The sequence below is a fragment of the Gracilinanus agilis genome, chromosome 2 (assembly GCF_016433145.1).
Source record: "Gracilinanus agilis isolate LMUSP501 chromosome 2, AgileGrace, whole genome shotgun sequence".
In the NCBI taxonomy this organism is placed as follows: domain Eukaryota; kingdom Metazoa; phylum Chordata; class Mammalia; order Didelphimorphia; family Didelphidae; genus Gracilinanus; species Gracilinanus agilis.
This window is the reverse complement of record NC_058131.1, coordinates 262,293,757-262,353,873: the sequence shown is the minus strand read 5'-3', so window position 1 is coordinate 262,353,873 and position 60,117 is coordinate 262,293,757. Positions and strand designations below refer to the sequence as shown.

The 60,117-nt window shown below is 40.5% G+C and overlaps 1 protein-coding gene across 1 annotated transcript; it reads left to right on the top strand.

Annotated features, from left to right (window-relative positions):
- Nucleotides 1-19,044: 19,044 nt before the first annotated feature.
- On the top strand, nt 19,045-57,244 carry RBBP8NL (RBBP8 N-terminal like). Its single transcript, XM_044661159.1, has 13 exons — nt 19,045-19,105; nt 20,891-20,933; nt 22,226-22,321; nt 24,733-24,845; nt 27,878-27,950; nt 28,920-29,083; nt 29,459-29,541; nt 33,569-33,732; nt 37,774-38,635; nt 45,686-45,806; nt 52,846-52,907; nt 53,209-53,338; nt 57,099-57,244. The coding sequence occupies exons 1-13, from the start codon at nt 19,045-19,047 to the stop codon at nt 57,242-57,244; spliced, it is 2,118 nt and encodes a 705-aa protein (XP_044517094.1).
- The last annotated feature ends 2,873 nt before the right edge of the window (nt 57,245-60,117 follow it).

Genomic DNA, 60,117 nt, shown 5'->3' with positions numbered 1-60,117 from the left:
GAGAGAGAGAGAGAGAGAGAGAGAGAGAGAGAGAGAGAGAGAGAGATCCCTTTGCCCTTTTAAAAGCTCCAGCCCCAGGTCTCCTCATTCCATTGTTCTCATACCCAGCCTACCAACAGGAATCTGAGTCTATAGACAAATAATTTTTCCTTGTTTACATCTAACTGGCCCTACATGCCTCTTTCCATTTAGATCTGAGCCCACGGGAGTCCCCTTCAATCTAGGAAAGGTCTCATACCCTAAAATCCATTGTAATAATATTTGGAACACAGGGAGGGAAAATCAACCCTGTTCTAGACCCCTCTTATGCCAGGACTCTACATTTTGCCCTCCAGACTGTCTCCTAGAGCACAACATAACCCGGGGAAGGTAGATAGGGGGCAAAGGGATGACTAGAGGGCTTAAAAGGAGAGAATGGGGGACCAAGATAAGCCTACACAAAGCCTGCCCTCTCCCAGGGTGTATCCTCCTCTGCCTCAGATCATTCTGTCCAGGCCAGGGGGTACTGAACCTGGGCTAGGTCCAGTCTGGTTTCACAAATTGAATACACACTGGATAACTTAAGGCTTTTATAGCGACTCAGGCAATGCAATATTAGAACTGAAAGGAGACCCAGAGATCATTTCAATTCCTCACTTTACAGAGGAAGCTGAGATCCAGAGAGAAGAAATTACTTTTCTAAGGTCACAGAGTCAGAAAGTAGCAAAGCTGAGATCAGAAATTAAGCCTTCAGTGATCTTTCTAATTAGTTGAGAACACAGAGCCCAGGAAAAAATATAGATATGTATATAAATATATGTAAAGGGATTATATATATACAAAGAGATTTATACATATACTATGTAAAGGGATTTATATGTATAGACAAAGATTTATATATAATGTATATAAATGGATTTATATATATACACAAAGAGATTTATATATAATGTATATGAGGATTTATATACAAATATGGAAATTATAGAAATATTAAAATATAGAATATATGTATAGAAAATAAAATAAATATAGAAAATAAAAATAAATATTTAAATATATACACTTATATAAGTCCCTTTGCCCTTTTAAAAGCTCCAGCCCCAGGGCTATACCCCACCCCCACCCTGCCTTACTTAGCTCATGGACATGGCCACACCAGTCACACCCTCTGCAAGGCCCCAGATCCTGCAAAGCTGATCGGAACATGCCTGGAGAGGAAAAACCCGCCAAGCTCTGCCAAACTGGTTAGGCTGTTCCTTCAAGCAGGAGGATGGAAAGGGCGGAGGCTTTTTTTTTTTTTTTTAATGGCTTACAGGGTTCATTCAACCCATAACTAATAAACTTCTTTCTATAAGCAAATAGTGCTGAAGTGGAGACTTTGCCCCCGGCACCAACTAAGCCTGAACTGGAGCTCAGAAATGTTTTCGGGGATATCCAAGAGATGGGCTCCGACAGACACGGGGGGGGGCGGGAAAGACTCAGCTAAAAAGACTCGCCAAAAGCCAGGGACCCAATTAACCGCCGGACCTGGGCATCCCCCAAAAAAGGATCCTTGTGATTTTTTTTTTTCCTCAGTCTGACATTTAACCAGCTTTATATTCTCTGGCAGCTCTCCTGGCTCTGCCCCTCGCCACCTGTGTGACCTTAGGCAAATCGCTCAGCTCTTCTGAGCCTCAGCTTCCTTATCCAGAAAATTAGGGGGCTAATTAGGACGCGGTAGCCTCCGAGGGCCCTTTCAGTTTATGATTCGATAGAGGAGCCAGGTTTATTCTTGCCACCGGAGCTTTGCCTGAAATGAACCTTCCCCAGGGGCATGTTAGTAAACAAGTGGCTTGGGGGGGGGGGGGGTGCAGATTTACTGCAGAACACACTTTTCAGTTTCTTCTTCATTTTTGTTAAAACCCTTACCTTCTGCCTTAGTGTATAGACGGAGGATGGGTTCCAAGGCAGAAGAGTGGTAAGGACTCGGTAATTGGGGTTCAGTGGCTGGCGCAGAGGAGCCGGCCCCAACACACCGCTTCCAAAGGCTCGGTATTGTTCTCCACAGCATAGAGCATCGAAGGCAGCGTGCCAGATGGCGTGGTGCAGTGGGCTTTGGAGTAGGAGCGGTGGGCTCAAATTCTGCCTCTGATATTTATTAGGCAAGGTTCAGTTTGCTCATCTGTAAAATAGTTTGATAATATACTTACCTGTAGGAGCAACCTCACAGAGTTATTATAGAGGACAAAGGCCATCTAGCCCCTGTCATTTTATAGAGGTGAAGTGGACAGAGAGCTGTTTGCCTCAGTTTCCTCATCTGTCAAATGAGAAGGAAATGGCAAACAAGTCAAGTATCTTTGCCAAGAAAACAGCAAATGGAGTCACAGAGTCATGACTGAACACCACCAACGATAACAATAACATTTTATAAATATTTTAATAAATGTTTTTTATAAAGTTTATAAATGAAGACGTCCAGAGCCATGGCAGATAAGTACCTTGTCTAAAGGTAGAAAGGGGCAGAGGCAGAATTCAAACCTAGGTCCTTTGAGTAAATCCAATATTCTTTCCTCCAGGTCACAGGGGTGCTCAGTGATGACATCCTGAATGACACTGGAGAGGAAGTACAAGACAGCAGCATATACTGGTAGAAAGACTATGGGACCTAGAATCAAAGACTCAGATTCGAATTCTGGCCCTACTGCTTACCAGCAGCTAACTCTGTGAGCTTTCCCAAGACACTACCTTCATGAGTAGGGTTGGAGTCACTAGACCAGTGGTTCCCATGTAGTGGTTGTCCAGCCTCTTGGGTTTGGGATGATGGTCCAAGGAACTAAAGAAAAAATTATTTAATGGCACTTTAAGTAGTAAATAATTGCAGAATATTATAAATAATATATTAAATTACCCTTGAGTTCACAACATGTTGTTGTTGAAAGGGGATCAACAGCAACAACAACAACAAAAATGGTTTCAACTGCTGGACTAGATGATGCCTAAGGTCCTTTCCTCTGTTATTGTCTATAAGCTCCAGGGCTAAATCAACCTAAGCTTAAATACTATTTAGGTGAACCAAGAGTTGTCTGTATTTAAATAGAATTTAAGGTTTGAAAATCACTTAACATATTATCTCACTTGATCCTCACAACAATCCTGGGGAAAAGATGCTTTTATTATCCCCATTTTATAGATGTGGACACTGAGGCAGACAAACTTGACCCAGAGGCAAATGGTTGTTAAGTGCCTGAAGCAAGATTTGAACACAGGTCTTCCTGAGACCAAATCCAATGTTCTATCTACTGTACCATCTAGTTGCTTGCATCTACAACCTAAATTTGAGGGAGGGGTTGCAGAAATGTCCCCTTCTAGATCTTGGGGTGCTTGAGAAGCTGCTTCCCTCAGGAAAAGAAAAGAGGGCGAGAAATGACCTTCCAATGAAGAGTTTTCTATACCCTATACAATAATCCTTTGACTCTTTCCAAGTTTAGAGTGAAAAAAACTGTTCTGTATTCAAATCTTCTCTCTGTTAACTTACTCCTGTGTTGCTTTGGGTATATAGCTCTTTAGGTCTCAGTTTCCTCATCTATAAAATAAGGGGGTTAGATGGAAATTTTCTACAGTTAAGGTCCCTTCCAGTTTTAAATCATGATCCAATTAACCTGTCTTTGTATTGTTAGAATGCACATAGCAGATGTTTAATAAATATGCCAGTTAAGTGAATGAATGAATGAATGAATGAATGTTCACAGGGACTTTGAGTTAAAAAAAAGGAAAAGGGGAAGAAGCATTTCTCTAGAACCTCGCAACTGTTCTAGAGGGTTCTCCATGCCTCAGACACCTTTAAGGATCTGCCCACATGCAGGTCTTTTGCTCTGGAAGACTGGGTTGCCTATGAATGCAAGCAGAGGCATGACATGTGCACATTACCCCATCCTCTACAGGGCTAAGCTCCCAGGTGAGACTCTTTCAGGTCTTTGGCTGGTGGGTGCTGTTCTCAGCTCCATCGTTAGGGGACAGCAATCACCCTAACATCCCATTTAAACATGTTATAGCTTCCATCGCCTCCCAGCCCCTAGGAACTCAGCCCAGGCCACTTTCTTAAAGAAATTAGCCCAGAAACCATCAGAGAAGTTTCCCGTGTGTCCTTCTGATGTCTGGGATAGAGAGGGGGTTCCAGGCACAAAATGTGCTGTTAGAGACCACGATTTAGTTACCCCAAACCTATAGACTTAGGGATTCTGAGAAATAGAGAAGGAAGAGGTAGAGGAGGAGGAGGAGGAAGAGGAGGAAAATGGGAATTATCTCAGCCATAAGGTATTACCTAGAAATTAAGTTATTTGAAGAGCTCTGAGGCTGTGGAAAATGTCAAGGGAATTTCCCTAGTACATCTGATGTGATCTTGGATAGGATCATAGATTTAGAGGTAGAAAAGATTTTAAAGGCCATCAAGTCCAGCCTCCTCTTTTTTTAAAAAAATGAGTAAACTGAGGTACAGAAGAGCTAAGTGACTTAATTCAGGCAGACTAAAAACTCTTAAAAACCTAGCAAATTTAGGAGTCTTGAATTTAACTCAGTTCTTCTAGCTCTAAGATTTATGAGGTTCCCATGCCCAAAGAGAATTCATATAAAGAAATTCAGACAGCCAATGGCAATTGAGATATAGTGAAAATTCCACTGGACTAGGAATCCAGACCCTTAGCTTTAAAAACTCACTCTGCCATTGACTCACGATGTGATGCTGAATATGTTTCTGGACCTCTCTCCATCCCAGTTTCCTCATCTGTAATACTAAGGGTCTGAAATAGATGATTTCTTGCTACTGTTTCTAACATTCTCTGGCTCTCCATTAAGGAATACCAAAAGATCTCCCTCCATCTCCTCCCTCAGCCCTCCATCTCCACTTCCTGGTTTCCCTGACTTCCTTTAAGTCTCAGCTAAAAATCTTCTGTAAGAAGTCTTTCCCAGGACTCTTAAATCTCAGTGCCTTCCTTCTGAGACTACATTCAATTTTTCCTATCTATATTTTGCTTGTAGATAATTGTTTGCAAGCTGACACCTCCATTAAGACCTTAAGATTCAGGACTGTTTTTTGTCTTTCTTTGTATCTCCAGCACTTAGCACACAGTGCATGGCATGTAACAGGTAATAAAACCTAGTTGACTGGCACTTTGCAGTTTACAAATGCTTTCTTCACAATGACCCCATGAGGCACTTAATGCAAAGATTTACTTATTCATTCTGTCCAACAAAATCAGCATCTTCTCTGAAATTTGTCTTTAAGTTTTTTTTAATTGTCTTTCAATTTACATTGAAATTTAGTCTTTAAAAGTTGCCAACGATATTGAAAAGTTGTGACTTTCCCATGGTCACACAGCTAATATATAGGGACAAAGCTAAGACTCAATCCCACAGCTTCCTGGTTTCCAGGCTTGCTGGCCCTTTGGACATTCCTCCATGCTGCCTCTCCAGTGGAAAATTTATTATCTTTATTTTGCGGATTAAAAAACTAAAGCTCAGGGAAATTCTCAGACTTACTCAAAGGCAGACGGTGTCAGAACTGGAATTCAAATTCAGGTCTCTTGATATGACCAGTGCTCGTTCTTTCTTCCTTCCTTCCTTCCTTCCTTCCTTTCTTTCTTTTTTGACCCTTATCTTCTGTCTTAGAATCAATACTAAGTATGAGTTCCAAGGCAGAAGAGTGATAAGGGCTAGGCTTTTGGAGTTAAGTGACTTGCGCAGGGTCACACAGCTAAGAAGTATCTGAAGTCAGATTTTAACCCAGGATCACCTCCAGGCTTGGAGACTAAGCTGCCGTTGCCAGTGCTCTTTCAACTCCACCCGCTTTGCCTCTTGTCTTATCTATTAATACCCCAGGTTTTCTGATGTCCAGCAAATGAACTTTCCTGATTTCTCAGGAGTTTACAAATTCATTTAGTCAATTAAGTATCTTCTATGTGCCTTGCATTGTGTTAAAGCCTGAGGATAGAAAGAATTTCAAGATCATAAGGGACCTCAGAAGTCTAGCCTTTCCTAAAATGTGGGACTCAGCAATAACTACATTGTCTGATGTGAGCAGAGAAGAGTGAGATGATGGAATATCTAATCTTGGACTTTTTGCCTCTTCTGATGCAGCCCTGAGATCATGGAAACTTTTTTAAATTTCCAAGTCATGCTGATCTTTTTTGATCTTGACTCTGCCCTCCAATATATTAGGCATTCTTCCTTCTTCCTGTCATCTGCCAATTACCTATGATTGCTATACCTTCATCCAAGGCATTAATGAAAATATCGAACAGTCCAGATCCATAAATAGCACTCTGGAACCCTGTCCTAGAGTCTTCCCAAGTTAGCACCGACTCACTAATGACTACTCTTTGGGTCTGAGTAGTCAAACAGTTCTGAATCTACTTAACCATAATTCAGTCCATGTCTCTCAATATTGTTCACAAGGATAGCATAAGTCTCTAAGCTAAATGCTTTGCCAAAATGCAGGCATATCTTGTTCATTCATTCAAAAAAGCACCTTTGCTCCAGGTATTTGGGATTCAGAAACCAATTTAAAAAAAAAAATAGTGCCTCTGCTGAAGAGACTTACATTCTGTTGGGGAGAAGGAATCTGTAAATAGGAAATTAATTATAAAATTATTTATAAATAAATAATATGTAATTTGCAAGGAGAAGGCATTAACCATGGGAAGTATTGGGACCAGCTTCCAGTCTGAAATGGCATTTAGGCTGAGCTTCGAAGAAAGCTAGGGTTCTGTGAGAAGGAGGTGAAAGAATATGTTTCAGGACCAGGAGGTTGCCTTTATAAAGGCCCGGAGATGGGAGATGGACCTTGGTGATGAATCAAGCAGGCCCAATTGTAGACTGCATGTAGCAGAGGAGCATATAATGAGACTGGAAAGGTAGGCTCATGCCAGATGGGGAAGGGCTTTAAAAGGGAACTCAATTAGTTGATTAGGGGATGGTCTAGTCGGACCTATACTTGAGCTTATCTTTTTGAAACTGCCACAGAACCTAGCACAGGGCTAGACAAAGTTAATGATAGTTTGTTTGTTGATTAACTGTCAAAAATCATTGATCTATTGAACGACAGAACTAGAAGAATTCTTAAAGATAATTTCTTCTGACATCTTCTTTCTTATTTTAGAGAGGAGGAAACAGAAACCCAAGAAAGAGACATGATTTATCCAAGGCCACACAAGTGGTCAGGAGCAGAGCCAAAAGTAAAACATATTTATTTTTCTTTTTGAAAAAGAGACCAGTGAAGGCAGAAATTAAGAAGAATGTAGGGCTATATCCTAAAAAGTTAGAATACACCTTAGAAAATGTCAGGAAGTGATTTGCCTAAAGCCAGGCAACCAATAAGTAATCAAGCTCAAACTCAAACCCAAACCTATTACTCTTGCAATTGTAACACCAAGAAGAAAATTATAATAATAATAGCATTTACATAGTGCTCTCAGGTTTGCAAAGTGTTTCATGTATATCATCTTATTTGATCTCAAAATTGCAAGGTAGTGCACAGACTTTTACTTACTGGCACTACGGTCTCAAGATTTGAGATTGCTCTGAAAATGATTTGGATCCTTACAAATGACAGAATTAGAAATCAGGCTTTCCTTCATGAGAAAAAGGAATCCAGTTTAAAATCAATCAGTAGTTTCTTCAATAAGGATTTCATCCATTTCTGCCTCACCAATGAATTTTTTTATTTTTTTTTATTTTAAACCCTTAACTTCTGTGTATTGACTTATAGGTGGAAGATTGGCAAGGGTAGGTAATGGGGGTCAAGTGACTTGCCCAGGATCACAAGCTGGGAAGTGTCAGAGGCCGGATTTGAACCTAGGACCTCCTGTCTCTAGGGCTGGCTCTCAATCCACTGAGCTACCCAGCTGCCCCTCACCAATGAATTTTTGAAAATATTCAAGTCAAAATACCCTGACTAATCTCATTCTACTTCTTAGTTCTAGTTGATAAGTTTATAATGCATACTTATCCCTGAGAATCCGATGGACCCTGGCTCTGTTCTGAGCTCCAGAGATTTTTTTTTATTGTCATGCAAAATCCATATTGGTCATTATTGTAAGAACATACTCCTACAAAACTAAAACCCCAAAATATAACCCTAAATACATTGATGTGAAAGACAGGATGCTTTGATCCACATCCCTCTGACTCCAACAGTTCTTTCTCTGGAGGTGGATAGCATTCTCTGTCATAAGCCCTTCAGAATTGTCCCATATCACTGCATTGCTGAGAGTAGCCAAGTTTTCATAGTTGATCATCATGCAATATTGCTATTACTGTGTACAGTGCTCTCCCGGCTCTTGAGACCTGTTTAAAGAAGAATTGATAAGCAGGAACAGTTGAAGAACTTGGAGAAGACATTTAGGGAGGACATGATTATTGTCAAATATCTGAAGGGGTGTCTTGTAAGACTGGACTTTTTTATTTGCCTCCAGAATCACAAAATCACAGATACTAAAGAGTTGGAAGGGACTTCAGGAGTCATCTTGGTTAATCCATACATGAAAGGAATATCTACTGTAACACACCCAACAAGTAGTCATCTAATCTCTATTTAATGACCTCCAATGGAGGGGAAACCACCAGCTCTCCAGGCAGCCCATTCCATTTTTGGACAGCTCTAATTGTTAGCAGTTCTTCCTGATATAAAATCTGCCTCTAACAAATTCTACCTATTATGGCTCCAGTTCTGTCCCCTGGAGCCAAACAGAACAAATATAATCCTCTTCCACCTGGGAGCCCTTTAAATTCTTGAACAGGACAATCATGTCCCATCTCAACCCCTCCCCAGTCTTTTTTTCTCCGGGTTAAACACGCCCAGTTGCTTCAATAGATTCTCATATTTCATGAGCTCAAGACCTTTCACCATTCCGGTTTGCCTTCTCTGGACATTCTCCAGTTTGCCAATGTCCTTCTTAAACTGTGGCACTCAGAATTGAACACAATGCCACAGATGACATCTAACAATCATCTCCCTGTTTCTGGAATCTATGGCCCCCTCTAAAGTTGCCCAAGATTGAGATAGTCTTTTCTGGCGGTGGCATCACTCTGTTGATTCATAATGACCTTGCAATCCACCTTGGGCCCCAGACATCTTTCAGATCAAGAGCTGTCAATCCATGCCTTCTTTATCTTGGGCTTATGGAGTTGATGTTTGTACTAAAATGCAGCAATTTACATTAATCCCTTTTGAATTTCATTTGATTAGAGTTTCTCTAATGCCTGTTAAATTAAAGTCCTTTTGAATTCTGACTGTTAGCTGGAGTGTTAGCTATCCCTCTCAGCTTTTTATCATCTGAAAATGCAATAAAACATACCATATAAGTCTTTATCCAAGTCATTAACAAAAATGTTTGACCTTACAGGGCCAAGTATAGATGCCTAGAGCACTACACTGGAGCTCTCCTGCCATGCTAAAATTAAGACTTTAACAACTGCTCTGAGTCCAGCCATTCAAGCAGCTCTGAATCTGTGATTATATTATCATATAAGACATCTGTCCATCTTTTCCATCATTGTATGAGATATTTTCTCAAAACCTTTGGTAAAGACTAGATAAACTGTATCCACAGTATTTCCTTCATCTGCTTCATTAGGAATCCTATCCCCCCAAAAAAAGGAAATGAGGTTAGTGTAGTTGATTTATTCTTAACAAAGCCATGCTGGTTGTTTGTAATCATTGATTCCCTTTTGTCCATCGTTTTTTTAAATGATCTTTTCTAGAATTTTCCCAGTAGTCAAAGTCAAACTCACAGGCCCCACAGCTTGAAGATTCTGTTCCCTTCCCTTTTTTGAAAAACAGGATATATGCCCTTCTTCAATCTTGTGGCACTTCTCCCATTATCCATGATCTTTCAGATATCACTAACAACAGTTCAGGAATCCTATTTGCCAATTCTTTCAGGACTGAAGGATAGAGTTCTTCCGGGCCAGGCCACTTGACTTTATCAAAGACAGCTAAAAGAGTCCTTGTACTATCTCCTTACTTATCTTGGGTGTCTTTATAGTTATTTTCAATGTAGATATAATTCTACATTGCCTAGAAAACAGAAAGAAAATCAGAATTGAGTAGCTCTACCTCCTCCTTATTATCATCACCTAAACCATCCCAAGCAAAAGTTCTATCCCTTCTGTGATTCTCATTTTTCTTCCAATATAACTTTTAAGTTATATTTTCCTTAGATTCCTTAACCAAGTGAGCACTAGCATTACTGACACCATTTTCATACATCTGTGTTATACTCTCATATTCACCCTCTGTTGCCTGGCCTAACTTCTATTTTTTGCACACTTTTTCTATTTTCTTTTCTTTTTTTAAAAACAAACCCTTGGGGGCAGCTGGGTGGCTCAGTGGACTGAGAGCCAGGCCCAGAGATGGGAGGTTCTGGGTTCAAACCTGACCTTAAACACTTCCTAGCTGTATGACCCTGGGCAAGTAATTTGACCATCATTGCCTAGCCCTTACCACTCTTCTGCCTTAGACCCAATATACAGTATTGATTCCAAGATGGAAGGCAAGGGTTTTATTAAAAAATAAATAGATAAATAAACCCTTACCTTCCATCTTAGAATCAATAGTATGTATTGGTTCTAAAACAGAAGAGCAATAAGGGTTAGGCAATGGGGAGTTAAGTGAATGGCCCAAGGTCACACAGCTAGGGAGTATCTGATACCAGATTTGAACCCAGGACTTCTTGCTTCTAAGCCTGGTTCTCTATCCATTGACCACCTAGCTGCCCACTCCTGTACATTTTTTAAAAATCTAAGTCTTCATACATACATACAAGTCTCTTCAAACAACTGTAATTTTTTTCTCCTTATTTGAATTATTCTATTTCCGTCTATATCTTCAGAATTTCATTCTTGAGCATTCCCATCCCTCCTGGGCTGACTTCCCTTGAAACATTTCTTCCTCCTCTGACCTTCACCCAAACATGCTCCATCATGCTTCCCAACTCTGGTTCCAAGATTTCTACACATGTGTATTCCTTCCAAATATTTAATACTACTCTGGAATTTCTTTTACCAAAAGTGTTTCTTTTGAAGCCATAGTCCAGTCACAAGTTCCGCTACAACTGTTAACAGTGACACCTTTGAGGTCAAATTTGCCCCCTTGAATTAGGACCACTGACTCTTCTTGTTAATTGTCCAAACTTTAGATAATTACAGATAGATATTTGAGGCCATGGGTTTTCCCATTGACTCCTTTCTTGGGTTTATATCTCTTGGAATTTGTATGTGTCTTAACTTCACTGTTCTTCTCCTCAGTGACATTGTCCTCCTTGCTGTTCCTCTCACACAGCACTCCATCCTGACTCTTGGGTGTTTTCACTGATGATTCCCCATACTGAGAACACTTTCTTTCCCCATCTCCACCAATTAGCTTCCCAGTTTTCCTTTAAGTCTCAACAAAAGACCTACCTTTTGCAAGAAGTCTTTCCCAGTTCTCCTTAATCTTAATACCTTCCCTCTGAGATATTCTCCAATTTATCCTGTACAGAATATATCTTTTTTTTGTGCATAGTTATTTGCATATCAACTCCCTGTTAGTCTGTGAGTTCCTTAATAGTAGACTATTGTTTTGCCTTTCTTTGTATTCCTAGCACTTAACATAATACTTGGCATGTAGTACGTGCTTGATTTTAGTTGGTTTGCCAACTGACTGACTGCCTTCTTTGAGGCTGCTCCCTATCCTATCAAATTTTCAAGGATATATACACAATCCATACCCAAGCCACCCCATCCTTTTCAGTCTAAGGATTTGTTGATTAAAGTTGCAAGACATCTGACAAAAACATCCTTACCAGTCTTTGTTAAATATACTTAGTCTCTCGCCAAGAATCTGTCAACTTTATATTGTAAATCCATGACGGCAAAATCCAAATCTTATTCTCAGAAATGCTTTTGCAGCCAGCTGCTCACTTCCCAAGTTAATTTTTCTCTTCTTCATTCCTTAGCCTTGATAGACAACAGTGAGAAAAATATAATCTGTACTCCTGTGATATTCTGTTTCTTGCCAAGGCTTTATAATCATTTGGTAATACTTTTCAAGGTTCTTCTGATACATCATTTGTGCTTGAGTTGCACTTCCCATAGTAGGTGCTGTTATTGTTGTCATTGCTGTTCAGTCATATCCAATTCTTTGTGACTCCATTTGGGGTTTTCTTGGGCAAGACATTGAAGTGGTTTGCCATTTCCTTCTCAAGATCATTTTACAGATAAAGAAACTGAGGCCAGCAGGGTTAAGTGATTTTCCCAGGGTCTCACAGCAAGTGAGTGTCTGAGGCCAGATTTAAATGAGTCTTCCTGACTCTGACCCTGGTGCTCTATGTACCATGCCTCCTAGCTGTCCCCCCATAGTGGATAGACATCATCTATTTGGATAAGTCTTGGGGAAATCTCTGTTATATCTAGTTTAATAGTTCCAGAAAGACAATAGACTTCTCTATTTTTGTTGGTAGGTCCCACGACAACTGCCTTAGTATCTTTGAGCAAGGAATCACCAACTGCTACTACTCTTCTTTCTTCAACCTATGCCAAATGATCTCTTACCTGCTAGTTCCTGTCTTCCACCTCTGGTTCTTCCCACTCACCCTCTCCCCTTAGAAGCATTGTATCTGTTACTTTGGTTAATCTTCATTCTAACAACCAGGGGTATGCAAAGACATTCTTCCAACTTCCTTACCTTCTCTTCTGGGGGAAAGATCAGCTTCCTCTGGAAATACCAGATAACAGACACTAGGCTGTGATGAAAAGAAAAACATTTCATAGTGTAAGGATTAAAAATGATAAAGGCTGATATTATGAGGGAAAATACTAATTTAATTAAGGCCATGTTGGTAAAAATAAATTAGACCACACACCTGTAAAAATTCAAATTGCTGCCAGTCCCCATCTTGTCTTCGTAGCCAAAAAGAGGTTGTCTCAAGCCCAACCTCCGAATTTAAGCTGTGTTATACGTTGGTTCCCGTTGTCTGACATGATAAAGGGAAACCCATTGGATCACAGAAAATGTAGTTTCAAAGTCCCCCACATCTCCACAGGAAGTTTGTAAAATATTTTTAAATGGGACCTCCCTGAATTCCAAGCAACACATTTCCCCCTGAGATCTGGCAAAAAAAAAAAAAAAAAAAAAAAAGGATTGGTCCTTTTTCTTCGCTGGATCTGTAAACATAGTCAACTTCTAAATTGCAGGAATTTGGGGATAAAAGAAAAGGATAAAACTAGCCACATTGACAAAAAGCCAATTTGGGGCAGTTCCCTATTGGCATAAGAGTGTACATTCAAAACGAATGCAATTCAACTTATTCAACTCCCCATAGTTCAAATCAACTACACCCAAAGTTCAATTTTTGATCTTCATGGACCAGTGAAGGCTCTTCAAGCATCTTAATGGTGCCTCCACCAAACAGGTTCATTGTCTGGATTCTGGGGAGATGGCAAAATCCTTATCCTGAAATTACTCTCAAAAGAATTTAAACTTTACATTATAGATTATAAAACATACATTTCCTTCTAAGAATTATACAATAGTCAACACAGGTTACTTCACAAATGCCCCTACTCGCCATAATGGTTGAGGTTTCCAACCTGGTCTCTCGAAACTGCTCATGAATGTTTATACCTCAACCTTAAACACCTAGTTAAAACTTTTTATGGGCAATTATCACTTTCTTTATAACTTGCCTACCTCATGCAGATTCCTTTCCTTTGTCTCAACAAAAATTCCACCACCACACCTCTTCAGAAGATAGAACTAGAACCAAAAGGTGAACATTTGCAGAGTCAGGCTTTGGCTCAAGGAAAGGAGAAACTTCCTAACAATTTGAGTTTTCCAAAAGTGAAAGAAAGGGGCTGCTGGAGGTGGGTTTGTGAGATCAGCACCAAAAGAGAATTTCAAACACGTACTGGAGTTCTACAGAAGATTGCTATTTGGGATAATAAATCAGTTTGGGTGATTTTTAAAGGCCTTTTCAGCTCTGAGATTTATAATGCTAGGACCTAAGGAATCTCTGTACCCCTAAAAATCTGAATTTAGTGAAGTTACATGATTCAACCAAAAAAAAAATCTGAATTTAGTGAAGTTACATGATTCAACCAATAGTCGGTGACAGCTAGATTAAATGCATGCAGTGGTCAGTTTAAAGGAAAACAAAAGTTTTCTACCAAACAATAACTGAAGAACTCTGCCTTCTCTGTGTTCTCATCTTCCAAAGTACCCCAATTGATCTGTGCTTGGTCAGTAGTGGCAATGAGGTAGGACCAAATTTATCACAACTTTATGAAATTAGCCAAGTAATTTCACCTCTCCTGACTTCAGTTTCCTCACCTATAAAGTGGGGATAATATTTCCTGCCCTAACTAACTATCCAAAGAATTATTGTGGGGGTCAAGTGAGTTAATGGATATGAAAGCGTTTTGTAAACTTTAAAGTGCTATACTTGAAGGAGGTATATGTTAAGGCATTTAGGCCATAAAATTAATGACAATCCCACCTTGCATTTATAGTGAAGGAAGTCTACCTTTGAAAAAGTTCAAAGGAAAAGTAGGGACTGTATATTTGGCACTTCCCTTCCTCCTCACAGAAGGTCAGAGGGAAGATCAAGGAAATCAATCTGTAAAGTACTTTGAGATACTCAGAAGAAAAGACCTGTGGCAACATCAAGTCATTTTAGAAAGACTGTACCATTTCAAAGCAGAGCTCCAAAATTCTGGCCCAGAGTGAACTGAAGACCACAACCTTAAAACCACCTAGACTAAATTAGGCAGTGGATCTCTAGACTCTTTTTTCAAAGTGTTTCTTTTTAATTGTAGACTTGACCATCAACAAAAGCAATCAAACATACAAAATAAGAGGCAAAAAAAAACCTTAAAATCCACTTTCATTCTTTAATAAGGTCTTACTAACCAAATTAATTAACAAAGAAAGAAAATGCTGCTCCTCTCGTGTCCCCTTTCGAGTCTGTTCTAAGTTCTTCCACTTCTAGCTTTGGATATTTGTTGAAAGAAAAGATAGTTATACCTGAGTAGAGTGAGACTCAAAGATGTGCTATAGTGGGAAGAATACTGAGTTTGGAGTCAGAGGTTATTGTTGTTCAGTCTTGTCTGACTCTTTGTGACCCCATTTGGGGTTGCAAAGACACTAAAAGAGTTTATCATATCCTTCTCCAGCTCATTTTCTAGATGAGAAAACTAAGGCAAATAGAGAAAAGTGATTTGTCCAGGATCGCAAAGGTAGTAAGAGTAAGGCTAGATTTGAACTCAGAAAGATGAGTATTCCTGACTTTATGCCTGGCATTCTATCTGCTGTGCCATCTAACTTCCTCTAGTCAGAGGAGCTAAATTCAAATCCCAACTCTGCTTCTTGCTATATGTATGACTTTGGACTAGTCATTGTAGTTCTTTGAGTTTCATTCCTGTAAATGAAGATGTACTAGATGACCTCCAAGGTCCCTTCCAGTTCTAAATCTATGATTCTATGATATCTTTGGGGATGCAGCGGGTAAACTAGATAGTCTCCCTGCAGACTTTCTAGCCTGCTGGACCTGGAATTCAGTTGTGAAAAGGGGGCTTCCAATAGCATAGATAAAATAGAGAACCCAAACAGCTACATTTGGCTTATGTTGGCACTTGTGGAGCATAACATAGCAGATAGAGAGGTGGCCTCAGAGTCAGGTAAAACTGGTTTCAAGTCCATCTCTGACAGGAACTGGCTGTGTGTCATTTGACATCTTAGTACTGCAGACAACTCTCTAAGACCCTAAATTAAAAGGATGAGGTGATGTGCTTAGGTAGGAGTTTCCTCATTGAAAGTTTCCATGAAATCATAGCTCCAATGAAGAAGAAAAAAGTACATAATTGTTTAATAATAATAGTAGTATTAATAATAATAATAAATTATAGTGTGAACGACTGAAAGAAATTTGATTTATTAAATATTTATTTGGAACAAATACTGTGCTAAATATTGAAGACAGAAATAAAAAATGAGACAGTCCTCCTCTCTAACTCATACTCCAAGTGGGAAAGGCAACATAGGAGGATGCAGCTCCACGATGATTACAAAGGTTCGTAAACACTACAACTGCAGAAGCTGGATAGATGCCAAGGACTAAAAGAATCCTGAGCATTCTTTTTCAGATGGAAGTAGTAGGGGGTCAGAATGGCCTAATGACAGGGCAATTTGCAAGACCAGAAGGATTTGAGGACATAGTGGCTGGGCATGGTAAAACTTGCAGTCTTCCCTCTTATCAGAAGGATTATGGTTGATCACTCCTAACCCATCCAAATGTTGTAAGGAGCAATATCTTGTATTGCAGGGCAAAGAACCTGGAGGAGCCCAGCCTGCCACCACTGAGGAGAAAGGAGTAGGCCTAAGGATCCTGGTAGAGTAGGAATTTGGGGTTCCTTCTTAAAGCTGTGGGGATGGGAAGAGGCATAGGGAAAGATGATGAGGAAGAGGAGGGATAGTCCCTTACATAAATGGATACGTAACTTCATTGATGTCATTATTTTTGTTCCAATGATAAAGGTGGTAACTCAAACATGCTTGCTCATCCTATACAAATCTTTTGTCCTTCAACAAGTCCTCCATTAGGGTTTCCACCAATGTTAAGGATGCCTAATTCTAGTTCTCTTAATTTATACAATTATGAATGAAATAAGTTAGGCAGGTTGCCTGTAAATTACATGAAAGATAATCAACTTTGTTCATCAAATAATATCCTTTAGAAATGTCTTATGCATAATTCTTTCATTGGTCTTCTCTAATGCAATTTGGATAACCTTCAAAATTTAATTCTTCAGATAACATGATATCCCATGATACATGTTACTACCATATATTCTTTAGTTTCCTTGAGTGTGGAGTCATTAAAAGCACTGTTCAGTTTCCTAAATTTAATCCATCTTGCCCTATTATTCTTATTCAATTTCAGAGTCAGATCATTGTCCATACAAAGTGTCTGAAGAAGACATATACTATATCTACATCTATAGATATGTGCATATATATATACATATATATTTATATGTTTGGGTACATGCATACACATATGAATACATATATTACTGATGGACCTTTGTATGAACCACTGTATATAATATACCAACTGATGGACTGATTACATTTAATTATCTTTATAATAGGCATTCTTTATCCACTTGGTTTTTCCCATGTGGATAGTTAGATCAGACTCTTTTACCAGATTAAGAGTCTCATTGAGGAGATTCTGCAATGCTCTGGATTTTAATGCAATCAGCACAATGTCATCCACAGCCAGGAAATCTGGAGGATTTTACAGTCTATCGAATCTTTCTTTGATTTGATCTTTACATCATTGTAGCAAATATCTTTGGCAAGCACATACCTGTTTTATACCTTACTTAATATTAATCTGAAAGTTTTCAAAATTATTACTGCTATTAACTTCTTTCAGGAAGATTTGCATGGGTTTAAAAATATATGTGAAAGACAGCTTGTTAGAAGAATACTTTCAATGCAGCTTTTTGTTCTTCTTAATCAAGTGGTATTTTTATATCCACTAAAAATAAGTTCAGTGAGATCTGCAACTTTTAATCAATTGTATCATGGAAAAGATGTGGGTCTGCTATAGAATATTATTTTTAATCCTGACCTTCCAACTTGGAATCATGTATTAGTTCCAAGGCAGAGAGCGGTAAGAGATAGGCAACTGGGATTAAGTGACTTATCCAGGGTCAAACAACTAGGGCTAAGAAAGTGTTCTTTCTACCAAACCATGTCTCTCTTTACTAGATATGACCTCTCTGAGGACAGAGATTGTATCTTTTCCTTCTGACTTTCCCACTTCCAAGAGCATCAGTCTATGAATATGAGAGGTATTCGACAGTGTTTTCTTCAGTAAATGAATAGATGAATGAATAAATGAATGGCCACAATGAAGTCTGAACTAGACCAAAATGATCCCCACTTTTATAAAACAGCTTCCCACTTCTATCAGCTCCAATTTGGCATTATTTCAGTGTGGGTTTCCAAAAGGAACCTTGAAAAAAAAAAAGATTTTATAAGCTGGCTTCTCTGTGTTGTCAAATACTAGTTAATTAGGTTCAACAATCAAGTCACAAGCCTGTTTTGAATTCCATTGAACTAAGAACATCAAGTAAAAAGATTGGACATAATCCATGGCAAGGCTTTTGGTACCTTAATCCAGTAGGCAGGACATACATTACTTCAGTCTTCCCCTGGTATACACTGCTAAGGTTGGAAGCAGAGAATTTAAATGGGGTGTGTGTGTGTGTGTGTGTGTGTGTGTGTGTGTGTGTGTGTGTGTGTGTGATATTTTCATTCTTAATAAGGAGTCTCATTACCTAAGAAATAGGGCATGCCTTTTCTACCCTCTAGGAGACTTATCATGCCAATGAGCCTGGCTGTCAGATCTGTCCTCTCTGTATTTAGCTAATAACATATCCAAGAGCTTGGTTTGCTATCGGAGGATCATAGAAAAATAGCATTTGGAGTTTTAAAAAAACCTCAGAGATCAGAATCTAATCCTCTTATTTTAAAGATGAGAAAACTAAAGAAAGGAGGTTAAAGGACTTGTCTACAGTCACACAGGTAATAAGGGTGGAAAGTTGCTATTTAAAGTTAATCTTATAACTCCCCATTTCAATGATCCATAGGTTACACTAGGGAAGTTGGGAGTGAAGGGGGAGGGAGGGAATAGTAGGACCTTGAAAATAGAGTTCACCATCCACTTCACTTTGCCTATATAGACAGGCATAGCTAGAATGCTATATCTTCCCAGAAATCTTTGCTGATCACCAGAGCCAGAAGTAATATTTCCTTTCTCCAGATTCTCACTTTTAATCTCATATGAAATCAAGAAAAAGCTCATTTGTGCTCTGAGTGGCTCCTACTACCCTTCACATTCTCTGTATGTAATGACTGATTTGGGTTGTTTTTTTTAAGGTCAGAGACTACCATGAAATAAGACCCAAGGAGAAAGTTCCTACTGCCATAGGAAGAGTAGGGGAAGGAAGGTCCCCTGCTTCCCAGGACCAGATCCCGCCATGGACAGTTTCACTGAATGCTTGAACAAGCTGAAGGATGTCCACGACAAAGAAGTCCTTGGTATGACCCAGCCTACAGGGAGACAAGAGCAAGGTCATAGGGTGGGCTGTGCCACCTTTAGGACTGAAACATCTAAGCTATTCCTGATCCCATGGCACCTTGACTAAAAGAGGATTCTAAATGCCCACTTCATATACAGGAGAGTATAAAGGATTGGGCCCCAAGCTAACCTCTCATAAAGTCCATTTGTTAGTTATAAAATAAACAGCTCTCCTGCAAAAAAGAGAGCACACCTTCCCTGTGTGGGTCTCTTTCCCATCACTGAATTGCAGAAGTTGGTTGGGTAGGAGCAACACTCAAGTTACCGAGGGATGAGGATGTAGGACTGGAGGCATAGGTATGCCTGAAGCCTGGGTCCAGGGATGCTGGCCTACCCTGAGGGACCAATCCATTGAGTCTTCTTCTTCCTCTGTGGAAGATACAGGATCAGAGAGCTGAAGCTGGAGGAAGCCTCAGAAGCCTTTATTTTCCAGATAAGGAAATAGAGGCCCAGAAATATTTTCCCAAGTTTTCTCCCCTAGGTCATTCATGTAAAAAGTGGCAGAATCACAATGAAAACCCATATTTTGTGACTCCAAATCCAAGACCCTTATCACTGTACCAAGAAGTCTCCCTGAGTACCTGAGCTGTGTAAAGGTTAAATTTAATGGTTGAACAATAATTTTATGAAATTATGTGGTCACCAATGTTTATTATATCTTGAGTCAGGAATTTATTTACAAATATTTACAAAATGGAGAGGAAACAATAAAGTAGAAAAATGTGAAGAGGTTAGAGAGGTTATCTATCCTATCAACTTAAATGTTTACTCTGGATCTGCTTAATCCAGGAAGAGATTAATTAGCTCTCAACCAGGAGGGCTGGTAGTGAGTAACCACACCACCTCCTCCAAGATGGAAGCTAGTCTCTTAGGAAACTAGGAAAGGAGTCAGTCTTTCACTCACCCAATGAAGTAGTCCAGGAGTCAGAGTCTAAGTTGAAGCTGAGCTCCAAGCCCACAATACAAGCTGTAGTCTCCAGCAAAGCTCCCTCAAAGACTCTCCCTAGTCAGAAAACTATTTCCAGAAGACAATCTCTTCAGAGTATCTTCTCAAAGACAATCTGCTCTGAAGGAGTTCAGTGCTTGCTTTTATGGTGACTTATTGTCTCCTCCCCTCTTCACAGGGGCCAATCACAGTTTCCAAATTGTCTAGCACTGCCCAGGGGGCAGTGTCTGTGGGATCAATTTATCACCCTTTGAAGGTTAAGTTCTCATCAAAAAGATTCACAGCTAAGGGTGTGAATTTTCTAAGTACCTTGCTAGCTTCTCACCTAGTACTAAGTAGGGTATTCAATCTTTTGTTGATTCAGTTTAAAAGTAGAAAAAGGAGAGTTAATCCTGTCTTCAGTCTAGTGAGGTACTAAGTAGGGGTACTTAATTAAGTTAGTGTTAACTCAAGATAGTCAATAGAGCAAAGAATTCTCTTTCAGAGCTGAAGAGATCAGTACAGGGATGGTAAGGGAGGCCTCTGGAAATGCCCAGGAAGGACCTTGATAGGAGAACACAGTAATTCATTGTAAAAGACAAGCAGGAAAGGCCCCTGCTGTGATTGAGAAGAAAAAGAAAAACCATAGCTCACTGCTAATCTAGCACTCCTTTTCAGCTCAAGCTCCTCCCATAAAAGAGCACAGAGTTTCTTCATTTCTACAGCCCCTCTGCCAGCTGAGATGCCCAAACACTTAGCAGATGGTGTCTTGGCTTTAAAATAGAACCTCCAATGTCCTAATATCCTCTCCTTCTTGTAGGACTGCAGAACAAATTGTTGGAGCTCAACACAGAGAAGTGCCGGTGAGTTCAACAGGAGCCCCACTGATGTATAGGCTGAGCCTTGGTGTTCTTTCTAAAGATCCAGAGGAAATTTTCAAAGGAAATATTTGTCAGGATTTGGCAAAACCCTTTCCACTATAAGATGCCTCACTCAGTCCCAGGAGATGTATGAAGTCTACAAGATGCTAGGGACAACTAGGTGGTGCAGTCAATAGAGCACTAGATCTAGAGTCAGAAAGACATCTTCCAGAGTTCAAATCTTGCCTCAGACATTTACTAGCTGGGTGACCCTTAATCCTGTTGGCCTCAGTTTCTTCATCTGTAAAAGAAGCTGGAGAAGGTAACGGCAAACCACACCAGTATCTTTGCCAAGAAAGTACAAATAGGGTCACAAAGAGTCAGACTGAAAAGACAAAACAACAGGGTGCTTATCTGGTTCCTCAGTTTTATGACTCAATGTGTAGTCTGGAGGTCCCAAGATCAACATAGCATAACATAATGGAGGGGGAAGGCACAAAGGGATAGGAAATCAGAGGAGACAAACCATCCTTTGCAAATTGGAAATATTCCTCTATCCTTCATATGCACCAGATAGAAGTCATAAGACATCTAAGTAAGGCAGGACCTTACAGGTCATCTGCTCTAACCATCTCATTCTCCAGATGAGGAAACTGAGGACCAGAGAAGTTAAGAAAAGACAGTTTGTGGTGTATTGACTCCATTTGGGGTTTTCTTAGCAAAGATGCTAGAATGCTTTGCCATTTCCTTCTCCAGATCATATTATAGATGAGAAAACTGAAGTAAACAGAGTAAAGTTATTTCTCCAGAGTTACACAGCTAATAAGTGACTGAGGTCAGATTCGAACTCCAGTCTTTTTGCTCCTAGCCCAATGTGCCACCTATCTTTCCATTATGCCATACTTCCTCAGCTTCATTATTGCCTCCTCCCTCCCTTTCATCTGCCACATCCCCACAATCACCAAGTCCTGAGCCTGCTTTCTTAAAAAAGATCTCCTTCATTCATCCCTTTCTTACCTTCCCCATTACCCTCGCTCTAATCCTGATGGTCTCTAAGATCTCTCCCAGTTCAAAAATCCTATGATTCTATGATTCCCATTCAGGCTTTTGCTCAAGCCTGCCTGAGCTACTGGGATTGCCCCTTAGATGGACCCCCATCCTTTTTTCCTACCCCCATCCCAGTCTTTAGTCCTTCTCCTCTCCAGGCCAACCCGAATACACTTCTCTGACTGGATAATTTTCTCTGCTGAAGGCAAAAGATCATTTTCATTTTCTCCTCCTGTTTCTCGAATTAGAGATGCCCAGAGAATTGAAGAACTATTCGCCAAAAACCACCAACTTCGGGAACAACAGAAAGCCTTGAAGGAGAATGTGAAGGTGTTAGAGAACAGGTAAGTCCTGAACACAAACCTTTTACTGGGAGGACCCAGCAGAATGAGCAGCACCCCACAGGGTCCTTCTATTTAAAGAAATTAATCTCCATTTATTAGCAAGAACATGGCCTGGAAATGATTTCTCATTTGAGGGATTCCAAAAACACAAAGCCTCTTGAAAGCAGTGGTGGACTTATGGTTTTATTCTGGGGTTTGGGTTTTACAGGAGTATCCTCTTAAAAATGCAAGATTAAAATTAATATCCAATAACTCAAAGTATTATATTTTATAAGATGTATTAATAATCACTTGAAGTAGAAGAAATAAAGGGACAAAGGTAAAAGCTTGAGTAAAGAAAGCTTTCCCAGCCACGTTTGCAGAGCTCCACAAAATTTAGATCCTCCCTATATTAGCATATAACATAGAGAAGGAACATGGAAAGCTGGGAAAGAGAATTTCTGGGGAGAGAATTCTAATCATACACAACGATGACTCATATGGAAGTACGCTTTGCATGACAATACCTGTATAACCCAGATTAAATTGCTTACCATCTCAAAGGGGAAGGGATTTTTTATTTGGAGCTTATAATTTGGAAAATATATGGTGAAAATTGTTATTCCATGTAATTGGGTAAATGAAATATCTTTGAATAAAAAAATTTTTAAAGGAAACAAAAAAAAGAAAGCACTGATGGGCTTCACTTTAAGGAACTCTGATATATAACCATAATGTAAGTCCTTCTAGTGCTAACAATCATTCATTTTATACCTCACCTTTAGATTTTTAAAATGCTATTCCACCTATATGACCTCTACTATCCCCTGTGAGGATAGTAAACATATAATCCTTTTTCTTTTTCTTTTTCTTTTTAACCAAATGAAGACACTAGGGTATCAAAAGATAAACAATTTGTCCAAGGTTACATCATCAGACAAGAAAGGACTAGAATTCTGGTCTACTAATTCTTAATTCAGGGCTCTCTCCAATAATTTTCATACACAAAATTCTAACTTTATTGGTCAAATAAAGGTGATCCTAATTATTGTTTACAATTATTATCGTATATAGAGAGAAAGTTGTCTATAAATAATCTACAGAGCAGCCAGGTGATGCAGTGGATAGAGTTCCAGGCCTGACGTTAAGAAGAGTCATCTTCCTAAATTTAATTCTGGCCTCAGACACTAGCCATGTGACCCTGGGCAAGTCATTTAGTCGTGTTTGTCTCAGTTCCCTCATCTGCAAAATGAGTTGGAGAAGGAAATGACAAACCACTCCATTATCTCTGCCAAGAAAACCCCAAATAAGATCTCAAGTCAGACACAATTGAAATGACTAAATAACAACATAAAAAATTTATGTAGCATTTTATGGATTCAAAATGCTCATAAATATATAATCTCACTTGACCCCCACAACTACTCTGTGAGACAGGTATTCGAAATAGTATTAATTCCCATTTTATAGATGATGATATCGACACGATGAAAGGTGAAGTGACTTGCTTTAAATGCTCAGAGAGTAAGTGGCAGACTCAGAAATCAAATTCAGGTTCAAATGTACCACTCTCCCTCCTGTGATTAGCTTAGTCAGAATACAAGTGGATTCCCTGGAGGAAAATTTTCCAAAGAAATATCTCTAATTTTTATTTATTTTCATTTATTTACTTATATTTATGTTTATCTATTTATTATTTCTTTTAACTTATTTATTTTTTCATATTTGCCCATGTTTATGTGATTTTATTTATTTATATTATTTATATTTATTTTTCCATATTTCCATGATTCATTTTCTTTCTCTCCCCTTTTCTCTGCCCCCTCCCAGAGCTGACAAGCAATTCCACTGGGTTGTACAAATTTTATCTCTTGATAACTCTGGTTGTATTTTAAATAGGATTCATTCAATGGAGAGACAGAAACAGAAAGACAGACAAACAGACAGAGACAGAGAGATCCATTCACCAAGATTCCATTTACATGTAGCTTTTCAGACACCTATTGAACAAAGTGAGGAAACCCATCCAGTGAGGTTTCCTTTCATTTCTTGCCTTCCTTTTAAAAAACAAAAACAAAAAAAAACCTTTTCCTTCCATTTTAGCATTGATAGCAAGTATTGGTCCCAAGGCTGAAGGAATGGTAAGGGACAGGCAACTGGGGCTAAGTGACTTGTCCAAGGTCACCCAACTAGACCCCTTCTTGCCTTCCTCTTTATGAAGAACAACCAAAATTCAGCATGGCACACACTCTAGGATCTTTTCCAATTACAAAATGTATTTGGGTTGTCCCAACCTGAGATTCCTCCCAGGCCAAAATGGTCATGGACAAAGGTGCACCCAATGGACCAGACCTGAGACGAAGGGAGGGAGGGAGGGCATGTACAGCCTTGGGATAGAGGAACTCAACTATACGTGGCTAATCCCATTTCAGGCTGAGAGCTGGACTCTGTGACCGATGCATGGTGACCCAGGAGCTGGCCAAAAAGAAACAACACGAATATGAGAATTCTCATCTCCAGAGTCTGCAGCACATCTTTATCCTCAGTAAGTTAATCAATCAATCAGAAGAATTTATTAAGTGCTTACTAAGTGCCAGTCACTGTTCTGGGAGATTAGAAAATAAATAATAAAATTAAATTGTCCCTGCCCTCGAGTTATTCTATATAGTGAAACATTGTGAATATAAATGTGTGTATGTAGGATTATATAAAATAAACAAAGTGGAGCATCTGGGTGGCTCACTGTATAGAGAGTCAGGTCTGGAGTTAGAAGTCCTGGATTCAAATTTGACCTCAGACACTTCCTAGCTGTGTAACCCTGGGCAAGTCACTAAATTGCCTAGCCTTTACCAGTCTTCAATCTTGGGACCCATACTTGGGATTGATTCTAAGACAGGAGATAAAGGTTTTTTAAAAAAACCAAGGTAATTCTGGAATGAGGTCACTCAGAGCTGGGACTTGTGGGGGAGATTCAGCGGTGCCTGAGCTGAGTTTTGAAGAAAATAAGGGATTCTGAGAGGCAGAGGTGACTAAGGACTACATTCCAGTCAAAAGGGGAAATTTATGCAAAGGCACAGAGAAGGAGGGATGGAGTGTGATGAACAAGGAACAGTAAGAAGGCCAGTTTGATCAAACTATAGTATATAGAGAATAATATACACTAAATCCTGAAAGATAGATCAGATCTAAGTTGTCAAGTGTCTTAAGTGTCAAACAGGAATTTTATTTCCTAGGGGTAACAGGGAACAATGGGAGCTTATTGAGTAGGAGAGACATGTTCAGATTTGTGATTCTGGAAAACTACTTTGACAGTGCAGCCAACCTTCCCGGAAGCTTCCATATTTTCTAAAAAATACGCCAAGAGCTGTTCTCAGCCTTTATTGGTCTCCCCTCTGTCAAGTAACATTTCTCTAGTCAAAAACCCAGATGATCCAGGGACTAGGAAAAAATCTTCCAAGCCCCAGCTTGTGAAGACATTCCATTCCCACCTGATCCCACAAATATGGTCACAGGCACACGTTTTGAGAAAGCCCTTGCTGAAGAAGGGCAAAGGAAAAGGGAAGCTTAGGCAGGCTGCCTGTGCAGCTAAGATTCTGCCTAAGCTGAGAGGAGATTCCCAGGAATGTCTGCTGAAAGAAGAACCTCATGCACAGGAGTGAGGGGTGAGAGATAGGACTGGATCGTCTCCTCAGCTCCCGTCCTTCCTCCACAGAAGTCTTGACTTTGTGCTGCTTCTCTGAAAAGTCTTGGTTGAAAAAGTAAAACTTCTCTTGGTGTACCCATTGGCAAAGATATGCACAAGGGTGTGAATATGCCTATCAGTGTAGACATGAGCCTGTATCCTGCATATATAATTACAAATAAGCTCACATCTGCGTGTGCGAAGATCTAAGGGCATATGGCTTCATGTGCTTAAGTATAAGGGACTATATGGTGAGGGTGTGCATGTGTATAAATGGATGCTCATGGCATGTTAGTAGTGCTTGTGATTATAGAAGGTTTCGTTTTTAGAGAGGGAGCAGAATGTGGGAGGAAGATAGATGGATGTGGAGTCAGGAAGACCTGCATTCAAATTCTGCCGCTTAATAGTTTTGGGACCCTGAATGAATTCTATAATCTCCTTGAGCCTCAGTTTCTTCATCTGTATAAGAGATGCCTGTAGCATATACCACATGGGGTTGTTGTGAGGTTCAAATAAAATCTTGAGTATAAGGCATTTATTTATATATATGCATGTATATATAGTTATAATACTGTCATATGCATATAATTTCTTTTTTAAAAAAACCTTTACTTTCTGTCATAGATTCAATACTGATAATTGGTTCCAAGGCAGAAGGGCAATAAGAACTAGGCAATTGGGGTTAAGTGACTTGCCCAGGGTCACACAGCTAGGAAGTATCTGAGGCCAGATTTGAACCCAGGATGTCCTATCTCCAGGCCTGGCTCTCTATCCACTGAGCCACCCAGATGCTCCATGAGTACAATTTTGATAACCCCATGCATGCATATTCGTATGTTTCTATATATATAAACCTATGCCTGCATAACTATGGGAAACAAGGGGAGAGCGGAGAATGGATGTGTGAGAACAAGTGAGTATGCTGGTTTATATGTCCACTTATATATAAATGTCTGTGTATATATGGACATGTATAACCATGTGAGTGTCTTGCATACATCATGGAGCATTTGTGGAAAGGACAAAAAAAAAAGAACAAAAAATAAGAGGAAGCCACTTGGCTGCTGGAGTCATGTCTTTTTTTCTTCATTCTGTCCCTATACGTGTACTTTTTTAGCCCCTTGACTCTCTAGATATTTATTGAGAACTCAAAATGAGCAAAAACATTCATGAGGAAGACACTGAAAGCAATGGGCCCAGTTCTCAAGGAGCTCCCAGTGGAGTCAGGGGGATAAAGCATCATCACATATAACTCCAATAAAAGGAGACCATGTTGAATTCACAGGAAAGGTAAAAATGAGTGCTAGTATATTTTAAAGGAGAAACAGATCATTTCTAGTGCTAGGGAATCAAGAGAGACTTCATAGAGGAGGTGGTGTTGGGATTGGGATTAAAAGATAGCAAGAGTTTCAATAGGGTCAGACAGGAGGGAACTATGTAAGAGCTGGACTAGACAATTTCCAACTCTACAGTTCTGTGATTCTTAGCTTCTCTAGAAATCTTCTTGACCCACCTCATCTTATACTGGAATTGCCTTTTGCCCCTTGAGAATTCATCCCAACCATTGGCTCACCCCATTTGCCATGATCTACTCAGAAAAGAAGAAAAGAAAATCTAACCCAATATGGTCCCCACAACGGGTAAAATCAATGCTTGTTGTCTAAATATGGAAATTGAGGATCAGAGCCCAAGACATAATAATGGGTACCATCCCACTGCTTGAGTGCTGCTATCCTACTCTCTGGCAAGTTGACCTGGAGCAGAGATATTTGGTGCCTTCCAAAGTATCTGACTGCTCTCAGCGGACAGCTCACTCCTTGGGCCAGAGAGGCCACAGTTTCTCCACTTCAGCTTCCTCCCCAGACCAAGCTGACCTTGTCCCTGTTTATTCATAGCCAATGAAATGAATGGGTTAAAGGAAGAAAATAAAGCCCTAAAGGAAGAGCTGAAGAGACTTCGAAGTCTTGAGTGAGTACTGGCTGAGCCACCCTCCTTCTACCTCATCAACATCTGGGCAGTGACCCTGAACCACCATGCTGGGAGACAGCGCCTTAGTCACCTCATCAGCTGCCATTCACCATGAATTTGTTAAAATTATAATAATGGTGGGCAGCTAGGTGCTATAGTGAATAGAGTGCCTGGTCTGGAGTCAGGGTGACTCATCTTCCTGGGTTCAAATCTGGCCTCAGACACTTACTAACTAGGTGACCCTGAGCAAGTCACTTCACCCTGTTTGCCTCAATTTCCTCATCTGTAAAATGAGTCAGAGAAGGAAATCGCAGATCTCTCCAGTATCTTTGCCAAGAGAAACCCAGAGATTCAAGAGTCTGAAACAACTGAATACTGAACAACAATTGGATTTAGCGTCAGAAAACCTAGATTTTAATTCTGACTCTTCACCTTACTACTTGTGTGAACTTGGAAAAGAATAAGCATTTATATAATACCTACTATGTGCCAGGCACCATATTAAGCACTTTTTATACATTAATTCACAATCTTGGGGGGTAGGTACTATTATTATCCCTGTTTTATAGTTGAGGAAACTGAGGCAAACAGAGAATAAGTGACTTGCCCAACATCACCCAACTGGTTAAGTGTCTAAGGTTAGATTTGAACTCAGGATGTCCTGACCCCAGGGCTCTATTTATTGGGCCACCACCCCACCTTGGATAAATTACTTCACCTCTTTGGCCTTGAGCTACATTATCTGTAAATTATGGTAATTATATTAGTGCTCCCTATGATCCTTCTCGAGTGTAAAGCCCTATGGTCTATGGCACTACAGGCAGATGCACCTTTCCAGCCACCTTCAAACTGTGCCAAATGTGCCCCCACACACATAACTATGCTGAGACTTCAGGTTAGTCTACCTTCCCCAATCACCCCATGATGGTCTGGTGTCATCCTCCTTCTTCTTCATCTCTCTCATCCTAGAGATAGACCCAAGCACCACCGGGCTATGTCCAGGGAAAGCAGCTCCAGTCCAGACTCACCAGTGCCCTTACTATCCCCAGTGGGGCGGAAGCCTAGCACTGAGAAACCACCCCCAAGCCGAGAGACAGAAGAGGACTATCGTCCCCACACTCCCCTGGGAGAAGGTACAGTGTGGACCGCAGGCTGAGAGGGCAAAGAAAGAGCGAGCACACAGAGGAAGTGGGCACCAAGAGAAAGGGATGGGATCCTAGGTACAAGAGGGACAGGGGAGGGAGCTCTCTTCCTATTAATTAAACTCACTATTTCTACCCCACTGGAGACTGGAACAATTGGTGGAGAAGGGACAGAGATTTCAATTAGGAAATTTTTGCCCACCAAAAGCACATCTTCTACACATAGTCCACGAGAAGTCCAGGACATAAATGCATACATTTATACACCGGGAAGAATTAATTAAAATCTAGCTGGTCACACACTTTAGAAATTCAGATACCCTCTTTCACCATTTCTCTTACCTTTTCTTTCTTTCTTAAAAACAGAAAAGTCAACAGGATACCAGACTTCTCCAATCCCTAAAATTCCTCCTGGCTCAAACCTGCAGGAGCAGCGAGTTCTGGACATGGTGAGGGAATGGGAGAATGGTGCCTTTTCTTCTGGACTAGCAAAATGGTGCCCTTTTATCAAAGCCATCCTTTATAACCCCCTTCCCCAGAGCTAAAAGGGCTGTCCAAGTGGCCTCATCCTCCAAGAAGTCCATCTTTTTTGTCTAAGACCATTGTACCCACAATGTACCATGTGATGAAAAGGAAAGATGGTGGCACATAGAAGACCTTCATAATCCTTAAATACTGTCAATTGATGCTAGAACCGGTGCCTAAATGGAACCCTATCCAGGGTAACTGTGTCTTAGCTCTGCCCTGAGACTGAAAGCTAATTAAATTAGATTCCTTAACTCAGTTATCCTAAAAAGCAGTTAGGGAGACTAACAAGAGAGTAAGCTCCTTGAGAGTTATTCAGTTTTGTCTACTCCTCAGCACTTTACACAAATTCTTATACATTTCAATTATTTACTTGTTGACTGAACAAATAATTATTTCAAATTATTATTAATTTAAATAATTATTTGTTGACTGAATGAATGAATGAACTAGACTGGGATAGTGTGATATAGTAGAATGAAGAAGAAAAAGAATTGCTAGTATTTCCACAGCACTTCGCATATAACATCTCATTTAATTCTCACAACAATGAAGTTTCATTTTACAAATGAAGAACCCAACACCAAAAGAAATTAAATGACTTGGCCAGTGTCACATAGCTAAGAAGTGTCTATGGCAAGACTTAAACAGGTCTTCCTGTTTAAGTCCAAAATTGCAAGTCCAAAAGCTCTATCACACCACTAGGAGTCAGGAAGCATGGATTCTAATCCCTATTCTCTTACCTGTAAAATGTCAGGGACTAGAGGAGAACCCATCCCTCTGTGATAACTTATGAAGTTAAAGTCCCACTGAACTTTACCTGAGGTGTGGCAGTCTAGAGAATTACATTTGAGGAAAGAGAGTGATAAGTTCAAGAACATCCAGATGAAGACCATCACAATGGCAAGATATCTAAACCATGCTATACAAAAAAGACTTGAAGAAACTATGGATGTGGTCCTGGGTTCAAATATGACCTCAGACACTTCCTAGCTATATGACCCTGAACAAGTCACTTAACCCCCATTGCCTAGCCCTTACTGCTCTTCTGCCTTGGAACCAATACATAGTGTTGATTCTAAGATGGAAGGTAAGGGTTAAAACAAACAAAAAAAAATAACAAAACAAAAACTATGGTTGTTTAGCCTGGACAAGAGAAGGCTTAACCACTAGACATGATAACTATCTTCAAATCTTTGAAGGATTTTCATATAGGATGCAATTACATCTCTCCCCACAATACACAAAGAGAGATAATAGTTAAAAACTACCAGAAAACAAATTTGGGATCAGCAAAGGGAAAACATTCTAATGATTAGAATTATCCTAAATTGGAATGTGCTGCTTTAAATTTTTTTTTTTAATTTTTAATTTAATTTTAAAAGTTTGGGGCAGCTGGGTGGCTCAGTGGATTGAGATTCAGGCCTAGAGATGGGATGGTCCTAGGCTTAAATCTGGCTTCAGACACTTCCCAGCTATGTGTTTCTGGGCAAGTCACTTAGCACCCATTGCCTAGCCCTTATAACTCTTCTGCCTTGGAACCAATACTTAGCAGAGACACTAAAATAGAAAGTAAGGATTATTTTAAAAATTTTTAAATGATGAATTCCCCCGTCCAGTTCAAGCCAACAAGCATAAATAAAAGCACCTACTGTGTGAAAGGCATTCATGTAGAGGTTGAGGATACAAAAACAAAATGTAAAATAAGACAAAATGTCTTGGAGGGATTTAATTTCACTGAAGAAGAAAAATGAAATGTAATAGATAAGTATAGAAATAGCAAGGAAGGAAGTATTCATTGTGGAAGAAAAGTCTTCCTATTGAACAGTGGTTCCCAAACGTTTTTGGCCTACCGACCCCTTTCCAGAAAAAATATTACTTAGGGCCCCTGGAAATTCATTTTTTAAAAGTTAATATCAATTAATAGGAAAGATAAATGCACCTGTGGCCATCACCACCCTTCTGGATCGCTGCAGCACCCACCAGGGGGCGATGGCACCCACTTTGGGAATCATTGCTATAGAAGGTGGTACATTAGCTAAAACCTTGAAGAAAGGAATTCTAAGAGGCAGCAGTGAAGGAGTTTTTTAAAGAATAGGACAGCCTGTACATGGATGTGCATAGGCAAAAGATAGACTGGAGAGAATAGGGAATAGCAAGTAATCCTGGCTGGCTAGAATATGGCATATACAAAGGAGAATTATATGAAATAAGCCTAGAAAGATAGGCTGAAGCTAGATTGGGAAGAGTTTAAAGTATCAAATGGAGGAGTTTGTATTTTATCCTAAAAGGTAATAGAGAGTCCATGAAGATTCCAGATTGAGGGGACAATGTATTCAGACTTTTGCTTTTGGCCAACTGGTGTTACAACTAGTGGAAGGATTATTAGAAAGAAGAGACTGGAAGTCAAGAGTACAACTGGACTGACCACACAAACCTAAATATCTAACAGTTAGCAAGAACAGTTAAAATAGAAAGCTATGGCTGGGTTCCAATATTTCCACCAAGCTGGAACCAAGGATCATATTTTATATAATTATAACTTTGAAAAGGAAGCAGCTAGGTGGCTCAATGGATAGAGTGCTCGGCCTGGAAGTAAGAAGACCTGAGTCCAAAGCCAGTCTCAGACACTTCTTAGCTATGCAAGTCTTGGCAAGTCACTTAATTTCTGATTATCTGACAAAAGGATACCCAGGATACACTAGAGAAGGAAATGGCAAATTTCTCCCCTCCAATATTCTTGCCAAGAAAATGCCATGGATAACTATTATCCACGGGCTCACAAAATGTGAGACATAACTGAACAACAACTTAACTTTGAAAAGTGCAAACTTAAGCCTGTGTTAAACTTCAGGGAATTCTTTATTCTCACCAATTAGAAACTAACTATATTGTCTTATATCTGTCTTCCCTTTAACAAACACTTAGAAAAGAAAAATTATGTATACTTATCTCTATCACTTCCTCTCCTTCCACTCACATATCACCCATGACTTTTAGCCTACCTCTCCACTAAATGAAACTGCCCTCTCCAAGCTGACCAAGGAACTCTTCATTGCTAAATCTCACAGCCTTTTCTTAGTCTTTTCGCTTCTTCTCTGATGCTCTTGCAATACTGATCATTCTCTCCTCCTAAATTCTCTCTTTCCTCAGCTTCCATGACATTGTCTTCTCCTGGTTCTCCTCTCACTACCCTGACTACTAATCTCTTCTCCCTCCCTAGCCATAAATGGCCAGCCTTCAAGTTTCTATCCTGGGACTTTCCTCTTCTTTTCTTCCGTTTCTTGGTAATCTCCTCAGTTCTCCTAGGTTCAACTATCATTTCCTTATAGATAAATTAGATCTCTATTTCCAACCCTATTCTATGTCCTGAATTCTAGTTCCACCTCACCAACTGCTACCAGTTGGACATTTTCAACCACTTATCCTGTATATCATTGTAGGTTTTCCTGTGGATGCTGAATGACCACTTGCCAAGGATGTTACAGAGAGAATTCATTATTTGAGTACAGGTTGTACTGGCTGAGATTTATGGTCTCTTCCAGCTCCAAGATTCAGTGATTCTATGATGTTGTAATCTGTAAACAAACACTTAAATGCAATGAGGAACTTACAATTTAAAGAATATTAATGATGAAACCCCAAGTTTTATAGAGCTTTCAAAGAAATTTCTGATTTTATTCTCACAAAAACTTTTTTGAGATTTAGCAGGCATTATGCCCATTTAATAGATGAGAAAACTTAGGGCCAGTGAGGTTAAATGATTGTCCAAAATCACATCATAAGTCATAAGTGTAAGTTCCTTTTGTAATGTAAATAAGCAGTTCCTGTCTTAGTTGCATATAGCAAGGTCTCTTAAAATGGAGCATGTCTGCATGGGATTCCATGTGCCTTTGGTTAATATAATGAATATCATAACCCTGATGCTATTCCCATATTCCCTCTCTTCAGAATCCCCAGCGGATCTCTAATCAGCTGCATGGGACCATCGCTGTGGTCAGACCAGGCTCCCGGGCTTGCCTCTCTGAGAAGAGCTCTTCAGAGGCACCCACTCCACCCCCTCCGAGAAGCACCCCTCCATCCCCACCCTATGACCGAAATCATACCCTGGACAGGTACGTGGAGCTCCCCTTCCCCAATCTCCTCTTCAAACACACACACACACACACACACACACACACACACACACACACACACACACACACACACACACCTATCTCTGTCTCTGAGCAGATCACAGCCAAGCCTCTACAGAAAAAGCACTGGATCAGAGGACAAGGGTTCAAATCCCAGCTCTGCCATTTTCTATGTGAGAGACCTTGGACTAATTGCTTAACCTCTGGCCCTCAGTTTCTTTGCCTCTAAAATAAAGGAACTGGACTAGATGACCCTAAGGTCTCTGTCAGCTGACCTCAATCTTTAATCTTGTAACTAAGATCCTGAAACCCCCAGGTACTATATAGGACCATTTCCCATATATTAAATGGAGTGAATCGGGGTGGGGAAGGATTTGACCTGCCTCCTATACACTTCTCAAAGTGAGGGTCCCATCCCCACAGCAATCCAGTTGTTATCCCAAATGTCCAGCCCAAAGTAGAATGTCACCTCCATGGCAACTGGTTTGAAAATACTAAGGGAGCCACCTGACCTACCTAACATAGATTTAGGAGGGAGTACTGTGGTGAAGGAAGATCAGAAAAGCCAAGACCTCAGAAGAAGTGCTACTCTATCCAAATGAGGAGCAAGGTAGCAGGAAGAAATGCTGAAGGAACTGCTCATTCCTAGGAGTTCCCCAGAAGCTGCCCCTTGTAGCATATCCACCATCATTTCCATTCTCCTGAACAGGGATCTCCATCTCAGCCCTGACCCAAGCTCCCATCCCTTTGGTGAGGCAGAGACTCTGTTCACTCCCAAAGGACCTGGCATTCAGACTGCACAAAGTAAACCTAATCTAATCGAATCCTGTGTTGTCTATCCATCCCCAGGTTGATGAAGCTGATTGAGTTGGGGGGTTGGGAATTAGATGAAGGAATAGGGAAGAATGAATAAATGAAAATGGAGGGGAGATTAGAAACAGAACCAGTCCTTCAGCACACACTAATTCCAGGAGGGCCTTTGGAGCCTCCAACACCTGGGAGCCTGAAGTCTGTCCCTTTTGTCCTTATGTCAATCCCTTCATAGTCTGAGACTTTAAAACAAGGCTCTCCAAATCAATCCAAGACTGTTTGAGATTTCTAGAAACTATCTACTTCACCCCCCTCCTTCCCAGAGTTCTCCTTGAGGTCATGTTGTTCTCCTCTCTCTTGAGGTCATGTTGAGGCTGTATGTGAGCTAAGATGAGAACCCAAATCTCCTTTCTCTCAGCCCACTACTCTTTACACTGCATTCTACAAACTAGTTTCCTATATGAGTACATATTCTTCCCCCAATTAGCCAATGAGCTCTCCAAAGGCAAAGACCGTTCTCTTTTCTTGTCAAACACACAGCACCATGAAGAGACCTGAGCATGCAGGAAGTGCTCAGTAAATATTTATTGACTGAAAGGCTGGTACCTCCACTGAGCTGGCCTCAATCACTTCCAACCAATTCTGGGGAATTTATACAATGGCAGAGAAGTTTTGGATGAGCAGAGAAGTCACCTGTCATCAAATAACCCAATTAATTGTTCTGCCCTTGAGGAAAGAGCCTGTTTTAAATGTGATGGGGCTGCCACCATACTGGATTTTGCTAAGCTGCTGTGTTACTTTAGCCGAATCACTTCCTCTTGCTGGATGTCAGTTTCCTAATTTGTAGAATAAGGGGCTTGGACTAGATGGCCTTCAAATTCTCCCCCAGCTCTAACCTTCTACTTTCTTATCTATAATCCTGTGGAAAAGCACTGGGGTATAATGGAGAAATTATCCTTAGCCAATAAGACTTAAATATTAAGTTTTTTTTTAATTTTAAACCCTTAACTTCTGTGTATTGACTTATAGGTGGAAGAGTGGTAAGGGTAGGCAATGGGGGTCAAGTGACTTGCCCAGGGTCACACAGCTGGGAAGTGTCTGAGGCCGGATTTAAACCTAGGACCTCCTGTCTCTAGGCCTGGCTCTCAATCCACTGAGCTACCCAGCTGCCCCCTTAAATATTAAGTTTTGTCCCTGATACATATTGACTGTGTGCCCCTATGCAAGCTATTTATGTAGGCTACACCATAACATTATAAGATGCAAAAAGGTCTGACCTGAATTCACAGAGGTAGTGTCCCCACCTTGAAGTTCCCTATACCAATGAAATCACAGGTCTACTTCCTTCCCCTATGACCTTATGATTCCACATTCCATAACTAAGTACTAAATTATGGGGAAAGCCCTGGCTGCTGATTCTCATTATACAGCATCCCTGATGGCTTCTTCCTGTGAGATGTCCCCTGGGAGAGAGGGACAGACACCCCAAAAAAGAAATTATGTTTGTAGAATCCATCAGGGATGCAGAGATGTAAATTACATCTGAGGTAAAAATTGTTCCCAATGAAAGTAAACATTCCTGTTGCTCTACATTCCTCCAAGTCTACCACCAGAAACTAGATGTTTGTTTTCTATAATTAGTTGTTTGAAAAGATTAAGGTATTGGCAGAAGTGAGAGTAGAACTTAAATGAATTCCCACCCCCCCAAAAAAATTATTTTTCTTTCTCTTTGTATTGAGGCAGTTCTCAGTTATCTACATCCAATTCCTCCCTGGAGGTATTTTCTGTGGGAAAAAAAATTTACCTGTAAGCTCTTTCCCCAACATACCATTGGGGAAATGGTATGTAACACTCCCCCAAAATACGGTTGCCACAACTTCAAGTTGATGCAGTCCTCAAAAGGATTCAGAGACTGCAAACTCTGTTAATGCCAATTAACAAATATTTAGTGAATTCAAGGTCCTGTGGTAGGGGGAGAAAGGAGAAAGAGAAAGCACAGTTCCTGCCCTCAGGGACCTCAAAGTCTAGTTGGAGAAAAAAAATCTTACCAGTACAAAAGGAGCTAATAATAAAAGAACAGTAAGGACAATAAGTGCCCCCTGAATGTGACAAACCTAAGAATTCCAAAAAATCAGTGGTGGGAGAGAACATTAAGGGTTTCCTAGAAAAGGCTTTATGGGTCTTAGGTAGATTCTTAAGGTTCTGAATAGAATAGGTTCTGAAGAGAGAGAAAGGAGCAGGGAAGACGTTCTAGTCAGAGAGAAGTTACAAGGGGCAGTAGCAACTGATCGCTCTGTGTTCCCTCTATCTAATACTCTGTCATTTTACGATATCCCAGAGGTAGGATGTGTGAGAAGGCAATAGAAGTCTAGACCTGAGATTTTGTCAGAGTGAAGGTCTCTTTGGAAACTCCCTCCAGATCTGCAATTTACAGCCCCCTGCTTAAGCAGACGTCTGGAATACTGAGAAGTCACCCAGCAAAAGATAGCCAGCATTTGTCAGAGACAGAACTTGAATCCAGAACTTCCTGACTCCAATGCTAGCAGTCTGGCCAGAACACTAGGCATACAGGAAAAAAAAGTATCGACTGTGTTTTCTCATACTTTAGGATGATGAAATATTCAGTGGGATGGAGACACTCATTAATTTGCTTGTTGAGCCTTCAACAGACTCCCAAAAGGAGCGAGCAGTAATTTTCTTGAATCCTGAACCTAGAATCACAGAATTCTGTTTAATACATATTTTTCAGCAGAGCAGCATGACCAAAGGCCTGGCAGCCCTATGAAGGATGATTTAGAAGGAGGGTGGGAATAGCTTTGAGATTCACGTTGCACGTGCCTAGAATATGGTACTATGTAAATGCATGGGGTCTTGAAATCAGAGTTCAGAGGCTGAAATCCTGCTTATCAGTTGTGTAAAGTAAGTCACTTCAAATCCCTGAGCCTCAGTTTCTCCATCTGTCAAATGTGAGGGTTGGCCTCTGAAGTCCCTTCCGGCTCTGGATAGATATGAGCCACAAGGGTAGGTAGTGCAGAGAAGTGTTCTACCCACCACACTCCTCTAACAGTGTCGGAGCTGAGAGGAACCTCATGGCTTTCACTTTGCGGAAGGAGAAACTGAGAACAGGAGGGCTTATGTACATTTTTCTAGTTGTCACATCCTCTTGGTCAATTGTCCTGTGTTGTACTTTTCTCTCCGCGCCGGGCTCAGCTACCTGAAAACGAACAAGGAGGACTCCCGGGAGGCTGCTTCTTCCTACGAATCCCTGAAGTTGACAGCGCGCAGCGAGCACCTTTGTCTTCTCAACCGCCACCTGTCCCTGCATCGCTTCGGCCTCCGGAGTCACTGCCCTTCGCCCACCGGGGCCCAGAGCTTTTCGCGTGGCGGGCTGAAGGGCGGGGAGGGCGAGGAAGTCCGAAGTCGGCTGCAGGAGGACTGGGAGGACCGCCAGGCCCTCTTGGACCTGCCCGGAGCCATCGTGTACATGCGCGACCAGAGACTGGAGGGCACGCTGCAGTTCCTGGAACAGAGAGAGAAGCTTCAGTACCTCCTGGCCCAGCAGCAGCTTCGCGGACTCCGAGTTCGGGTGGAGAGCACTAGAGACCGAGATTCGGAGCCAGCGGAGCTCGAGGAGAAGCAGCCCTCTCCTCCTCAGCAGGCTGCAGACTCCGGGGGGAAAGAGACAAGGAGGGAAGAGAAGCATCCGCCCAGGGAACCTTGCCCAGAGACAGTGAGACCTCTGCTTCTAGTGGGCAGTGACTGCTCAGAGCCAAGGGAGAAGGAGGAGATGATCCGGAATTATGCCCTAGACAAGCCTTTGGACCTCTCCGACTACGGCCGGTGTCGGGAAGCCCCTAGACTCCAGAGCTGGCTCAAATCTCCTAGGTCCCCAGAGACTCGCAGTCCAAGTCCAAGGTTGGGCGAAAGACCTCCAGCACAGAAGAGCAAAGGGGTTCACCCACTTCTGGCTCCAGAGACCTTAAACAAATTTCCAGCTTCCAACCCCCAAGATGTACGTAGAGACGCAGATCGAGTTTGCAGCCAGGAGAGAGATGAGCCCCCTGCAACTCTGGTAAGTGACCAGAACTTGGTGTCCCTTCTCCACGCCCTGCCCCCCGAAAAATCCTTGTTAAACAAGCCCGTGATTGATAGAATCCAGCTCCCCTTTTAAGTGTGCTACTCACGAGCCAGAAGGTGGAACAGTTCAGGTCGCTGAGGTCTTCGGGTCTGATTTAAGAGCTTCTCTTTACCCTAATACTCCCTTCCAGGTACCTACCCACTGCCACTCATCTGCTGAAAGAAGCCAGGCGGACGACCTCCCTTTTTGATTCAGGGTGGCACCTCTCCCTCCCTATTTTGGTCAGCCAGCAGGAATGAGGTTGATAAACTAAAGTCAATGTCGATGCCTGACAATGCCTACAAGTACTTTGTATACTTGGCAATGGGGAACAGATATGTTAACTCATATTTGTACTTTGAAGAGAGACAGAAGCTTAACCAAAAAGAAAAAACTGCACAAACATTTATCAAGTGCCCTCTATCAATGAATCAGCAAGCCTCTATCAAGCACTTACCCAGTGCCTTGCACTGTCCAAGGTTCTGGCTTCTTTATATTGTAGGCAATCAGGAAAGAATCCATTGAAGAGATGAGTGGTTTGGCTATATCTGCTCAAAAGGCAGACGCTATTTAAATGAGATACCAGACCTATGTTAATGAAACTTAAGGTTGCATTTATAATGTTTCTTCCCTACTATAATATAATGCTGTTGACTCCTAGTAAGCACTAAAACACCTAATTTTCAGATTGATTGCTAGCTAGCCACACCATTGCCTTTTTGTACTTGCGAAGTTGATTTTTTAACCTAAGTTTCATTAAAATTATTAATGTCAACCCAGTGCTCTAGCTTATCAAGTTCTGGTATCCTCATTCTGTAACCTGGTGTATTGGCAAGGCATAAGAGTCTTGAGTTATCTGAAAGTCTGATAAGCTTGTCTTCTAATTTATCTATACCTTAGCAGATAAGTCTTGGGAAATTGACTCAGATGCACAGCAGGCAAATGACTTGCTCAGGTTAACACAAAAAATATGGCTAAAAGGTGGGATGATATCTCAGCAATGGCTAAAGAGTAGGTAATGCTTCTCCCAAATGACTTCATTCCTTTGTTCTTCCTAAGAGAACTATTGAGTTTTAACCACCTCCTCCCCTCCCTTCCCTCTACCCCCAATATTCTGAGTGACTTCACTTTCTAAGTCTTGTGTATGCACAGTTCTTGACTATTGCCTGTTGACTCTCAAATTCTCTAAAATCTGGTAGACCCCCACCGAAGGCACACCTGCCCTGCTTCTCCTCTTACTGTGCTTAGCAATATCCTGCTTGTTACCACCACCACCACCCCTCACTGGTCCAAGCAGTTGTGACTCTAGACATCCTCTTCTTTGTCCAAGAGGGAATCAAAGAATCCATCACTATTCAAAGTAAATAATTTACTGCTGTCTCTCAGCAGTCCTGAATGGCTCTCTTCATTCCTACATCATTGGTAAAAGTCTCCCCCCAGCCTCATTGTCCAATATCCTTTTAAGTACCACAATATTTTACGATGCCCCATTTTTTGTACCACTTCCTGATGGCTTTCTGTGACTTTATTTTCTTGCACATTGCTCACTTATTATTTATCTACTGTCACTCTGAGGTCTAGGCTTACTTACTATTCTTCACACACACTTTGTGTCCCATCTCCATGCCTTTGGCTGTCTGCCCTGACTGGAATGTTCTCCATCCTCACCTGTGCCTCTTGGAATCCCTGGCTTCCTTCAGGACCTTTCCCATCTCCACCCTCTCCCCTACTAATCCTTGTATAATATATACTTTGTGTAATATCTATTGTGTGTGTCTATTTTGGCACACATCGTCTCCTCCATTAGAATATAAACTCCTTGAGGTCACGGACCATTTCATTTTTGTCTTTTCACCCCCAGTGCTTAGCAGGGTGCCTGGCACTTTGAATGTGAACAGCTGTTAGCTTGTTGATTGATTTGGAATGCAGTCTCTGAAGGGCAAGATAGTGGGTAGGTAGGGAGAGACCAAAGGAGACAGCAGTATCGAGGAAGGCTTCTTAGGAAAATGAACCTTGAGCTGGAGCCCTTCAAAGTGGGTGGTCCAAAGCTAGAGGAATCTCAGAAGGGAGAAAAAAGTCTGAGGCCCCTGGTGCCTGAGCCCCTGGAACCAATCACGCTCTAGTCTGAACCACCTGATAGTATGTAGCAGCTCTGGTGCTGCCCCAGGCACCTTGATGAATGCTAGAAAAACTATTCAATTAATTCCTTGCCTTTTGAAACAAAGCTGGGTCTTTTTTTTTTCTCTAAAACCAAAGCAGTTTCTTCAGGACAGGAGCACAGGGGTCCCCAAAGGAGATACCACCCTTCAAAAGTATTTTTTGCCTTTCAAAGGCTCCGCGAAGCCTGGCACTGTACCTTCCCACAGAGTGAGCTTAGCAGCCTATGCCCTCCATCTTTGATATGCCTCAGCATACTCAGCTAAGGCTGAAGAGCTATCCAACTGGTTCAGACTAGAGTGGTATTGGTTCCTGTTCTTGCAGGAGCTCAGAAACCAAGAGTCTCAAGTTTTCTCCTCTTTGATGAGCTTCCTCCAACCCTGGACCACCCTCACCCCTACGAAGGACTCCAACTGAAAATTTATTTGCCTAAGAAGTCTTCCTGGATACGACTGTCTCCATTGCTCTCTCCCTATCTATTCTCTCAGACCACATTCCAAATCAATCAACAAGCTAGCAGCTATTTGCTTTTCAAGTGCCAGGCACCCTGCTAATGCACTAGGGGCACAAAGACAGAAGTGAAATAGTCCCTGACCTGAAGAAACTTATAGTCTAATGGAGGAGACAATGAGGGCCAAAATAGGCATATACAAGATACATACAAAGGAGACACTATACAAGTCATGGTAGGAAGAGAAGGCATTAGCACCTGAGGTGGGAACAGGGGGAAAGGGTGAAGACTGGAAAGTCCTCCCTCAGAAGGTGGCTGCTTGAGCTGAATCTTGAAGGAAGCCAGGGATTCCAAGAGGCCCAAGAGCAGAAGAACAATCCAGACAGGGAAGGCAACCTAGTGCAAGTCACAGAGATAGGATGTGGAGCATCATTGGTGGGGTGGGGAAGAACAGTAAGTAGGTGTGGACCTCAGAGTGCCAGGAGATGAGTAACATGTAAGAAAACGAAAATGATTGGAGGAGGACACTATAGTTTTACACTCCCAGCAGATTATTTTATCCTAGAGGTAACAGAGAACTTCTAGAGATTTTTAGGTAATAGGCAGCCTTTAATGTCCTTTTTTTCTATATTATATTCACTTTTCTTGTGTGGCTGCAAACTCTAGGGACAGACCCTGGGACTTTTATTTCTATGGCTTCAGTATTTGTCAACATTTGTTTAATTGAATGGCACAGAAAATTAACAATCCTCTCCTTCTGGCTTGTCTGTTATTGAAAGCCAAACCTTTCCCTTTAGCCATCTATAGCCACTTGGTAAACCTCTATGCAAATCACTGGTTAAAATATATATATATATACATATATATATATATATATTCATCCACACAAGCCCAGGAAGAGATGTCTGGATACTCTCCTGCATATCTCCTTCCAAGATGACATTGACAACATGACTACTTTGGGAGTTTAGTCATTCAGTCTATTCCAAATACACCTAATCATAGTATCATCTAGTCATGTTTCTCCATCTTTTACACAAGATGACATGAGACTTTATCATAGCTCTGCTAATAGCTAGGTTAATATATCCACTACAATCCTCTGTCAATAAGCAAGTAATTTTAGTGTGGCATGACCTTTTTTAATGTTTTATGAATGCCTTTTGCTTTATACATCACTATCATTTCATGACAGAGCCCTTCCTTGTAACAATTTAAAACAGGGAAGCAAAATGAACCTGCAGGGTGGCCTCATCTGTCAGGCTGTGTAACATGCTGCATACCATAATCCATCACCTCTCCACTGAAGAAGGGAAATGCACTTCATTATCTGTCCTCTGGAAACAATATATGTCATTTCATTTAACATGCTTTTAGCTATCTTTTAGCATTTTTAAACTCTATTGTAGTCCTATAAATAGTTTGCCTGGTTCTATTTTTTAAATTCTACATTAATTCATAGAAGTCTTCCCACACTGTTCTGAATTCCCCATACTTGTCACTTCTTAAAATGCTTAAAACATACTTCTTTTTAAAATATTATTTAACAAATAATACCTTATTAACTTCATTCCCCACAACTTGTTCGGATATTTGTTCCCCAATCAATGGGTCCCTACTTTCTTTCTGTTTTCTTACCAGCACAAAAAAAGACTGTTAGGTTGTGGTTGTTTTTTTAATGACCTCATTCTGAGTACAGCCATTCTGACTCTTCGTGACCACACCTCCTATTTTGAGAGGTCCACAAACCATCCACTTATAATATGTTTCAGAATCCTGTCTCAAAGCATCCTTAAGGCACATCACGTGGGTGACTGGTTATCCATAGACAAGACAACTAGCAGGAACACTGACAGTATGACAAGCTGATACTAGGGAAAACAGAATCTGAGATCAAGGAACTCAGAATACTGTCATCCCATATTTGAATGGCTATCACTCAGATCATAGATTGAACTTTTCTGTCTGGCTTCTGAGGATAGGACTCAGGCTTGATAAAAACAAAAACCTTATAACAATAAATGTTATCCAAAAAAGCCAAGGTCTGCCTCTGGAGGTAGTGAGTCTCCTCCATCCCTAGATGTCTTCAAGCAAAGACTTGACCATTTGTTGGGGACATTGTAGGAGAGTTCAAGTATGGCTTCAAATATCTAGCTAAGGAAACAAGACACAAACACACACACACACACACACACACACACACACACACACAAACACACACACACACACACACACACACACACACACACACACACACAAAGAATAAAGACGTGCTATGGGTATGAACTCCAGATGCCATCAGAGCTTAGAGAGTGGACAATTTGGTGTGGGCTAGAGCAGTCTTGGAAGATTTAAATTTTAAAGCATAGGTAGAGAATAAAAAAGAGAAGTCATTCTAAGTGGAGTATCCCTCCCCACCAAACTCCCATAGTAATCCATGCTCCACTGTCACCCAACTGATCCACAAGTTTGTCATGGGGTCTGTAGTTTAAGCCTAGATCATAGAATAATTGAATTTTAGACTAATGGAATTTATAGAATAATAGAATTTTGCAAAGAGGAAGGTCCTGAGAGGCCAAATAGACCAATTCACTAACTTTACAGTGAAGGATGCTAAGGTGAGAAGACATATATTCAAATCCCTGGTCTTCTACTTATTAATTGTGTGATCTTGGACAAGGGATTTAATCTTTCTTAGTCTTAGTCTTAGTCCTTTATAAAATGAGAATAACATACGACTTGCCTCATAGGAGCAGCTGTGAAGAAAATGCAGTGTCTTTAAGAGATTTGAAAAAAAAAGTGAGTTTCTGTTATTATATGGCAGAGCTAGAAAGAGAACCTATGTCTTGTGACTTCAAGTCTCGCGTTCTTCTTGGCCTGTTTGATCAGCCAGTCAAGTTTTTCCACAACCTACAACCCCACCCTATTTCCAAGTGCTCAGAAATCTATAGAATCTGCACTCAGAAGAATCCATTCCCTGTCCTTGGGAAGTATATGGGAAGTCCTTGTCTCTCTAACCATGAGACAAGCTTCCCACATACAGGAAATATTAGAGAATTAGATAGTATATGAAAAAGTGTTAATTGCTTGCCACCCTCCATATTCTCCTTGCTATAATAGCTATGGGACTTAGGGACTGATTTAGAGACTACCACAGCTAAATGATAGCACTGTTTTAAAAAAATCCTGCTGTGCCTTCAGTGGCCTCTAAATTTCTTAAATTGTATGCTGTGATTTCTAGACTATTGTATTGATTGTTCTTTAAGTAAGTATAATTTTCTGTGTCAAAAACAACGTCTCATAAGGCTCCTTAAAAATATGACCACATCACTGAAAAGCAAAATGACTAAGACCAAGAACCAAAGGAGCTTGGCCACCCAGAGTGATCATCTAGTCCTTTGAGAGAGTATTTACAAGTCACCCTATGCTACAGTATGACATAGTAGAAGAGTGCTAGAACCAAAATCAGAAGACAAAAGTTCAAATCTCAACTTTGCCATTTGCCTCAGTGAAGCTGTTATATCACCTATAACAATTTTTTTCATTTATTTATTTTTAAATATTTTTCTATGGTTACATGATTCATGTTCTTTCCCTCCTCTCTCTCTCAGAGCTAGCAAGCAATTCCACTGGGTTATACATGTGTTATCACTTGATTCCTATTTCCATATTATTCATTTTTGTAATAGAGTAATCTTTTAAAACCAAAACCCCAAATCAAAACCAGTAATAAGTTATATGTTTTTCTTCTGCATTTCTACTCTCATAGTTCTTTTTCTAGATGAGGATAGGATTCTTTCTCTTAAGTCCCTCAGGGTTGTCCTGGATCATTGCATTGCTATTAGTGGCAAAGTCGATTCCATTTGATCATGCCATCATTTCAGTTTCTGTGTACAATGTTCTCCTGGTTCTGCTCATTTCATTCTGCATCAGTTCATGGAGGCTTTTCCAGTTCATATAAAATCAAGCAGTTACAGCTTACAGCACAATAGTATTCCATCACCATCAGATACCACAATTTGTTCAGCCATTCCCCAATCGATGGACACCCCCTCATTTTCCAATTTTTTTGCCACCACAAAGTGCGCAGCTATGAATATTTTTGTGCAACCATTTTTATTATCTCTTTGATCACCTATAACAATTAAGGATTATGACTTGTAAAATTCCATGAAAACCTATGAAATATCATATATCAAGGGACAGTCATTGAAATAAGATTGAGTATGGGGCAATAGCTAAATACTGTCTGGGTCTGAAGCCCAGGGATTCCCTGCTCTGCAACAGGGATTGGGGTGGCAGGGAGATCAGGGAGCGCTTCTATAAGTTCCAGTTTTGGGGGGATTCCTAAAGCACCAGAAATGCTAAGTACTATTGTCCTCTGTGTCATCTCATAGGAGCAAATGCCTTCCCCACAATGTCATCATCCCAGCAAGCTAGCTTCAGATGAGGCTGAACATGAACCAGGAATCAGGCTGCGGTTGTCTCTCCGGAAACAAGAAGCAGATGGACAACCAGGTAATCCTACTAACAGTCATCAGAGTAATAAATAAAGGAACACAATTGCTGGACTAGGAGTCTGGAAGACCTAGGTTCAGAATCCCACCTCTGACACTTACTAGTTGTGTGATCCTGAGCAAGTCTCTTAACCTATAGGAGCTGTAGCTTCCTAAAAATAATAGCTAATATTGATTATATAGAGCTTATTATGTGCCAGGTAATTACTAAGCACTTTATGATTGTTTCATTTGATCCTCACAATAAACCTGGGAGGTAGATGCTATTATTATCCCCATTTTACAGATGAGGAAACTGAGTCCGAGAGAGACTAAGTAACTTGCCTAGGATCACATAGCTAGTAAGCGTCTGAGGATGGATTCAAACTTATATCTTCCTGACTCCTGGCCTGGAGCTAACTGGTGGCTAAATCTACTATGCCACCAGTTGCCTCCAAATTTAAATAATGGAAATAATGATGTCTATAGTACCTTCATGACCAGTTGGAGTGAGGTCATAATGAGATGATAAATGTAAATCTCTTTTCGAATTCTTTTCACATATTGTGGAGATGTTAGTTATTATTTTAACTAGTTTTATTTAGTATATTTATTGGACAACAATAAAAAATTTCATTGCTTGGTGCCCTTTTGGTTATAGTTGCATTTCTGGGATAGCTCTGCATCCCTCTTCCAAACCATGGTCTTCTGCTTAAATGTAAAACAATTGCTTAAAGGATAAAATCTTTGCCACTTACTCCTAAATGACCATGGACAATCCACCTGTCCTCTCTCTCTGAAACTCAATTTCTTCAACTATAAAATGGACTGAGTGATCTTAAAATTTTGATATCCTATGATCCTAAGAAATCTATGCTTTAAAAAATGATATTGCTTGAGGGTGTCATAGTAATAATAGTGTTTATATTTCTGTAGCAATTTATATACATGATTTCACTGGATCCCTTAGAGGTAAGAAGAATTTATTTAGAATTCTCAGGTTCACGAAGTGCTTGTCATATTTTATTTCATCTGACCTCACAACCACACTCTAAGTTAAATGCTATAGGTATTATCCCCATTATATTGATGAGGAAATTGGACCTTAGAAAGACAGCAACACGTCCAAGGGTCAAACAACGTGCCCATGGGTCCATGGTCTTCTTGTTCCTAAGTCCATCACTCCATTTGCTGTGGTTTTCTGCCTTCCTAGGTTGTACAACTATAATCATCTCCATTTTACAGATGAGGAAAGTTCAGAAAAATAAAGTGATTTGCTGAAGGTAACAGGTTGTAGAATTGGAATAATAATCTTGTCTCCTGATTTAAATCTAATATTCTTGCCAATTATATTACTACTGCATCCATGTCATGGATGAAGTATTAGTAGTGAGTCATGGTCAACCTGGAGGGATATCTGAAATTAACCAAGGTAATAACTACCTTATTCAATCTGTTTATTGATGATGAAAACAATGGTATAAAGAATAATAGTTCACACATTTGCAGAAGATAAGATTCCAAATGACCCTGATAAAACTGAAAAGTAGTGCATGGGTAGTATCAGAAAGAAAACTGATCTCGGACAAGTTAACTCTTTAAGCCTCTATTTCATTATCTGTAAAATGGGGAAAAGAACAAATCTATCTTGCCTATCTCATGCAGGTATTAGGAAGATTGGATAACAGAGAGGTAAATGTATTTGGAAAACAATAAATAATTTTGTAAGTAGAATTGCTTGAAAAATATAAAGTACTATAGAAATACCATGTGACTAGAGAACTATGATACAACTCATTAAGGGTAGCCTGAGTAGCTTAGATATTTGCCAGGCTAGTGGGGAGCTAAAGCAGATAGATGGCCTTTCAGTTTTGGATTTCAGCATTGTATTATGTGACCAAGACTCTAGAATATTCTTTCTACCTCTTCCCATCTTTGAGATTTCCTCCTTTTAGTGGAATCCCCCCATGCTATCTGCCAGGAAGTCAGGTCATGAGTTGCATCAACCCTTGGAAAACTCGGAAATCAGGAAAACTTGACTTTGACTTTCCTAGGTCCCCTTTCCTGGATGCTGGGCCTTTGCCTCTTGCTCTCCAGGTTCCCTCCTTCTTCCTACACCAAAATACACTCTCAGAAATGGGATTGATATGTCCTTTTGCCCTGAGGTGCCAGTGAATGGCAAGTCAAAGAGGAGGCCCCTCTCGGAGGTTACAGGTTTTCTTTGATCTGGCTTTATATTTCCCAAGAGAGGGATGAATCCCATTCCAGTCTAGCAAGGTGTCTAAAAGCAAAAGGTTGGAGTCCCTAAGAGATGGATGGTAGAAGAGTGACTGTAAAATGAGGATAATTATCTCTATCCTGTCTACTTCAGTGTAGATCAGGTGACACTGTGGCTAGTAAAGAATACAAATTCACTCTAAGACATTTTGCAAACCACTTTCAAGAGTTATACCCTGATGAGACAGAAAGACTGCTATTATTATTCAAATATGCTATGAACTTAGAGACTGTATCTGCCATCCTAGTCATATGCAGGGAGGAGCACTGCCAGAGTTGGCATCCCACTAAATGATGATTGTTTGCAGGGAGCAGGGGAGAGAACTGAGACCTAGGAAATTGAATACAAAACAGTCCTCAGTCTTATGTGCTCCTCTCTCCCTTCAGCTTCTATAATGATGATTCAGGGTACAGAAGGTACTATTTACACAGTTCTTATATAGTATACAAACATTAATTTAATTGTTCATATTCTTAATGTGAGTTATTTGGCCAATGGTTGATGAATTGACATATTGCTGGAGGAAATGAACCACATCCATATTGACATTCTGGTTATGAAAGAATAATAAGACATAATCTAGGATAAGGATGACTGGTAAGGGAGGTGGGCTGGTTATGTAGTAAGAGTGAGAGAAAGTAGTCAATATGCGCCAGGCACTGTACTAAGCACTGAAGTTGCTAAGAAAGGTAAAAAACAATTCTTGCTCTCAAGGAATTCATAGTCTAACAAAGAAAGCAACATAGAAACAACTATGTACACAAGATACTTGCAGGGTATACTGTTGATTGTCATCAGAGAAAAGGCATCAGCATTAAGAAGGTGGGGGAGAAAAGACTTTTTTTCTTTTTTTTCAATTACGTGTAGTTTTTTTCAACATTTTTTTATCTTGAGTTCCATTCTATGCTGTGTGCCCCTACACAAGTCACTTAACCCCAAAAACCTACTCCTTACTACTCTTCTGCCTTGGAACCAATATTTCATATTAATTCTAAGACAGAAGGTAATCTTTTTAAATTTGAGTTCCTAATTCTCTCCTTCTCTCCCTCTCTTCTCCTCTCCTTGAGAGGGTAAGCAATTTGATATATATTATACATGTGCAGTCATATAAAACATATTTCCATATTAACCACATTGTGAAAGAAAAGACTTAAATAAAGAAAAAGAAAGTCTAAAAAAGGTATGCTTCAATCTGCATTCGGATTCCATCAATTCATTTTCTGGAGGTGGGTAATAGTTTCCATCCTAAGTCCTTTGGATTTGTCTTAGATCACTGTATTACAGAGAATAACCAAGTTCACATTCATTCACAGTTGATCATCATACAATACTACTGTTACTGTGTTTTCCTGGTTCTGCTCACTTCACTTTGCATCCATCTTTAAAAGTCTCATGGGAAAGACTTCTTACAAAAGGTGGATATTTTAGCTGAGACTTGCAACCAGGTAGGTCAGGAATATTAGCTTCAGTTCTAGGTTCATTTTAGTAATTACTTTGACATTGTAGTTATCATTGTACATCTAATTGTAGTATAAACTGATGACAGACACCAAAGATAATAAAGGGGTTTGAAATCTTGCAATCATGATCTTCTGAAGGAGCTCAGAACAGGTAAGCTGAAGAGGAAAAGATTCAAGGGTGACAAAACAGCTGTTTTCCAGAGTTTTACTAATCGTGCCAGTGCCTTCCTCTAGTCACTGCTCCTAGGAACAAGACTGCTTTGACACTTGTTGCATCATCACTCTGGTGTAAGCCCTCACCATCTCACACCTGAGCTATTGCAAAAGCTTGGTCTTGCTATTTCAAGTCTCTCTCTCTTCTCCAGTCCATCTTCTACTCATCTGTCTAACTGGCCTTCCTAATGTGAAGATCTCATAATGTCACTCCCTCTTCCCCATTCAGTGGACTCCAGCAGCTCTCCATTGCCTCCAAAATGGAATATAAATTCCTCTGTTTGACTTTTAAAGTTCTTCATCACCTGGCCCATTCCTACTTCTCTAGTCTTCTTACATTTTTCTGCCTTCCACATACTCTTCTAGCCATGATAGATGCCATTCCTCCCTCAAAACACTCTGGTCTTAACTCCATGAATTTTCACTGGTTGCCCCCTCCATGCCTGGAATTCTCTCCTTTCTCAGCCCCTGCCTTCTAGCTTCCCTCTATTTCTTCAAGGATCAGCTAAAATCTCACCTTCTGTAAGGAGCCTTTACCAGGCCTCCTTATTGATGTCTTCCCTCTTTGGGGTATCACTGGTTTATGCTGTAGGTTTTCTGTTGATATTAATTATTTGTATATTTTCTCCCCATTAAATTGCATTAAATTGTGAGTCAGCTCCTTGTGGGCAGGGGCTGGTTTTGCCCTCCTTTCTATTCCTGGCACATAGTACGACACATCATAGGAGCCAAATCAATGTTTGTTGACTTAACTTGTTGATTTTTGTTTCAAAGGGAAGACAGGGGAATTTAAGGGCTGGGCAATTTCCCAAATGAAATCCAACCTATTCTTCCTGCTACTCAATTCTGGACCTAATTAAATGTCCATCTGTGTTGGTTATACTGCTGAACCAATTCAATTGGTAGTTCATCCAGCTATATATTAATCTGGATAAGAAGTGTTCTTCATACTCTCAAGTTATTTCGGTGGAGATGATTAGGTTTGACTCTCATGAATGGCTGTGAATCTTATTTAGGAGACCCTATAATTGATGTCCGCAAGCATCTATTAAGCACTTCCATTGAAACACACTGCGCCAAGAACTACTGTTACAAAGAAAGACAAATAATAATATTAATAAACCCCAGCCCTTGCTCTCAAGAAGCTCCCAGTCTAATAGGAGGAACAATTTGTAACAACTGTGTACAAACAAGATACATATACAGGAGAAATCTTATGGGAAAGGAACTAAGATTGAGGAGAACTGGGAAAGACCTTGCAAAAGGTAAGACTTTAGCTAAGACTTTATTTTTAATTTTTTTAAATAAAACTTTTATCCTCTACCTTAGAATTGATACTGTCAGTTCCAAGGCAGAAAAGTGGTGGGTGCTAGACAATTGGGGTGAAGTGATTTGCCCAGGGTCACACAGCAAGGAAGTATCTGAGTTCAGATTTGAACCCAGAATCCTCCCATCTCTAGGACTGGCTTTCTTTCCATTGAGCTACCTGGCTACTTCTTTAAATAAGACTTTAAAGAAGCCAGGAGGAGGGAGTGAGAAGAGAGAGAATTCTAGGCAAAGGGGACAGTTAGTAGAAAATTTTTTTTAAAAAAGCATGGAGTGGGGAATAGAAGGTCTCTGTTCAGGGACAGCAAAGAGGGCAATGTCATTGGATCACAGAGGGCATGGGGGAGGAATAAGATGTGAGAAGACTAGAAAGGTAGGAAGGGGTCAGGATATATAGGGTTTTAAATGCCAGAATCTATTCTATATCTGATCATGGAGGTGATCCCTCCCCTCGAGGGAACTAACACAACTGGAACTAGAATAGAGAAATAGGGATAATGTGGAACCATTTGGCTTTTCAAACAGGGTCGTGATAAGATCAGACTTTAGGAAGTCTTTAGGAAGATTTATTTGACAGCTGAGAGAAGGGGAGATAAGAGGCAAGGAGACCAGCCAGCAGCTTATTTCAATAATCTGGGCATGAAATTATAGGTATCTGCACTAAGGTATTGACAATATCAATGGAAAGAAGATGGATTACCAGTGGAGACAGTGTCAAAGGTGACAGAATCAATAGAGAGGAGACTATAAAATGAGAAGTACTTCAAATTTAAATAGATTGGCAATAGATTTGATAGGGAGTTGGGGTGTTGAGAGAGGATGAAGATTCAAGGATGATACCTAGGTTGTCATCCTGGATGACTGAGAGGATAGTAGCACTTTCAGTAACAGGAAAGTTAGGGAGGAAGAAGAGTTTTGTGGGGGAACATGATGAGTTCAGTTGGACGTGTCGTGTCACACTAACTATTCTGCCTTCTACCCCAGATACAGAAGCAATGACAGAACTTCTGTATGTCAAGTGGACCCTACTTGGAAGTAGGCTTTCAGAAGGATAGAGATAAAGGTTATCATCCAACATAGGCTGCAATGGTGGGGGGACCACTCAAACTTCACAAACACAAGAACAGAGAGATATAGACTGAGATATAGAGATATGAGATATGACATATACATATAAATATATCTGATAGATAATGGTCTATTTGAAAATTGAAAATAAGTAATTTTGTGGACTGCAAGCTCTATAAGAGTCAAAAACATAATGGGGGAGCTAAAAAGTTAATGCATTAGCTTTGGGTTCCATTAAGACATGTATAGCTTCCAGGAAGAAGATGATAGCAACTTCTACTGTGTCCTAGTCAGGCCACTAGAGTATCCTGGGATCTGTGGCTTAAGAAGGACATTGGTAAGCTTTGGACTGTCCAAAGAGAGAAATTAGAATGGTGAAGGGTCTTGAGTCCACTTTACATGAGGATCAATTAAATAATGTTTAGTCTAGAGAGGAAAAGCCCAGAAGGACATAAGAGCTGTGATCAACTATTTCAAGGACTGTCATATGGAATAAAGATTAGACTTGTCCTGCTTGGCCTAGAGAGGTAATGGGTTCCCCCATTCTCACCAACCACTTGCTGGATCTGTTACAGTGGAGATTTCTATACTAAAGAATTCTGATGAAGTTAAAGACCATTATTGCAATGAAATAGGATGGAGACCTTGAAGAGCTGACCTTGTAAGCCATTATTCACTAAAAACAAGAGCCTGACATTCTTTCTCATTCCTTACAGATACCAACCATATGGAGTCCACGAAGACAGAGTCTGATGAGCTGGATACCTCAGACAGTGAGGTTTGTACCTGCTTCCTGGGACTTAGGGGTACCAAAGGGGAAGAGAGTTGGATGAGAATGACTTGGGAAGATAACATGAAAGGAAGGATGGAACCAAGCAATATATCTGAAGTCAGAAGAACAGTTCAAATCCCAGCCTAGCTACTAACTATACACGCCTGGGATGTTACTCTTTCCGAGCCATAGTTTATGGTTGGACTCCTTGATCTCTAAATTCATCTAGCTCAAACTTTCTAATTCTATGATTTTGGACTAAAAGATACTCTGTCCTGAACTAAGCAATGTCTCTCATCTGCTCCAGGTGGCTCCTAATTATGACCCAGAAGCCAAGCAAGAAATCCAGGGAGAAGACCTCAGGTATTTTTGTGTGAAGGATAAAATACAGGGATTGCCCAAGAAACGCAAACGTGAACAAGATCCGTGGAGTAAAGGTATAAGGGGAAAGGGCCAAGTGCAGAGAGTTGGCTTCCCCAAGCAAGTAAGGAACGTTATGGGAGAGAGAAGAGGGGATCAGAGGAGGAAAGGAGAGCTAGACCTCAGAGAGCAAATGTTATTTCTGGTTTCTAATCATGTTTGAATTTACCCCACAGAAATTCTGGGTATGTTTATTATCTGCCTACTCAAAGCTATGGCTAAAACCATCTGAATCACTGTAAGGCAGCCCAGTATGCCTGATCAACTGAATATTGGGCCAGGACTGAGGAGCTCAAACTTCATCAGCTATAAATCACCATAAACATATTATATCCTCTTTGGTAGAATAGAAGTGCCTTGAGGAAAGGCAGTCTCACTTTTGTGTTTGTGGAAGTAGTATATAGTAGACCTCTTGATAAGCACTTGCACTGGAGATACACACTGCAAAAACAAGACAGTTCCAACCCTCAAGGAAACTACATTCTACCAAGCAGAATACATCATGCCAGGCTGCCCTTTCTCTTCCCTGGGTCTCTTTTTCCTCATCTATAAAAGGAGGAGTTAGCCTGAATGATCTATAAGGTCACTTCCAACTGGAAGGATATAAAGCATTATGGAAGAGAGAAAAAAAATGGATGGAAATAATCTTTCAAAGACCAAAACATCAAGGTATCAAAGAGATTTATTGTCATCACTGCTACCATTATCCTGCTCTGTAACAAAGGTTCCAAATCAAGTGTCAGAGACTATTGTAGTCCCTTCCCAGAAGTCTGGGGCCCAGACCTTGGGCTTGATGGATTAGGATCTAAACTTCCATTTAAAAGCGGAAGAGCTACAGAGGGCAAAGCCTGACTGTTTGTTCCCACCACATGAAGTTCATGCTGCTCAAACATTTGCCTAAGGTGATACTATTGGGGTTTGAGTTCCCTGTGATAAGACACGGTCCCCTGTACATTGGGAACCCCACGTATCTCTCCAGCCCAGGGAACTTCCTGCTAATGGTTAGCCACCCAAACTTGGCAACCAGGGTTCTAAAAGAGCCCTTTTTCACACATAAGCTAATACATATGAGTCCCTCAGTGTTTATCCAAGCAATACCCAGAAACATGGATTGACAGCAGAGGCCACACACTCCACAATAAGCTATTGACATTTGGAGAAAGCTTTTATGCAACTTCTGTTTATTTTCCAGACCGGCTGTAGCAGTCGGACTTTCCAACAATGGCAGGGTTGTACAGCTATTTCCTACTGGTGAATAAGCAGAAAATTACCCTTGATAAGACCAAGCTTTGAGCAGTCCCAAGCTCAGTGGTCGCATCCTGCCTTGTCATGCAAACCAGATGTTTTGCAGAATGGTACCGACAGGCCATGAGGGGCCATCAGTAGGGAAGCTGTGGGTTTATTAAGCCAGTTTTTTGCTTTGGTACAATTCAGCATGAGGCACTAGCAGGACATTCCTGGTTCAGACTGGGAAATCTTGGTCATGATGGAGTTTCCTTATTGCACAGTGATAGCAAATGAGATCAGCTTCTGATGTGGAGTTACCCTCTGACTTGGTTATAACTCCCCTCTGAGCATTTCAAGTATTTTCTTTTTGGGTCCAGATGAGTATTTTTAATCACTGTGGGTAATTCCCAGTGTGGCAACATCCTCCACTGGTAGAGATGAACAACTCATCAGCAACCTGTAATTCTAAAAAGCTTCCAGGGACAATGACAAATTATATGATTTACCACCCAGCTTATATGGAACAGGGGCAAGATTTGAATATAGAGTAGCTCTCAATCTACTACCTCTTATTTGCTTCTCATTTAAATTAAGAGAAAAAAACCAATTGGGTACCATCAGGTAGGATTCCCATAGAGCTAGCTTGACTTATCCCCTGAAAACTACACCATGAAGCAGTGTCCATGGGTCCAGGCCACAGCTGCTCCTTCTTGCTGAGTAAGGGCCCATGCCCATGTGCTCAGCCACACAAACCCATAGTATGTGCCCCCTTGCTCTATGAGGGAGGCTTCTCTAATGTCTTACCAACAATCATTCTTCACGGTTTCCCTGGTTATAAGGGAGCTGAAATTAAATTCTGAGGTAGCCACGAACATGGAAGTGGATGCCTACACCCTGAGACAGAAGGGTTCTGGCTTGCCACACAGGAAGCATAAAGAGTGGGCAGATGCCACTAATCTCCTAAATACATCTCCAAAGTTAGGCAAACCTTCAAAGAAAATTCTTCCTGCACAGGCACCCTAGACATATAGCAGCAGAAAAATAAATGCTTATCACTCTACACCTCTTATTCCATAAGTGGCCGGGGGGAAAGTATTACTTCTCTACATCATGTAAATCAATAACAGGGCTCACTAAAAAGACACTCAATCTGGGATGCCTCTTACTCCATAAAAGGGAAATTTTATGATAAGGAGGAAAACAAGTTACCTAAGCCAATGGAAAACCAGCCTGGGCCGAGCACCAAAGGGGCAGGCCTAACTTCCAGAGAAAGCACCACACTATGTTTTTGGTGGCCTCAAGGGTTTTTATGACAAAAAAAAAAACTATCATTTCTCCAAAATCCAAATAATCAGAAAGTTCAGATTGGATAATCTGACTATATCATAGACTTAGAACAGATAAGACTGGAAGAGTCATCTAGCCCAACCTAAGCCAAAGAGATTAAGTGACTTATCCAGGGTCACCCAGAAAATGGCAGAGGTAGGTCTTCTGATTCTGAATCCAGCATTATTTTCCACTATACTAGGTTGCTTTTGAGTGCTTTGTATGGTCTTCAGAAAGATGACCTTTGGAATTATCCTTTGTCTTTGCAATTATCCAAAGAAAAATTATTTGTATTTGGATAGAGTTTAAATATTGAATGAGTTTTCTTGTCATCTATTTCTTTGGAAACTGACCATCCAATTGTCCACATATCCAGCCCCCAAATTTGGAACTGATTACCAAACTAAGGCAATAAAAACCAATTCCAGACGAGACTAACTGACTTCATTTGAGGGAAGGAGATTTCTGCTCTGGGCTGGGCTGAATTTAAAGGCCTCTCAGGACCCTCCCAGCTCTAAAATGTAAAGATTCTATTGTTCCTTTCTTCCTCTTACACTCCTACTGCAGGAAAATACATTGCCCTGAGTCAATGCCTCCACCCCTGGAAGGTTTTTAAAGCACTTCCAGAAATGGCTGCCTCCCCAATCCAGAAGACAATGATGCTTATTGGCTGGGAACATGGAACTAAGTATCTGGTTGTACTTCTCAAAAGGATCTCCTCCACAAAGCTTGAGATTCTTTATACTTTTCCAGCCTTAAATGGTACCAGCTATAGAGCTCTTAAAGTTAACAAGCCTCCTATCTTCAAATACTCAGAAGAATTGGACAATGGATCATTCACATCTTAGTAGTACAATTACCAAAGATTTTTCTCCTGCTATTTGGCTCTCTAATTCCATTTAGAGAGCCTAGGAATTGTGATTGAGGAGGTAATTTGGAAAAATGGAGTATTGGAAAGGGTGAGAGAAGACAATCCTGGGTGGGTCACTTTGGAGAAACAGAAAGCCCAGGACTTCTGGAGAATAGGGGTTGCCGGACAGTAGAGAAAGTATGTGATAGGTACCTGCTCAGCAATTTGCAGGGGGAAGACCCTGGCTTCAGATCTGATTTAGCTTAGTGTCCAATTTTCCCAGTGTTTCTCACATCTGATGACCCACATAACCCCTTTTCTGAACGATTCCACCTACCTTGGTATTAATTCCAGTGTCTGGCTCTTGTTTGCAGTAGCCAAGAAGTCACCAAGAGGAAGGAGGAGACTGAAAGGGGTTTCTGCTCAGACTGAAGAAGAGGGAAGTCCAAAGGAAGAAGACAATCCCAGTCCTACTTCAAGCAATGGGACCTCAGAGGAGACATCTATGAGTGGGCCATGAATGGGAATTTGGGAAGTTTTTTTTTTTCATAAAGACACAGAAAAAACAACTTGACATAAAATGGCCAAGTGCCCAAGTCCAGTATCTCCAAACCCAAAAGTGCCAGCAATCTCAGACTGTGTGAGTTCCATCCCCTCTACTGGATTCCAGTATCACTACACACTTCTCCTAAGGGAACAGAGAAAGGCTAGTAGAGGGCATTATGAATACTTGGTTTGTAGAAAGGAAAGGATAAACTGAGTAAATCTTAACTAGTCCTAAAACACAAACCACCTCAGCAAAAAAGAGATGGCACAAAAATTCAGTAATACCTCTGGCCTCCGTCCTTAAGTAAAATGAAAATAACCAGTCTTTGATTGTAAACTCTGAGGACTGTGAGGATATAACTGGGAGGTTCTTATGTGAAGAAGAAGCAGTATGATGACTGAGCAAAGAGCCCTAGGAATAGAAAAGTCTGCAAAGGATGTATGAGACTCAACCCTTCTCTCAAAGTAGAGAACTTTTTTTCCATCCACATCTATGTCCAGCCTTCTGGGTGCAGAAGACTTGGAGTCTCAATTCATAGAATCAGCAATTAGTGTCTTCTCTTCCCTTAGGGAAAAGTCAAATAGCAATTGAATGGATCTGGGAGGTAGATGGTCCAAGGCTTCTGACCAGGTAAATCTGGGACAGAAAAAGAAAGGAGAAAGAAAAAAGAAGAAAGTGCTGCTATTCACATCCCTGCTGCTCTTTGAGCTTGGAGACACCCATCTGCCTTCCTCTCAGAGAAGAGAGTCAACAAGAGCATAGTGGCCACTGGTCAAACATAGAGATGGTTTCTGGCTCCAAAACTTCTCCATCTTTCTACAAGAAAAGGATCCTACGACAGCAACTGAGGCTACAATCTGCTCCCTGCACCTTACTGATTCTACCAACTCTCAATTATCCAAAGGTACTACTTGAGAGTAGAAACTACTAAAATCAACAAAGAGTCCAAAAGCCTCAATATAGCCAACAATTTAGACTCTCTCCCATAAAGTGAACAAGTCTTGATTATACACCTTCCATGTGCATAATAATATTGATGGCCCTGTGCTAACCTACATTCTAGGAGATTAGCACCCATAAAACATAGGCCTTACCCTTAGGAAGCTCATCGTCTGACTGATGAAACAAGACTCATGTGGGGGGAAAAAAGAATCAAGATACAATATAATTCATTTCAACAAACTAAAGGCAAAGCTATGTGCTGTGGGCTCTAAGGAGTGCAGTGGAAGGCAGGTTAATGAGGCCTGGAATTGTTAGATAAGTTTTCAAACCTACAATGAAAACTACAATGTGATGGTACATCTCCTTGGCCAAAAAAAGAAGTTCTTATTGATGAGAGCTGCATTTCTGGTGATTTGGAGCCTTGGGCTCCCTGGATTTTTATATTGGCCAGATCTCCTACCCTCATTTTTCTTCTCAAACCTCTCAGGAACTCTGTCAGAGAAGGCAGAGAAAGGGTTCAGTCAAAGATGATCTTGAGGGTTTTTGTGCCTGGAAGATTAGGAGGACAAAATGCCACCATTCAAAATTGAGAAATTGGGAAGAGAGGCAATTTGGGGGAAGGGAGAGAGATGGTGAGTTCAATGTTGGATTTGTTGAGTTCAAAGTGCTAGCAGAACATCTTGGTATAAATATGCAAGAAAGAAAAGAAAGTTTCCTCACTGGAGGTTTTCCAAAAAAAAGTTAGATGACCATTGATTAGGCATTTATAAACAAGATTTTTGTTTGGGTATGAATTGAACTAGATAACCTCTGAGCTCTACTCTAAGTTAAAACTCTGTGATTTTGTGAGGAATGGGGTGTATGGTACCCAGATATCTCTGATTTGGGGTAAAAAATTGGGTTTATTAAAAAATTGATGTTAAGAACTAAATCATGCTTTACAAAAAGATGCATGGATCTCTAATTACAAGAAGCCTCTGAAGTCACCTCATGCAGTCCCAAAACAAACCATGACCCTCTTTTCTACTATAACCCTGACAAGGTATTACCCAGCCTTTGCTTGAATGCATTCCTCTAAAGAGGGGTTTAAAGTGTTCTTGTGTATTTAGAAATGATTTGGTTTCAAAATTTCAATTTGCAGGTAACATTTAAGCAACAGTTCTTTTGTGTAGATTAAAGGTCTCCTGTAAATAGCAAAAATTGGGGCAGCCAGGGTGCCGAAAATGAAAAAAGGCCTCTCCTGAATTCTACACACTTTAAGTTTTGTTTTGTTTTTTTTTCTCATAGTCTAGGTCTACCACCTAGTGGGAAAGCATGGTAATACTATATTTTACCAAAGTTAAAGGTGGCAAGAGCAAAAAGTCATAGACCAGCTAATCAGACAAAACTAAGAGTTAATCAGAAAGGGGAATCAATAGATAAAATGCACTTAATTCCAAAAAATGGTGGGCATTAGACAGTAATTCTGGGTTTTTTAATTAATCTTCCTAGTCCCTAGGCTTGGAGGATATTCAGGAATCCTCCTTGTTGAGCATTTTTCTCAATTCAAAACACTGTGATATGAAACTCAATTCTGTGCTATGTTCTTACCATTGAATTGATGTGAAAAGTTTTGTGAAAATAAAATTTCAAATGGAAGTCAGTGTGATTCCTAGAATCTCCATGTTGGAAGGAATACGACAGGTCACCAACTTCATCCTCCCATCCCATATGAGAGTCCTTTCTGACATATCTTAACAGTGGCTGTCCATGTATTCAGTCCCTGCTTGAATACATCCAGTGATGGGAAGGGCAGTATCCTAAGAATGAACCCATTCTGTTGCTGGTCCCTTCTGGTGGTTAGAAAGCTCTTTTTTTACACTGAAACAAAATCTGCTTTCCTGTCACTGCCACCTCTCTGTACA

Excerpts from the sequence above, each read along its gene's own strand:
- RBBP8NL (XM_044661159.1), top strand. The coding sequence starts at position 19,045 with ATGGACAGTTTCACTGAATGCTTGAACAAGCTGAAGGATGTCCACGAC. Across the intron at positions 29,542-33,568 it reads AGCAGCGAGTTCTGGACATG|AATCCCCAGCGGATCTCTAA; the intron begins GTGAGGGAATGG and ends CCCTCTCTTCAG. Across the intron at positions 53,339-57,098 it reads ACAAGATCCGTGGAGTAAAG|TAGCCAAGAAGTCACCAAGA; the intron begins GTATAAGGGGAA and ends TCTTGTTTGCAG.